The sequence below is a fragment of the Orbicella franksi genome, chromosome 9 (assembly GCF_964199315.1).
Source record: "Orbicella franksi chromosome 9, jaOrbFran1.1, whole genome shotgun sequence".
NCBI lineage: Eukaryota > Metazoa > Cnidaria > Anthozoa > Scleractinia > Merulinidae > Orbicella > Orbicella franksi.
In genome coordinates, this window is record NC_138153.1 from 24,707,929 (window position 1) to 24,780,017 (window position 72,089).

The following is a 72,089-nucleotide window of genomic DNA, read 5'->3' on the forward strand; positions in this document are numbered from 1 at the left end:
TGTTAGAAGCGGGTGAATTTTAGGCACTGCTAGAAGTCGATGTTGAAGCCAAAAGAGTTGGGGAGTTGCTAGAGGTGGTGAAAAATGAAAAAATTGGAGGAACTCCCACTTGATGAAAAAACTACTGAAAACTTTGCCAGTGCACCTCTGTGAATAAGTGATCTTGTGGCACCAAGAAAATTATAAATTTCATGGAAACCCCTGTATCTTTCCCCTTGCAAACCACCTGCCCTGGTAAAAGAAGGGGAAATAAGGCTTTGAGGTACCCCTTTCCTTTCCAAATCATGATGCAGGAAGCACATTGAAATTGAGTAAGGGGTGTACTATCATCAGAAAGTGCTTCACACATTTTCAAGACATCTGTGTCTTGCTGCAAGCAGTAACAATAGGCAGTGATGAATCAATGGAGATATTCTTTTTCCCTGGCAGCTGGGTGACTGAGCTAGAAAAAATGGGCTTGAGATTGGCCTTGCAGATCAGAACAACTCTTGAGACTGACAAATGCCAATATCAGTCAAACAAACTCTACTGGTCACACCTTCCATTCCCCAAGACATCATTTTGGGAATTAATTTTCATGTGTCTCATTTGCTCAACATGTTTCAAATTGAACAGAACCAATGTCACAGAGTCCTATTCAATGTACTTTGTTAAAAAAGAGTCTGCCTTGTCCACGCTTCAGTATTTTGCAGCAGTATATGATGTACGAAATGGTAGTCCTGGGTGTTGTTGCCTGATAGGCTAACTAGGTGCTTTTTGATGATACATTGGCTGTCCTCAGTGCTTTCCTTTCCATCAATTTGAAGATTTGTATGGCAGTAGAGGATGGTGACATGAATGAACACTTATTTGGGTGGAAATATTGTGATTGCATCTCATCTAGTGAATGGCATGATTAGTTCTCCGTACTTTTTTTAATTTTAATTCAATTACAAAACACAGAATTACATACCTTATTTCCTACTTACGCCACTAAATTACGATACATAAGAGCAAAATGCAAAATACAACATGTTCCTAGCGCAGCACTATCACTAACAATCTATTTTATATTACAATATTGCTTATTTACATTACATTGTTAACAGAGAAGCTGAAATTAATTAAATTGAAAGTTCACCCATTTCGCCCTCAAAAATTCCATCTTTTTATTGATACGTCCCATATAATTTTCTGTTTCATATTTAAAATTTTAGCTTTTAAGCTGTTGATATTTGGATGAGTCTGGTTTCTTCTACAATCCCATAAATTAATTTTAGCAATAAGAAGTAGATAGTTAAGTAAGGGGCATGATCTTGATAGCACACCAACTATAACATCTTGCTGAGTAAGAATAATTGTCTTTTGAGTATGAGAGAATCAAGACAATTCAAAATGATCCAAGAAGGCTTTAGAACAAGGACAACTATATAAGAAATGATTCAACTTTTCTAGATGCAATTTGCAAAAAGTACATAGGTCATGTTGGCCATAACCTATTATATAGAGTTTGGAATTAGTATTTAAGGTAGAGTTAAGTACTTTGTATTGAAATGCTCTCACAAAAGGTTCCAGAGTAACTTTATGACGAAGTATGAATAACTATTTTAATTGATCAAACGAAAAGTAAAATTCCTTTGGTAATTTACTAGCTGCACTCAGTAATTGTGCCTCTTTGCCTATTAAAAGTGAATAGTATTGTTTTGATTTTGGTTGCATTATATCAAAAACCTGATTATCAGTCAAGGTGGGGGAAGTTGTTGATGGAGTGGCAGTGGCTATGTTATTTTTTAGATAGCTTGGCGCAGAATAGCGAAGTCCAGTCCATACTAGGAAATTTGTTTTTTCGAATCTTTTTGGTGATGACATCAAACGGCTCAGTATTGCTCAAGTTAAATAACAGATCACTTCCATTGAAAAAGTCGGACTCGGAATAATTTTTGTAGTAGACTGGAGAGCCATTCAGACGAATTTCTTTATTGTTCCAAATGATATTATTCCAGTCCTTATTTGATGCGAAGTCTTGAGAACGGATTGAGAAGTCTTTTACATCAAAATTACAGTTAAAAAGGAAAAGTCCTTCGTATTGGGCTAGAAGATGACACAAATAACTTTTCCAAGTACCACTGTTTAAACTAAAAATTATCTTTAACCATGCTAGCCTTAAGGATTTGATCATGCATTCAAGATCTATCATTTTTAAACCCCCTTTCTCATAATTATTTATTGTTGACAATCTTGTAACCTTACAGTACCTTTCCACAAAATTTTATAGAGAATTTGATTTAATTCTTTAACTACTCCTTCTGGGGTTGGTGTTAATGAAAATAAAGAGACCACTTTGGGGATTAGGAGAGCTTTGATTATTGTCGCCTTTCCGTACAAAGATAGACCTCTGGACGACCAGATGTTTATAAGTTTTTTTATTTTATCTAGATTTGCTATAAAATTCTTTTCCTGTAGCAATTTTTCATGATATGAATAATAGACTTCAAGTGCTTTGATAGGCTCATCGGGTCATTTAAGACTAAAGGATTTTATTTGTTTCTTAAAGACCTGATTTACACTCCTTCCGTTTTAGTACAGTTAATTGTTAGACTGGATGCATTTTTATAAACTTCTAATAAATTAAGAAGTGCCTGTAGCGAGTTAATGTCTGAATGTGTTACAGTCATATCATCCGCATATTGAAGCAGCATTTGATCATTAACCTGACAAATACAACTTTAACTCAAAAAATTTAGCTACATTTTTCATGATTTTTTATTTACAGTTATATCTCTCAAACTTTGATAAGTTTCTTTACTCACATAATGGGCCTCTTCCATAACTTCTTAACTTGTCTTCTCACAAGAATAAAATATTCAACCCAACATGAAAAGTCAACATGAAGTCTCATGCAAGCATACGACATTTATTTTGTAGTGCTACTTTTTGGAGCGAATAAAAGCTTTTAATAATTCAAGCTGTATGTTCATTTGTTGCTCCTGCAAGTAAATTACATAAACTGTGTGAATAATTATTTTCACAGGAAATACCAAGATTATAACTAAAGGCATTTTCAAACTACAAAATAACTGACATGAATCTAACATGGAGGGACTTGACATACAAAGAAATCAGAGATCAGAAAGACCCCACCCCCCCCCATCAAAAAAAAGGCCATTAAACTGCACCCCAAAAACTGAACCTGATGAAGAAGACATTTTTGGATGTTTGCAAAATGGCATTTTCATATTTACTTTTTGAAGGGAGGGAGTGGTTTGGCCAGTTTTACCAAAGTATTTTATAAGTAGTGGCATTCTAGCAGGTAATTTTCTAGAAAACAAAAGACAGTGGGCCAGGTACTGGCTCAGGAATGAGAAAAATGTACATCTACTGGACACTTCCTGAGCATAGTACTTTTATTCGCAAGTAAAGTAGTAGTACCAACATGCACAATCAGTTACTTACTGGCACTGGGGCCAGCTTCTCCCTCATCATCCGAGTTGTCAACTTGATTCTGAAAAAAGAAAAGAACAGGCATGGTTATTTTTAGAAATCCTCAATTTCTCTCAAGTGAGTAACAACTTACTTCTCTTCAGTGTTTCCATAGCCTTATCCCTGAATCCATTTGCTTTATTTTTATCCTCTCTGAGCCCCGATATCATCTAAAAGTTGAAGAATTTCAATATACTGCTGCTGAGTGCCTGACCTGACAATTTAACATAATACCCTCAGCTATTGCTCGTTATTTTAATGGCTGCAAAGTTTGGTAAGAACTTAAAATGAATTAATGAAATACTGTTCTAAGGGTGCAGAATTCTTATCTTTGTGATGCTGAAGAACATCAAAGTGTTCTTTACATGAGCAACCTTTGATTGTGATTTCTTCATTTGCCCATGCTTGCTGGAAATTCTCAGCAATTAGGTTCCAGTCATTGAGATTACCAAGTCTTAATGCCAGCACTTCTCTAAGAAGATCAAGGTCATGGTTTATGTGCCATCTAAACATAGTCTGGAAATGAAAAACCACTGTGAGATTTTTTCGAAGATACTGAAGAGTGGATAGGAGGGTTTTTGAAAACCCACATGCTTCTTTGAATTTCTCACAATTATGTAGATTGCTCTGAACTGTATGTGATCTTTTAGTTCTTAGCAAGATATATTTTTGTCATTGATCCTCCTTCATCTCTCCCCCCCCCCCCCCACACACACACTCCTCCCTGCTATATCCAAATGCTTTGCTAAATTAAATACTGGCAACACACATAAACAAGAAAACTAAACTACTTCATTTATGAATTCCCGAAGTTAAAAGCATGAACATGCGAAATTAAGCAGGAGTGACTTCAGTGACATGCATGTCGCTTGATACATTGTATGAAATCTCACTCAAATTCTACAGTTCTAATCTTAACAACAAGCTGCAACAAATAATTCATTCATACACAACCTTATTGAAATATCATCGATAGATTTAAAGAAACTTGGCAAATGCAAACCCTGCCATTTGATCAAGGCTCATCAGCGAACAATTTCTTTGATTGTCAACTTCAGCAGTGACTCCCATGCAATATTTTTTCAATGCTAGTGCTTTTGGGAGACTCAAACGTTCGAGCAATTCTCAAAAATCCCCCAAAATACTGCCACAAATTGACATCATTTCAGAATTCAACCCACGCATTTGAGATCCAAAATAAATCCATTTTGAAGCACTTACTTTGCAGCTAAAATTTAAATTTGGCAAAAACATTTCAACAGACTTGCAATAACATTGCCAAGAAGTCATACAATTCACATTTTACTCAAAGCGTCTAAAACTTGATGGTTTCTCCATCATGTCTTCTCCATAGCTACTTGTAATTCTTCTATGGGTAGACTGGTGTCTACCCTGGGAAAACAGCTGGGTCTACCGGGTAAGATTGATGATGTCATCGCAAAATGAAAAAAAATGGTGCTACCCGTTGCCCGTACACCGATTTCAGGGTATCTTAAGGTTGCTAATGATTGTGCTTAACCATGTTTCTCATTGATCAGTTCACTTTAATGTATATACCCTTGCTAACCATCTGCCAAGTCTGCCACTACACTTTTCATTGCCTCTGTCTCCTGCTTGTCAGATGATGTCTGCAAAAGACCTCATTGTTCCAAAATTCCTCTAGAATTTGGACTGTCTGTCAAAGCTTGAACTACCTCTGCCTTTTTCCTAGGTGATTGAGGTGGGTTGGGGTGACTTTGTCCTTGGCCCTTTTTGCCCATCCTGGAAGGAAATGCTGATGGTGTTGCCCAATCCACTTTAGATTCCTGCTTGCGTCACTGGTAGGTTTGTGTTTCTCCCAAAATTTTCACTGTTGTTCCCTTGTGTTTGGTCATTTGTATTGTTTTCTGAAATCCTCTGTCATCAGGTCTTTGTTTTTCAATCTTCTTAGCATGGACTTGGGCCACTCTTTCTTCCTGCAAATTTCTTACTTTTGAAGAAGCACATGTTGTCACTCCATGATGGCCTTTCAAATTTGTTTCACTTTGTGACTTGTGCTTTTTGTAGCCACTTCATTCTTTCTCATGCCTTTTCAGCGAGCTTTCCTTGATTATTTTTGTAGTAATCTCTTGTTTGCATGCTGCTTCTATTTCTTATTGTTTTTCCACATGTTAATTGAATATTCATCTTCTTTTCCTTCTATTTCCAATTCCAATCATCAGAGATAGTATCACGCAAGTAGTCATATTACTTGGAACTCCACAAGTTTGAGTTCTATTTGTTTAGGCCCTGAAATCTTTGTACAGACCCTGCAAACAATCTTAAACGTTTGTGAAGGTTGTAGCAAAATGGAGGAAAGACGCAAGACATATTAGCGTAAATATCTTTATTTTCATGCACAGTGAAGTTTTATTAGCTTTATTTGTAGCTAGCCGTATGAGTTAATACAATTAAACATGTTTTCAGCAGCAAATAAAGTCAGGTTGATTTAGATGAAATGATGAAGTGAAGTTTCATATCTGCTTGCCTTTATGTTATGCAGGACGTCTGAAATGGTGCATTTTCAGTTCATAGGAAACAAAATTGCAATTCCCAATTGTTTCTTATTATAGAAACTTTTACATGCCCAGGATCTTTATTTGTTGAAAGGTTTTTCTGGAAAGTTTCATGGAATTTAAAGATATCATCAAATTAGTGGTAGCTGTATGGTCTGTACCCATGGATTGTGCCACTGATCATAACATAGGCTTAGACATTTGTTTTTTAAGTTAACTGTTCCTTTACATGTTGTATCATACATGCAGCAGAAAAAGAGAGACAGCTACCCATTTTTAGAGAAAAAGTTTGATGTAGTACTTATGTGCTGGGTGGAATTATGAGAATTAGGTCTGTCTAGGATTTAATAGCTTTCACAGTTTTCTTATGTCAGTCTTGTGTATACAAGCTACACAAAGTAACAAATAATGAAGAGGTATCCTGTCAGGCTTTATAACTCACACTTATATTACAGATGGACAGTTATTTTCCAGTGCTTGAGCCTTTCTTGACACAAATTGCTTTTTGCAGATGAATTATTGCTCATTGTCTGTTGTCAGATCTTCTAAACTTGCCTCAGCACAGTCATGATCAAGTTGGCATTTTTCCCCCATTCCTTGTGCTCTTTCTTCAATGCTGTGTGATGAGCCAGGATTTGTATCTGCACTGCAGCAAGAATGGTTTTGCAGTTGTATGTGTGAAAGATGCTTGTTGGATGTTATTACATGTTTTGTCTTGCAGTTTTTAATTTTTAAACAAATTGTCTTCTCATAGTTTTGGGGTATATTTTTACACAGTTTGGGTTAACTCCTTTTGTTTGTGGAATGTCAGTGCTGTTGTTTTACACACAGTTGGACATAGTTTATTGTACTCTTGTTTGCCTTTGCAGACAAATATGGTCACATGACCAAAGTTTGCAGGTCTTCATTATCATCCTCACTGTACTCACCAGATAAATCTTTAGAATCAGGAGTGATTTCTTCTACAAATACTGTAACCTCTGCTGCATTCACACCATTGTCTTCCTCAAGAGATTCTGTTAAAGCATCTTTATCTTCTTCAATTTGCAATAACTTTGCTTAGGTGTGCTAGAGGAGCGCTGTAGTATTTGGAAGTTGTCACTCCTGCATTTTCACTTGATTGCTAGTTGTGTGCTTGCTTGCGGCAAGGTTTTGCTCAATCAGCAGGCAGATAAGCCTGGGTATGATATTGTCACCTAGTTTCCTGTTGGTTAATTTGGTAGCACCTTGGAGTGTATTGAAATATTTCCCCTCTTCAGTATTCAATGACTTTAAGGAGACAATTCTGCTTGCTTTGGAGCATGCACAGTAAGGGAATGCCAGTATCTGCCACAAAACTTTATTTCTGTAAGGGTATTTGGCTTGCCAATGATTTCCTTCCAGGTCATAGCATGGATGAAAGCTTGATTGTGCAGCCAAAGAATGAATTTTGGACAGCGTGAATGAGCAGGCAAGTCAAAAAGCTTACTGAACTTTGTCGGGAAATCCAATAATGTCTGTATCTTGAGTCTCACTTTTCTCACAAAATAGATGCAGGGTGTCATTAGTGCATTTTAAATAGCTTGACACATCCGTTTAAATGTCATATCCCCCTTGGCCATATTTTGTTTTATGAACTTCACTCTCTTACAAGGATGCTTTAGAAATGACTAAACACTCCCTATAATAAAAAATGGTTTTAACAGGAATTTGAACGTTAAAAGATGTTTTAAATTAACTTACGAAAAGCTCTTAAAAACCAACGACGTTTTAGCACTCCTTTGCACCATTGTTGAGTCATGAAAGTAAAAGTTCAAACGTGAATATATAAAAAAGTATGAAACAATAGATGAAATATTTGCAGGTCCTTAATTTCTACAGTTAGGTCTACCATCTACACTAATCCATCACAAAAATGGAGCTTTTGGAAAAAGCTCTTTAAACCAGAGGAATTGTGATTGGGAAAGTGAAATTGTGCACCAATGCTTAACCATTATAAGTTTACTTTCCAGTGGCTGTCTACTATTCTTGGGAATTCCAAGTCAAAAATACTCACCTTGAAAATTCCTTAAAATTCCCCAAAATTCCTAAACATTTCTTAGAATGACTTGGAATTTGTAGATTTTTTGTAAGAATGGCTTGGAATTGTTTTAGAAAATCTGAGAAAAACTGGGAATTTCTTATCACTTGTTACACAGAAAATTTTATGGGAATGTGAGGCATGAAAATGATAATTGAAATCACTGAGATCACAACTAACCGGTTTTAAGTCAATGATTTGTGACCTTCCACAGGAAAACGTACATTAACGGCTTCCTGTTAAAATGCCTAAAAACATTAACATTCCGTTTAGTACCCGTTTTAACGGTATGAAAACCTTTTAACATAGTGTTTGCATTTTAACGCAAACCGTTAAAATGACAAAGATCATCTGTTAAACGTTTTATAAAGAGCCGTTTTAACGGTTAACAATAGCTGTTAATTTTATGTCACAAAATGTTTAAACGGCTCAGAAAGGCATCTGTTTTAACGGCTAATGGTAGTCATTAAATTTATGTCACAAAACGTTTTAACAGCTCAGAAAAGGGGCCATTAATTCTAATGTCATCACGCTATAAATCGTTCGATCTCAAAGTGTTTTTTTGCTACTAATGCCGATTAAACATCCGCTCATTAAACAAACCGCTCAAACAGCAAGAAGTAGACATGCTAATTCTTCGGAATTATTTAATTGATATTTGATGGAGAATACAAACATGAAACTTGAATCTTGACAAAGATCACTTACGATTGATCGAAGCTCATAGCAGGATAATTGCAAACGTTCGTCAGTAGAACTGTAACTAATCTCCTCCCACGAAAATGTTAATTTCATAATGGTCCAGCTTTCCGTTAGTTGATTCGCAAAATTTGAAGTTTTCAGTGTCCATCATTTTCTGTCTTTGGCTGCTACTGGGTGTTATCTTAATCCAATGCCGCCATCTTTTTCGTTTCGTTCCCAGGGCTCTACAATACACCTCGATTCCATGCCGTGATGGAGTCGTGTTTTGGCTTGAGAAGTATGAAAAGGAGGGAAGTATATTTAAGCTTATTTGAAGAAAATAATAATTCACCAAATGAACACACGTTATTTAGTTGAATCAGGCTTCTGTGTGTGGCTGAGAATCGCTTTTTTTCGAATTGGTCATTCGCGTTCGAACTGTTACAAGTTTTGGATGGCTGATGAGGAGTGGAGACAACAACAGCTTACAACCAGTGGAGGGAAGCTTTTCTAAAATATGTAAGTTTGAAACATTAGTACAACTAAACAACCAATTTTCTTCTCTTTGTGTTGTTGAGAAGCTTGTTTGTTGTCTGTTAACATTTGTCCGTTGTAACAGTGTGGACTATCTGTTTTAACGGCTACAGTCAAACGATAAACACTCGTTTTAACGCTTCGCCCTTGCCGTTTTAATGGCTATGTGCTGCCGTTAAAACGCTTATGCTCAAACATTTGAAATTACTTGTTATCTGTTTGAACTGATGAGTAAGGCGTTTTAACGCCCTCATAAGCCGTTCTTTTGCTGTCCTTTAGGCATTATTTTTCCCCATTTTAACGGGTACCCATTAATGTATCTTTTCCTGTGGAAGGTCACATTTAATTGCACTAGCTTTCATCAATATAAAAATAATTATCGTGTTTCTTTTTTATTACCTCAAGAATCAAAAGTAAAACCAAAACCAGATATGAAGGTCAAACTTTTGCTGGTCTTAAACAAAATACTATGTCAAAGGAAGTTTGCTGGTTAAATTTACAATACATTTGATAAAAAGAGAACTTTTTAGATAATTCACCTACATGTTTTGGCATACCAACAATTTTCTATAAACAAGATTTTAGCTTGAATAGGAACATTTAGAACTTAAAACAAAGGGAAAAATAGTGAAATCCAATGGGAGAATTAGCTCTGACTCCAGGTCAGGCAATGATTGAGGTAAATTCCTAAGTACTTAAAGTAGTCTGACTGTTTCATTGGTTTTCCATTGAGGATAATCTGTAACGCTCAGGTGTTTTTAACAGCGTGCTTTGATCCAATCAACATAGCCTCGCATTTCTTATGATTACTGATTAAACCATTCTGATTCCACCATGTCGCAGTACTTTTTAGATCTTTGCTGACGTGTGTTTCTGCTGCACTAACATCTTTTGCGCTGGCGTGGATTTCCGTGTCGTCGACGTATAGCACTACTTCGCTATCTGTGCAAGTGTCGGTGATACCGTTGATATGGATGTTGAATAAAGTAGGTCTGAGAACCGAACCTTGAGGAACTCCGTGCGTGATTAAACGATGTTCAGACTCAACACTTCCATATGACATGAATTGGTTTCTTTCCTGTAAGTAGCTTTTGAACCATTCAAGTTCATTTCCAGTCACTCCGTGTTTTGACAGTTTACTGATCAAGATGTTGTGTTCAATTACGTCAAAAGCTTTTCTTAGGTCCAAGAAAGTACAGACAACTTTTTGACCCCTGTCAATGGCAAATTTCCATGAATCAACGGCTACAATAAGTGCAACTGTGGTAGATGAATACCTGGCATATGCAAATTGATGGTCACTGCTGAGGCCAGTGTCTGCTGCAAAACCTTGAAGATCAGTGTTGGCAAACGATTCAAGCACTTTTCAGATACAGGGAAGACCGGAAATTGGTCTAATTATCACGTTTGGTCTGGAGCTCCCCTTAAACAAGGGAGTTACTCTTGCCGTTTTCCAGATGGATGGAAAGCGGCCGCATCTGAAAGATGTGTTGAATAACTTAGCTACATTGCTGATGTATGGTGCAGAAGTCCTAATAAATTTAGCTGGAATGGTGTCTGGACCTGTGGCCTTAGATATGTCCATGGTTCGTAGAGCCTTGGAAACGTTTTCACTCATGGCGCGAAAATTGGAGCTGTGACTGGGAAACGCTAAAGGGTGCGTCTGTTGTAGCTCAACTGGGTAGCTGTGGGATTGCTGACTGGCTAACAGTGAGGAAGCAATTGTAAAATACGCGTTTAGTGAATTAGCGACGCTTGTCGATTAGCTTTTTACAGTCGAGTACTAACTTGTCAATCTCAATGCGGTTTTTCTTGGAGGGCAAAACATGATGTAATGTGTCCCAAAAGGCCTTGGGCTTGCTGCAGTTTTCCTCGAGCTTATTTTTGAAATTATTCTTCCGGGCTTTTCTGTTTATAGCGGTGACTCTGTTTCGAAGGGATTTGTATTCATTCCAATCCGAAGACAGTCATGACTTTCTTGCCCTCTTGTGTATTTGATCGCGCGTTCTCATGAGTCTAAGAACACTATTGTCAAGCCACGGGTGCGTCTGTCTATGAATATGCTTCTTTAGAGGAAAATGTTGGTCAATCAAAGATTTCATCAGCGATTCCCAGGCTGAACACATGTCGTCAACGTCGTTGAAAGAATCAATTAGGCACCATGGAGTTTGCTTCAGATCAGCTATAAAATCACTTACATTTTTGTCTTTCCAGGAGTGCGTTGTTATGATCCGATGTTTGTCTGGGTGAGTCGCTGAGCCATGCATGACACTGTAGATGGAATAATGGTTGCTGAAAACAATATTGATTGCACCTGCTTTTTTAAACAATCTAGGTGTTGAGGTGATTAACACATCAATAAGAGTGCTTGTTGTTGAAGTGGCACGCATTGGTTCTTTTATCAGTTGCTCAAGCTCATTGACCATGGTAAATTCCAGCAGTCTCTCTGTCTGCCTTGAGGTCTTAAAAATGTCACAGTTGAGATCACCGATGACAATGACTTCCAAATTGTTTTTAGTCGCATCCCTCATAACGTCATCTAAATAGTCAAAAACCTCAAGGGATTCTTCTGGGGCCCTATATACGCATCCAATTAAATATTTCACTTTATTCAGTTGCATTTCTATCCAAATGGCTTCAAAATCATCCTCTAAGTCCCTTCTTACAGTGTGTTTCACTTTTTCCAGTACATAAAGTGCCACTCCACCTCCCCTACCATTTTTCTGGTCATGACGGTACACAGAATGATCTGATACTTCGATTTCTGAGTCCGATATGGAGTCGTCTAACCATGTCTCTGAAATTCTGATAAATAGAGGGCGAATATCTTGAAAAGTTAGCCTCAGTTCGTCGATGTGAGCCATAATACTTCTGCAATTGAGGTGGGCCAGCCATGGTTTGCATTTTAAAGGTAGGCGGCAGGTGTTATTTGAGGTCCTAGCGTTTGAACTCATGACAGTCGCCTGATAAGAGCTTGTGTTCAGTGTGTTACATGCTTTGTTTCGTGGGCCGGGATGAGGATGGACATCTCCATGTGCGACGAGTAGTGATATATTAAACTGAGCTGTATGGAAGGCGCCATATTGTACTCTCTTTCCGATGAACTTGCGCTGAAAGAAGAAGCCAAGATGGCCGCTGTCGGAAATGTGCCACGTGCATGGATTTAATAATCTTCGGTGCGGATAATATTCGATGACAAATTCATCTTCAACGCCTCGGATGGCTGGATGGTAGTGACCTACGCTTTCGTAATTGTTTGTTGCATCCAAAGTTAAGATGCAAATGGAATAAAATAACAAAGATGCCCTGCAGTTAAGTGGCGACCGTCCGGGTGCCATGTCACACATTATGTGACACAAATTGGTTTCTTTCCTGTAAGTAGCTTTTGTGCCTACATGTAGCCTATATACAATCTAGGGTTTACCCTAAACTAAAACTGCTTAACAGAATTTCATCTTTTCTTAGTCGCGACATTTTGCTCAGAATCTGCAAGCAGACTGTGCTACCTTTATTAGACTATGGTTGTGTTGTATGGGGCGAATGCAGCAAAGAGAACACCCAACGTTTAGAGCACCTGCAAAATCAAGCAATGCGAATAATATTGCATGCTGACCGTAAGACATGTACTCAGGAGATGCGCGCTAAATTACGGCTATTATCACTTCACAGTAGACACCTTTTTATCAAGCTGCAATATGTTTACAAGGTAATTAACAACATTAACTGCCCTAAGCAGTTGACAGGTTACTTAATGAAACGATCACAGAGACATTGTCAATCTTTTAGAGATCCAACATTATTAGATCTACCACAAGTTAAGACCAAATGTGGACAGACCTCGTTTAAGTTTTTGGCTGCGAGTGCCTGGAACAAACTGCCAAGAGAGATTCGCGAGCTCACAGCACTTGCACAATTTAAAGGCAAAACATTCACTTACCTAATAAACATGGATAGTGCAAATCACACTTGTACAATTGAAATTTAAATTTTTGTATATAATTTATACTTTTTAGATTTTGTAATTGTAAATTCTATGCCTGTAATTCTTTATTGACTTTTTTTGATGTTTTTTATACAGGTCACCGATTAATACCAGTCAATCTATATCTTGATCGACTGACCGGTCTTTACCAGTGCAGTAAAATGGAACGTGGCCACGAATATATATTTGCTTAAAGCCTTATTTTAATCGCCATGTGCTTGGCCTGACGAGATTACATGATGCATGGGGCGCGCATGCCCGTATGTGATGTGTCACGCTGGACATACCGTGACATCCCCCTCTTTTTGAAAAGAGGTCCTAGTAACATGCAGATAAATCGATAAAAGGGGACATGATAATCAATGCTAATCAAATTAATCAAACGTCTATCAAACGACAACAGGAACTAAGAACAGTTTCATGGGTGTAAATAGGAACCCAATGTCAACAAAAGAGTTTTTGTTTGTCCCTATTTAATCTTTGAACTTGGTTGGGACGCGGGTGATGCATCCAGTCCTTGTAACTTGGCTCTTTGGGTGATAACAGGTTCCTTCACTGGTTACACCAGCACCTGCTGGCTCGAGATCAATTTGCCTCTTGCTGCACGGTAGTTGGAGAGACAGTGACTGATCTGGTGTCGGTGTACTGTCTTGAGGACTGGCTTCTGACAACGGAGGTGGTCTGGTCGCCTTGTCATTGGGTATGTGTGCGCCTTTGGAGCCGTCTACTGGGGTCACTGTACCGATAGGTGGAGTGTTACTGCCAGCTGAGGGGGGTACTTCTGATAAATAAAGTTATTATTATTATTATTACTCTTCAGAAAGTGTCCATGGAGCATTCTCTGTTGTCCCCAGATGAAATTATCTACCTCTGCCCTCTTGCATTTGTATCTCTTTTCAATGGTACCTAAAAATGTGTTCATAAGGATTGCAAGAGCTTGTAGATTTGAGCAGCTACTTGTTTGTCTTCTTTGTCTCCCAGAAGCTGGATAACCACAGTTACAAGTCTCGGTTCTCGACTTAGTGGTCTGCATTGTTTGAAGATAGCTTCAAGCCTTTTGCATTGCGGATGGTTAGTGTCCCAAGATGCATCCGCAAACACAACAATTAGGTCATAAGGATCAAACAATAGACCCCAGTGACTTGTGACCTGGCACACCATGTCAAGTACTGAATTTAACCATACTCTGCCACAACTGATTGTTAAGTCTCAACCTTCTTTTGCAAGGCAGCAAGATCCTGAAAAAAGACAATTAAAACAAAGTCAAAAACTGACGATCACATGGTGTCTGAAACAAGCTCAAAATAAACATCAAAGTCAAAATAAATGATCAACAACTGTTTAATAGCAGCAAGTTGCAAGAAACAGAACTGCCCAGAGAGACGACTCATCTGGCATAAGAAATAAACCTGCACTGGATCTCGTTAAATGAATCTTGTGAAACACCATGTAAACTAACAAGACAAGGCAACTGGTCAAAGGCAATTCCACAGTGACAATAAATGCTGAGGGTATACAGTCAACTCTCTCGTTGCAAACACCCCACTGTTATGGACACTTGCTATTTTGGACAAAATCCAGATTCCCGGTGAAAGCTATAGAGGTTTGATTGGAAATGACTCCCTCTATTACAGAGTTACAAACACTTTTGTGGTATGAAAATGACAATTATATTGTTTCGACTCTTGATACAGCGGACACCACATGCTTTTCATATAACATAATTATGTAAAATTAGTCTGCTGTTCATCATTTGTCAAAATACACTTAAAAAGACCTCTGGAATGGTTATTTTCACATCAATTTTTTTTGTCTGCACAGTAGTCTTCGCTTCTTAACTTGAGCTTACATGTTTTTCCCTCCCGGCTCTTTAGGTGGAATTAGTCTGCTGTGTTCCATTCTCGATGACTGCTTAGCAGCTTAGGTACTGTTGATAAGCTCATCCAGTCATGTCAAAGCATGCATTTTACAGTGCGGACACTCGAGCAATGAACGCTATGGCTTTATTTTCACTTTAGTTGTACTTTTTTTCACTTTATTACCTTTTTCAGAACTAGCCAATCACCGCTGCGAGTCAATGCAATGGCCAAGACATTTTTTCTGCCTTTTTCCCACGCTATTTTCAGTGGCGCCGTGATTTCACACAACGGCAGAGACATTTTTCAATTTTTTTCCATGTTTTTATCAATCACAGTCGGTCTGCTTCTTACAATAGTGAGATATTTTGCTGGTGAAACTATAATGCCGCTTTCTGATGGAAATATTACACTTTTTCATTCAAAAACAAGGAACAAATGAAACAAAACATTTATTTCAGAAGCAGATGTAAAACAACATTAGACGTAAAAGATGTAAAAAACCATTGTTAGGCTTTTGGCTAACAATAACTTGTCTGGAGACGGGAAGAAGGCATTGAGGTCTTCAGATTTCACATACGCTAGCGACCTTGATCTAAACCCTCTATTTTTGAATTGTGTCGAGAGACGCTCCAGTTTTAGGCCTGGAGATAGAGATTTTAACCATGAGTGAACCTCTGACGGACCCAACACAAAAAGGTCTGACGAGTCAATTGATTTTGCCATCTTCATTCAACAGCAACACTTGTGTTTTCCAACCATGGGGACTCTAAATAGCTTGCATGCAAGAGATCGACATCTGGAGATAAGCTGTCAATCATGATGTTACAAGTAACCGCAATTCCCAAAGCATGCAACTGAATTTGAAGCATCTTTTTAGGAAACAGCTTTGCCAATTGCTATTTTGGTCTCGTTGAGAGTGAGCAGTGTATTTTAATTGAGGTAGCATTTTACCTGATTAAAGCCAAACTTGCATGCATTTAGGAGGGGTGAGTATGAAGGCTGGAACAAAAGATTGATACTATGTTCTTGAAAGATATCCCTCAGTAACAGTTCAACTTGGTGTCCATGGTGAAATCCACAGTTATCCATTATTATGCAGTCACAGCGTTCCAGAATTGGTGAGCCGTCTGCTCTTTCTACTGCTAAAGCCTCATCAAAAAAGTTCAGTATTTCCATTCCGTTAGAAGCGCCCCGTAAAATATTGTAGTAATCAATTCCTTGTATTGAGTGAAGTGGGTTAGGCGTGTAGTTCGCATTCGAGGTGTAGCGCTGTAATTCAATGGTAGGCTCGCTGATATTTGAATTACCGTATACGCGATTTACTTAAGTAATTTTGACACCAGACTCATCGAGAAAGTGAAGTGTAGTACAGTCTAGTTGCGCAACTTGATCAAGAACTTAATCTTTATAGTTGATGTTTACGTCTGACAATGACTTCGTTGGTACTTGCGTAAGTTTTTTTCGTCATAAACAATCCTCCCGAATGCACTTTTTATTGCACTCTGAGATGGCAAAAGATCAGGTGGCAAAACTCCATCCAGCAATAAGAATGAAAAATAGAAAGTCATTTTTTCGTTCCCCCAAAGAGCTTCAATTTAACAAAAGTATCTAAAAATGCATCTGTTTAGATGAAAGTAGTACTTACTAGTTTAATTTGCTGGAGCGTAGGCCATTTCGTGGTGAACTGAAAACCTGAGTCTGACTTCAGTGAGGGCAAATGAATTCCCACCAAAAAAACTGCTAACATTGTTTGGAATACATGTATAACCATGCACTGAAAAGCGTCTCAAATGTTGTGTTGCATGGAACGATAAAAACATGAAAAAAGGGGAAAAAATGTCTGTGCCATTGCTTCGGTTCAGATGTGATTGGTTAGTTCTGGTCAAATATAAAAAATAACTACAAAATTAGTGAAAATAAAGTTCGAATAAAGTGAAGATAAAGCCATAGCGTTCATGGTTCGAGTGTCCACACTGTAGGAAAAAATGATAGGATTTCATCTCCAAAAACATAATATGTGGCCATTTCTAAACTCGTGGATATGCAAAGCGTAGAAACATGTTTGTTGCGGGGACTCCAATATGCAAATGTGTCACTCACTCACTTACTCACTCAGGTGTAGACACGGCTCATAATTAGTTGGCCCAAACAAGAGCACCCGAGGCCAATGCCATGTTGGAATAGTAACCGAACCCGACGCCATATCGGAATAGTAACCGTTGAGTCACTGCGGGCCTACTATGCAAGCATGCATCGTGCCAGCCCGAATATTGATGATTTTGTAGCTTTTACACGACCATTAATATTAGGTGTTTTGTTTAACTGAAGTGGAATTGACTTTGAATGTTTGAATTAACACTATGGCCAACTTGAAGGCTGAATTTCATGAGCATTTGAGTCATCCAGGGATTCAAAATGACCAGGAAATGTGCATTTGTTTGCTGGGAAGTGATCTGGAAATGATTAAATCTCATGCTAATGTGGTAAGCTTTGATGAGAATGTTCCTTATTCCTCGACCTCAACGAACTTATATGAGCAAAACGAACAACTTGTATTGAACGAAAGAGCTGTTGAGAACAGGACAAACATCGGCACCATTGTATAATATTGTAATTTCATTTTTTCTAATCTAGTAACATCTAAACCTGAGGCTAGCCGAAATATTGTTTTAACTCTACGACGTTGTGTCAGCCTTGCAGTAGTGACGTATTATCGGTTTACTTTTCAAGATTGGCTGATTAGATCTCCTGTGAGATCCAGCGTTCCATCAAGCAGGACCTTCATTCACAGCTTTGCAGTTTAAACACTTAAGTTTTTCGTGTTGAGTTCTCCATGTTCAACCGGCATCAAGTTAAGTTTAGATTAAAGTCGTGTTCTCTATACTTGTGTTGTTTATTTTAGTACATTGATCTGAACTCTAAGTGGGATGTGAAATGTACATAAACTTGAAAAGAAATTCCCAAATACTTGATTTTGATAAGCTTAAATGATTTTTACCCTGTCTTTTGTTTACACTTTTGCATCCTGATTGAGAAGATAGCAAAGGGAAAGAAACTCCCGGTGAGCTTGTCCCCAATTAGTAGTTAATACTAAATACATTGACACTTCAATAAAGCTGTTATCATTATTGTTGGAACACATATTTATGGGTTGACAGATTTTTGAGATCAACACTAAAAATGTGTGCAAAAGAGGCTACTTATTTTGACGTATTTTACGTTCGTCCATGGAAAAACGAAAGTGATGGTACTTCTTAATGTTTGGGAGCTTTGTGAAGTACTCCGAAAGAAATGCCGCCCAGTCGTACACGGGAACAATTTCCTGGCCATCGTGCGTTCCCACCAACTGTGCTTTGTTTACTCCTGTAGTGCTACAACAGTCAACCATTCGTGCAAATTCGTAGAGCGACGATATAAAGTTCACTTTGTATGCTCGCTTGATCAGGCCAAAGCAGTGGTCTGGGGCAAATTTCGTGTGTCCGGCGATTAAGAAGGAATAGTTAATTGATTGATGCAGTTTGTTTATTACTCTGTGCGAAATACCACAAAAAGTAATTGTTTTTATTCTGCCCCGTACAATTGTCAGCATGTAAGTAAGCATGAGTTTCTCCAAGTCCGTGGGTCTAGAAATAGTGGTGGACGTAGCTAATTGTGGAATTCACTCCTTTTCTGACAGTACTAGCTTTGTCAATGAGATAATTTACTTGGTGCCCTGCTCCTTCACACATGACACCGAAAATGCCACATATTCGTGGGGTCTTAAAGTAGATGGGCCCTGGTTGCATCGGGTTGCTAGGAAAGTGGATCTTTTGTGCGTAGTCGAACGAACAGTGAGCATGGTTCATGACGTTTACTTAATCGGATAGGTGGCTCCACAGTTTCAAGTGTTTTTTGCATCCTCGCAAACTTCGTTGTATAACTCACTTTTAACAGTGTCGAGATGTTCTTGTTGAGCGCGGACACATTCTGATTTCTCTCCGTCCGGAAGATTCGCTGATCTTACAAGTTTCGAAGTGTTTTGCTGGCAAGTCACGCACAAGTCAGTCATTGGTTTTGCTACAACCACATTAGGGTGAAATTGTTCCCATAGATCTTTAAACTTAGAATAGCTTACCGCCTGCTTCTCTAAGGCTGTACACGCTGCAACAAAGTCGCGCCACACGCTCATCTTCATTTCGCTTGCAGACAACAGTTTTATGTCGTCGCTCTTATAACCAGGAATCCTCCCAGGAAGCGTGATCGTGTTCTCCTCAACATAGCTCGTAAGGAATGATTTAACATCTTCAACCACAGTTGTAGGGAGTGTGTTGCTTGGTAATCTTTTACAGTTTCCATGCATTCTTGGTGAAATGCCATAGTTTTCATAATGTTCCTTTAGTCGGCGAAATCTTGAGTAACTTAATCCATGCAGATTAAGAAACATTTCCTTGCAGATGGTTAATGACTGAAACAGGAAATTACAGCGAGGACTTCGATTTCGTTTATCGCCAATGTGATCGATTCTGGTGAACGCTTGAATGTTGGCCAGAATAACCAAGTCCAATTCTGCGCTTGATAATTCAAGGCAGTTCAAGTTTGACATAACACTTTCTTCAGAAAAATATCCAGAGCAAGGACCACAGTTAGGTCCTCTTGAGCACCCGCATCCTTGCAAAAATCGCTTGACCCTGTTAATCACTTGTTCATTTTCATTTTGCTCGGAGTAAGATTCCTCCATGTTTAACTGATAGTGTTTTCAAGAATTATGACTTTGCACTTGGAACACAAGATATGAGGGAGAGCTGTTACCGCAGCAATGCGTCATCGATGATCAAATCACGGCTTCTAATTGGTCACTAACCAAACAAGTTCGCGTGCGTGCCAGCAGATGATCGCAACAAAATTGCATTATGTCAACAATCAGAGTTTATTCTGCTTTTTAAAGAGTTTCAACACCAAACAAGAGATTGCGGGGAGCTTTTAGAAACGAGATCTTTACTCAATACATCAAGGTACCGTATTTACCCGTGTATAATGCGCACCCGTATATAATGCGCACCCTGATTTTCCGGACAATTTTTGAAAAAACAAAAAAATCGTTCAACAAAAGACAAACATTACAATGAGTATATTCCATTGCAACAGTTTAATAACATGAACTTTTCCGCTTACAATACTCAGGTAATTTGTGTTGACCTGCCGGTAAACTTTCCTGAATCACAAAGCAGTTTTTTACAACAGTTTCGAAGTGAGCGATAATTTTAAGATTGTTAACAGTACCTCAAAATCCATAAAAATCCTCTGACTGAGTCAGATGTGAAGAGCTCATCTACAACCTCATCTTCTAAAATAGATTCATCATCTGAAGAACTGTCGAAAACACAATCATCCTCAGAACCATCCAGAGCATTTGTGATTCCACACTTTAAAAAAGATCTCGCAACCATTTCTCGTGGAATATCACGCCATGCTTCGCCGATCCACTGGCACATGAGTTCTTCGGATGGTTTCTTTTGTCTTCCAGTTGCTGTCAGTTCATGGATTCCCTCAGCCATCCATGCCATCCACCCTTGCCTGACTCTGTCCTTAAAGGTTTGTTTAAACAGACATCTAGAGGCTGCAGTACTGAGGTGAGCCCGCCAGGAATTATGGCCAAATCCGTGTTCTCCGATTTCAGCAAACGTTTCACTTGCTCCGTCTTGTGTGCTTCAAAGGAATCCAACACAAGTAGACTTCTTCGCCGACTTAGACCTCCAATTCGACAACGCCAAACTTTTTCAATCCAAATTTTCATGATTTCGCTGTCCATCCAGCCCTTTTCTTGGACAGCAACTACGACGCCATGTTTGTTTTGGATCTTTGGCATGGTCTTGCGCTTGAAAATGACCAGCGGTTTCAGTTTGGAGCCATCTCCTATGCATGCCAAAACGACAGTCAGGCGGTTCTTTTCATTTCCTGTGGTGCGAATCTTCACTGTTTTATCGCCGATTGTGCTGACAGTTCGATTTGATGGCATGTCAAATTGAATTGGACTCTCATCCATGTTTGCCACAAGATGAAGAGGATAGTTGTGGGCTCTTCGCTGCCTGATAACAAACTGGTGAAACTGCACGATTTTCTCTTCGTAGTCCCATGGAAGACGTTGGGCGAGCGTGGTTTTCTGTCGCAACGACAAACCATTCCTCTTCATGAATCTTTGGCACCAGTGGTTGGAAGCCTTAAACTCGCCAGCAGCGATGTCATACTGCGGATGTTTAGAAAGTTCCATCGCTTTTAGCCTGATCATGGCCGGTAAAATCGCCAGTCCGTTGTTTCGCTTTTCTGTGATCCAAGCCATCAGATCTTGCTCAAGGCGAGGCCAAGCCGCTTTCCTTCCACGATTCGCATGTTGAAGTCGCGGCATTTTCTCTAGGTTTTCCTTGCTTCTTCGCCAAAGGCGGATATTGCTCTCGGCAATTCCAAACTGTCGCTGGGCTGAACGATTTCCATGCTGTTCTGCAAATTGTATAACTTTCAACTTCTCCGCTGTGGTGTAACTTTGTCGCTTCGTGTTTCCTGCTGCCATGATTGCCCGTAAGTTTACAATTATTCCAATAAAGATGCTTCAAAACAATTTGTTTTAATCTATCATATTTAAACAGCTGTTATTGGTTATGTTTTTATTATAACAAAAGTGTTAATCACAGCCTATTAAAACCAAGTTTATTGTTCTTTCGTGTATTCATGCAAATGAGTGTAGCGGTGTAATCAACAAACAAAAGGTTCCGCATATAATGCGCAGTGCAAATTTCGAACTATAAATTTTGGAAAAAAAGTGCGCATTATACACGAGTAAATACGGTAAGCTAAAATAGCTGTAAGGTATTCAATTCAGTGAAGCGAATCACAGTGATTACAAATTCTTGTTGTGTTACAAGTCACGCTGGATGGAATATTCAAATGAGAGCTGATAGTATTGTCTGCGAGCAATAACCATGTGTTTCTGTTGATGCTCAAAACAATGATAAACAAAACTGGAAGCTTTTTTCCTAAAAGCGATTTTCTAGGAAAAAGTGAAATTACAGTATGCAAATTTGAAGTATGTTTTGCTTGCTGAATTGATTGATAAAATAAATAAACCAGGAATAGAGTGACTGCGATAAGATAGGCATAGAAAGCGAAACCTTCAACTTTGAAAAAGATTCACTCTTAGTTTTAGTCTTACAATTATCTGAAAGTTACATAAAAGACAGCAAAGTAATAATATTAAGTAAACATCGAACGAAATGTTCGAAGTGAAACAAAGTGTTCGAACGATCCAGCGTAATAAATATTATAACTTCTGCCGCTGTTTGTTGACATTGTTTTGTGGCATTTGCAACTGCTGTACGTTGTTTCCTAAACTATGGCTAAACGGTTACAGCAAAAGGAAAGACAGAGGGATTGGTTCTGACAATGTAAACTGGGACGGCTTACTATAAAATGGAAGAAGTTTGCCATTAAATGAATAGTTCTTCCGTTTAAACAGATTGCCCTTCCATTTAAATGGATTGTCCTTCCGTTTAAATGGATAACGGTCTTTTAAATATGTTTTGCCAATTTTATCAAACAGATCAAAAAACGGATTAAACGCTTCTAGAAACCGTTTAACACTTTTGGAAACCATTTTAACAGATACTAAACGGGTAGAAAACGCTTTCAAACCGTTAAACGGATATCCGTTAGGGTACGTTTTCCCAAATCAGGTCACATATATGGAGATAAGTGGTTCCACATTGGAAAAGAAGTGTTGTCTCATGAGAAACCTTACCTATAGCCTTGAATGAAATGCAATGGAAAACGTTTGCGAGCTTGTATGACTTGAATACATGCAAATTTTTCCAGCAGACAGATCAACATCAAGATCTGAGTGTGAGAGAAGGGGAGGGATGGGGAGGGGGAGGGGGAGGGGGGAGAGTACTCTATGATTTGTTGGGCAGGAGTGTCCTCTGTGACTCAAGAACCCTTAGCCTTTACCACTCCATGTTCTGCTGCAATTTTGCCACCCTAGATATTATGGACGTATGTCTTTGTAATATGTGTGCAAAAAAAGCCTACACTTTGTGAGTTAAGTGCAACTTTGCATGGTACAAACCCGGCTTGTTTTAACAGCATTTGATAATACATCAGTAATTGCAAGTTCACCAATATGTTTCATCTCTAGATTACTTAATCCATGAGTTTGGCCATAGGTCTCCTTTGATTTTTACCTCAGGGGAGAAGCTGATTTATGTGAAGACCATTTCTAAATGTGGTATCAGACATTGTTTTTGATGAATTGTTTAATACTTACAATTTCAGTTCACTCCATTATGTTTTGTTGTTCAGCATGAAAATTGAAGAACTGTATTGCTTTACTGTGTTGTTATTTGTGTAAGTGACACGTTTAACACATTAAAGATTTAAAGTAACTTCACAGACTTTGTCTGTTATTTATTGCATGCTAAGTAATAGTAATTTGACCAAGTGCAGTACAATTCAGGGAGTAATCACACTAGTAATTTCAATTTGAAAATACAAGCAAGATTACTTCCTTAATTGTACGACATGAGGTCCAATTGCTAATTAATCGTATCTGTGACAAATTTCGGAATTAAAAATGTCTTTTGAGAACTTCTTTTGAGTGAAAACGTCGGTAAGGCTTTTCAATAGTTTTGCAAACTGTAGGAAACGGTGTGAAGGAAACCATTAAAGTGTGCATAATTGAGGTGCGAATCACATGGGTATCCAATTGTAGTAGAATTATGGCGGAGGGTCGATTAGTGTCAAACTGTTTCATTTTGTGGGCAAATGCTGGGTTTATCTCGAGCTGACACACAGAGTGAAGGAGACTCAACTGCTGTACAATCAACTGAATCTACTTTATTGCTTGAATCAAGGTTCTTAAATACATAATGGTAGCTAACTTATACGTGATACAAAATACAGGATGATAAGAGTTTCCTTTGGCACAAACAACGTAATTACAACATGACCACAATTTACAGATATGGGTAAACACTTACATAAATCCTGTGGAACTAGGAGCTAATCAGAGCAGAATCCTATGCTTATCTTGTTGTTGGAGGGAACTAATGTTCCTGCGTGTTTTTTTTAGATGGAAAGTATGAACTATTTTTTTAATATTCCACGCAACACGTAGTAGGAATACAGATTCTTGAACAATAAAGGCTTATACATAGATCATATTTCCGGCTGTAATTATGTAATCAAAGCAGATTGTTTGCCATGTTTTGTCACATTATGCTTAACTTTACAACACTTTTCCCATGCCTGAGTTATAGAGAAATATAACTAACTAGATTAAATCAAAACTAGCGTTTTCCGATCAAAAGCATTATTCATTAAATGTCTTTTGTTGAAATCAATAAACTTATAAAACTACTGATTAAGATACAAAGTCTCATCCATGTTGGTGACGTAACTTCACGTCTAGGTCTGTCTGTGACCTATTGTATTGGTTGGTCATTTACTGCAGCATGTGGCTCCTGGAATTGCTCAGAACATTCAGATACTGTGACTTCCAAATCTGTTGCTTCATCCATGTACATGAGATCAGTTTCATCAGGATCATATGGAGGTGGAACATGCGGTCTTCGCACTGGAGTGTTGGGTGCCGGGCTGGCAGTCTGATTAGGACCGTGCTGCTGATCCCCGAGTTAGGTACACCACCGAGTTTCAGGTGGTTGAAATGTACCACTTTCCTTTTCCTGGGATTGTCGATTGCCTGGATACGATAGGTCAAATTGCTAATGCTAGTCATCACAAGGTAAGGACCCTGCCATAGTGAGTGGAGCTTCTTAGTCTACCCATTCTTCGCAGCTGAGGCATGAAGGAATACTCAATCGCCAACCTCGATTTGCTTTCCAGCAATTCGCTTATTGTAATGGTCCTTCTGACATTTCTGGGCAGCTCGAAGGTGCTCTCTGGCATGCTCATGGACTTCTTCAAGGGTATCACACATGTTCCTCACATAGTCTGACACTTCTGGCTTGTGGTTTGGTTGTCATCCAAACATAGCATTAACTGGGAGCTGTACGTCATGTCCAAACAAGATAAAATGGAGTGTTCCGCGTGGATGCATGTACATTGGAATGATAAGGCATCATCATCAGTGGCAGGTGCTCATCCCAGTCACATTGATGATTCAACACATACCTAGCCAACATGTCTTGCAAGGTACGGTTCATTTGCTCAACCATTCCATCACTTTCTGGTTGGTATGGAGAGGTTCTGGTCTTATCCATGTTGAACAGCACACGTTTCCTGGAACAGCCAGGCTTCAAAGTTTCGTCCCTGGTCTGAATGGATCTTTTCTGGCACTCCATACCTGGAAATGACTTTTTTCAACAGCTTCTCAGCTACGGTCTTTGCTTCCTGGTTTGGAATAGCAAACACCTCTTTCGATTCCATGAAATAATCTCCAACGACCACGATGTACTTGTTACGGAATTTGAACATTGGCAGTGGTGCTTGAGCTGTAGCCTGGGGGGATTTCCTCCTCGCACACTTCTCACACTGCCGACACCAATCTTCAACATTGTGTTGCATGCTATACCAGTAGAATCGTTTTCGCACTCGTTCAACGGTTTTGGTCACACCAAGGTGTCCAGCTGATGGGGCATCATGGAGGGATGAGAGGATATCTGGTACTAACAAGTAGGGAAGCACAAGTTGTAATCGGGTACCACAACCATCTTCGGTCAGCCATTTGCAGTAGAGCACACCTTTCTCCCACCGTAACCAGTTCCACTGTGCCCACAGGCTCTTGGTGGCTTTACTGGTTCCCTGTACTTCTCGCTGTGTTGGTTTGGCAGCTTGGTTCTGTTTCCAAAGCAGTATCTGTCCCAGGTTTGGTTCTGTTTCTTGCTTTGCCTGTAGCTCAGCTGCTGTCCAACTTTGAAGCCATGGTCTGGTACTGCAACTGGCAGGGATTCCTGGATAGTGCATCAGCATTCTAGTGCTCATTTCCAGGGCAGTGTTCAATCTTCAGGCTCTTTGAAGCTCTGAAGCCATTTAAGTGCATCATGGTCTGTCCTAACTGTGAAGGGTTATCCATACAGGTAATGGCAGAAATGCTTGATAGCGTACACCATGGCCGACATCTCCTTGGTGGTGCTGTACCAACACTTGCAGTCCTCGAGCACTTGGCTGGCATGTGCAATCACTTTCTCATTTCCGTGTTGCCGCTGTAACATGACTGCTCCCAGACCATAGTCACTGGCATCACAATCCACTATGAATTCTCGATCAAAGCAAGGGAAGGCCAACACAGGAGCTGATACCAACTTTTCTTTCAGAACTCGGAAGGGGAGGTTGCAATCTGGGCTCCACTTAAACTTCTCTGTTGTCTTGGCAGTAAGGATGTGCAGCGGTGCAGCAATCTCTGTAAATTTCTGGATAAATGTGTGGTAGTAGGTCACTAAGGCAGGAAACTTCTGACATCGGTCACCTTCAATGGTATTGGCCACTGTTGAACTGCTTCAATCTCTGCTTGATGAGTGCTGAGATCTTCAGTGGAGATCACATGACCAAGGTACCGCACTCTGGGTCGCTACAGGAAACAATTTGATGGTTTCGGCTTCAGGCCTGCCTGGCAGAACCATTTGAAGACTTCTCTTAACCGCTCCAGGTGTGCTTCAAAGTCTCGACCATAAATAATGACACCGTCTGCCACTGCAACCCGGCCAGGACAAAGGCCATAAGCCTCTGGAAGGTTCCTGGAGCATTGCAGACACCAAAATTCATTACCTGGAATTCAAAGAAGCCATGGTAGGTCGTGAATGCTGTCTTCTCACGGTCAGCAACATCTACCTCGACCTGCCAACAACCACTAGCCAAATCCAGGGTTATGAACACTTTCGCACGCGCCAATGCATGCAGAGTCTCATCTATGTGTGGGAGGGGGTAGCTGTCTTTCCTGGTCACGTCGCTCAGCTGTTGATAGTCCACGCAGAAGTGTGTGGTACCGTCTTTTTTCTTACCCAGGACAATCAGTGCGGCCCACAGACGAGTGGAGGGTTGTACTACCCTGTGCTGCAACATGTCTATGTGTTGGCGTACTGTCCCGTGCTGGTGCATTGGTACCCTACTTAGTGCTTGCTTACTAGGAGGGTGGTCTCCAGTATCAATATGCTGCTGCACAATATCTGTCCGTCCCAGGTCTGCCAGGCTTGATAAGAAGATGTCTGTGAACCTCATCTAGGAGGCTAGCGAGTTCTTTCTTCTGTGGGCTGGTCAGGTTCATGACGTCCAGGTCAAACTGTTCTGACACTAATGGCTTCATGTCTCTGCATCTTAGTTGCAAGCCAGTTGCAACAGGGTGGTTCCAAACTGCCATCTTCCAGCTGGCTGAAGGTACCAACAGATGTGTTCTGGTAGAGGGTCACTGGAGTTGGTGATAAATTGATGACACAGACTGGCACCATGTCATCTTTAGGCTGCGCTAGCACTAGGGCCAACAAGAGATGATGTTCTTCGGCAAAACCAGGAGGTGGCTCAACTATCCCTAGTACACTATCACCACACAAAGCCCCCTTAAACTTAGCTGGCAATATCATCTCATGACGACCTGGGACCACAACAGTTTCTGCCAAACTTATTTTAAAAACCTTTGGAGATTCATTTTTACCTTTGAGGCTCACAACCTCTTTGCCAGTTTTAATTGATTTCCCATCTAGGTCAATTGTGCAGTTTTGCTTGCCCAGGAAATCTGTCCGAAGCAAACAATCTTTGGGCACATCTGTGGCCTCCAGCACTGGGTGAACAACACCCACCTAACCAAAAAAATTTCCAACTCAGATTTTCCCTTAATGTCTAATAGTTGGCCATTTGCAGATACTACTGGTTCACTGACCATTTTCAATTTGATATGAATTTTTGCTTTTACTAGCACACAACAATGTACAAGCGTCACTGCTGAACCATTATCAACCAACAGCGGTGTCACAAGAAACACTGAATTCCTGCAGCAGTATTGACATTTTCTTTAACTTTTGGGTTCAACTTGTTTCCTGACCCATAGACATTTGTTCACAATCTGCCATGAAATGGCCCTTTTTATGGCTCTTGAAACAGAGCTGGAAACGAAAATCCCTTGTGCAGCTGTTGTTGTTGCTGCAAAAAGTTAACCATGGCAGCTGTATTCTGCTTGAGGGGCTCCACGAGTTTGCTCTTCTTGCCCTTTGACAACTCCTGTACAACTCGAACTGACCAACCTTTACTACGATGTGACTCGGCCTCGTACATTTCCTTGATTTGCAAGGTGGACTGCCTGCCTAATTGAGCATTTTTGGACCAGACTCTCAGAGTTTTATCCGTATTTCTCAATCCTCCAACACATCAATAAATTGGGCGTTAGCAAGACTATCCGGCAAATCAGGCACTGCCTCCAGATAGGATAGGACAAGTATTCTCAACGAATTGGCGAGGTCTGACAATTTCTCATCCCGCTCGCAATGCCTGGCACGAAATTGGGCCTTGTGTAGTTCGACCCCACAAATTTTTTCCGTAATGCCTCCTTCAGTGTGGCATAGTTTTCCCACATGCCCGTTGCCAGACTTTTGAAGTTGGAGCAAGGCAGTTCCATGCGCACTTACAGCAAGAAACTGCACTTTTCGTTCATCGCTCCACCCGTTGATAGCCACACAAGTCCCATTCTTCATTGTCTAACGCTGTGAATGATTCAGGCATAGCTAAGGGCCTATTTTGTGACACTGAAGTCGATGGACCCCAGCCTGAAGGGGTACCTGAACCTGAAGGGATGGCACTATCACTTTTGGTAACCATAATTTAGACTTAAAAAACAAGAAACTGCAACCGCGGGGGTCATCAATAAATTACGGGCGAGGGTCAATTAGCGTCAAACTGTTTCAATACTTGGGCAAACGCTGGATTTATCACAAGCTCACAGGTGGAGTGAAGGACACTCAACTGCTGTACAATCAACTGAATCTACTCTTGCTTGAATCAAGGATCTTATATACATAATGGTAGCTAACTTATGTGTTACAAAATACAGAGGATAATAAGAGTTTCCTTTGCATAAACAACTTAATTACAGCATAACTGTATAATTTACAATTTATAATTTACAGCATAATTTACAGACATGGCTGAACACTTATGTAAATCCTGCGGAACTAGGAGCTAATCAGAGCAGAATCCTATGCTTATCTTGTTTTTGGAAGGAAGTAGTGTTCCTACATGTTGTTTTAGACCAAAAGCATAAACTAGTTTTCTATATTCCATGCGACACATACAAGGGATATTTTCACAGATACTTTAACAAAGGCTTATACATAGATCAGATTTTTGGCTGAAAATATGTAATCAAAGCGCATTGTTTGTCACGTTATGCTTAACTTAACACAATTACAGGTGTCCAAGTACGAAAAGTTCAAATTGTGGATACCTGTAATTGGACACCCGAGTGATAGGTCTGCAGAGAACCAATCACAAGAGGAGTTTGTTCTAGATACGATTAGGGAATTTTATCACAGAACCCGCTATTACTGATGTTCACTATTATGGACGCTAAACGGCATCCTTAAGCATGTCTGCTATAACAAGAGTTGACTGTACTTATATAGAAGGGACTCGCGGAGGCAAAAAGCTAGATGGGATACGTTGTAAGTGAAACTAGCAACAGCTAGTTTCACCCTTAGGAAACAAGGTGAAACACACAAAAAGGAAACAAAATTCGGAAGAACAAACCTGACGGGTATGATTCTAGTCTGTAAAGGACAAATTTGTTGAGAAACTAAATCCACAGGGGTAAACCCACTCTCACAACTGAAAGGTCCGATGAGATGGAACAAACTGATAAGATAAAAGTTTGGTGCAGATTAATTGGGTGTGACCAACTCAGAGCACATTCAAGTGAATGCAGCAAGACAAACTTTCTATCAACAATTAAATTCTGCAGCACAATCTTGCATTAAAAAAACTAAGTCCCACGAGTCAAACTTGCTATAGCAACCAGAATCAAATGAGACAAATTCTCTAAAACGACCAAATCTTCCATCACAAACCAACCACAGTGGCATAAACTGACGTGACAAATTCTTTCTCAACTAATTTTTGTGAGACATTCTCTGACCAGCTAATTAAGCCCGCATGACACACTTGCTGTAACAACTAAATTTTGAGAGAAAGTATCTCCTTATAAATAACAACTGAATCCTGTCACACAGACCCACTATAACAGGTAGATCCCGCAAGACAAATCCGCTGTAACATTTAGGATTGATGACACAAAGTTTTTACGAAGTTTGGCGAGACAAACTTGCCAAAACAACTCGACCTTCGGAGGAAACTAAACTTGTCGAGACAAACTTGCAACAACTAAATTCCATGCTGAGCACACCCATTGACTTTTGTAACAGCCTTCACATTGCAAATGTTTCCACATCAACTGACACTCCCCGTGTTCTCTTGTCCACCACTTCTAGGTCCACCACCATCTTTGTGGTCTCCTTAACCCCTTCACTGCTAGCCCCCATGTTACCCTTTGTGCCAAGCCTATTGTCCTCTTTTTGAGGTATTTCAAGTTGCCTCGAATCAAATGTAATTAACTCTTTAACAATAGAACCTGGCCCAAGAAAAGTATACATTTTCTGAAACTGATATTAAAAACTTTTATTTTGAGCTACAAAACAATTGAGCAAGTCAGCATTGATGAATAGGGCAAAGTAATCATGTGGTTTGGACGAGCCTTCTTATAGGACTGTATTTCATAAACGTCTATGAGACCGTACACAACTAACTTGCATGATAGAAAACATGACAGTTAAATCGACCATGGGGTTTTAGCTAACAGAACAAACTGTGCATGACAAATGTGCTAATGAGCTAAACAAATCAAGCGTGTCCATTCCGCCGGCCTTGATATAATCAAGATAAAATGTAAATGCTACTTAATAGTGTTTTCTTAATAGCGTCCTTTGTTCTAATAAAGTTACTTGAAAATGTTTCTTTGAGTTCATTTGGTTCCTTATGTCAACCTCAGAGAGACCCTGGGAATGAGGTTGTCTTTATGTTAGCTTAAGTTGTTTATACGTGCAAAGTCTTTACTGAGCACCCTCGGATGGTGCCAGCAAGCACAGCTTTACAATTGGGCGGACAAATGTTCCGGTTTTGGTTTTGACAGTGACCACTCTGACTAATTGATCTGGACCAGGATGGGTTCTGATGATTCGGCCAAGGGGCCACTGGCATGGTGGAGTGCGATTGTCCTTAATGAGCACAATGTCATTAACGCAAAGACATGGTTTGGGTCGCCTCCACTTATTGAATCGCTGAAGGGCATTGAGATATTCGGTTGACCACTGCTTCCAAACATGCTGTGTAAGAGCTTGACAGAGTTGCCATCGCTTCAGGGTTGAAATCGGCGCTGTTGCAACTTGGTCAGGCAGCGCTTCGAGTGGTCGGCCAATTAGAAAATGACCAGGAGTAAGTGGGGCAATTCCATCATCATCATTTGAGTCGAGTGACGTGAAGAGAGGTCTGGAGTTGAGACAAGCTTCGATCTGACACAAAACAGTTGTCATCGCTTCAAAGGTAAGTTTACTTTCGCCAACTATTCGCTTTAGATGATGCTTGCAGGCCTTCACCCCATTTTCCCACACTGAGCCATGATGAGGGCCTGTTGGTGGGCTGAATTTCCATTGAATGCCTTGTGCAGAGCAGAAATTCATAATAGATTCTTGTGAGGCTGGTTGTTTAAGAGATTGCTCAAGTTCCTTGAAATCCTTGTTTGCACGATGAAAACAAGATGTGTTGTCACTCCAGATTTCAGTTGGTTTTCCTTTTCTTGAAACGAAAGGACAAAAGGCAGCAAGAAAGGCTTCTGCTTTTAGATTCGATACTAACTCAATGTGACAGGATTCAATTGCTAGACATACAAAGATGGCTACATAGGCCTTGCAGTAGGTTGGTCTCCGAGTAGTTCCAATCTTCAGAGTCAGAGGTCCTGCGTAGTCAACTGAGACTCTTTCATTGGCGAAGCTTGGAAGGAGGCGTGCAGCTGGAACTTGGCCCATGAGTTGAGTTGTGATCTTGGGAGATGCACGCTGACATGTCACACATTGACGTGTGCACTTGCGCACAGCTCTGCGTGCACCAACAATATGGTAGAGATCTTGAAGAGATCCTAAAGTGAGTTTTGGACCAGCATGACACAGACGTTTGTGTTCACTCTGTATAATCAGTGACGTGAGGTGGTGCCTTCCATGGAGGATCAGTGGATGGCGGGAATGGTAGTCTTTCTGAGACTGTGAGAGACGTCCACTAACTCTTAACAAACCATCTGCATCGAGAAATGGATTTAATGGTTGCAGAGAATGGGACAAAGGGAGTGGTTTTTTCTTCTGGAGTGTTTCCACTGCATCTGGGAACATCTTAGCTTGTGCTTGTTTGAACAACCAAATTTTAACCTTTGACAGTTCAGCTACTGAAAGAGGTGTGGAGCTGAATAGATGATAGCGGGTAACAACACGGAATACCCAGGCAGTAACTCTCAGTAGATACATGTAGCTTGAGTATCTTTCAATGTCAATCACAGGCTTGGCTTCATCAGAAGCAGTAGTTACTTGAAGTGTCACTTCTTTTCTTTCTTTGAGTTGCAAACTTGCTTCATCGATACCTGAGGAGTAGAGCATTTCCAATGTAGGAGGGGCAGGAATCTTGGACTGCCAGTTTGAAGTATCTTCTTTCAACCAACTGGGACCATTCCACCACGAGATCCAACATCGGCTGGATTTTCTTCACTAGCAATGTGAGCCCATCTTTCTGGGGGAACACCTTCTTGAATTTCTCCGATTCTGTTTGCTTCCAAGGTCTTGAATCGCTGGCTACTTCCATAGATCCAGTAAAGGACAATGGTACTATCTGTGAAGGCATAAAGCTTGCAGGTTGGAATGGCCAAGATTTCTTGGAGATGTTTCATGAGTTGTTAGAGCAAATGAGCTCCACAAAGTTCAAGATGGGGTAAGGTAACCTTGATTGGTGCAACACGTGTTTTTGCCATAACAAGGGACTCCGCCAGCCATGTCGAAACTTCTTAAGTAGACAACACCACAGTAGGCCTTCTCACTGGCATCAGAAAAACCGATCAATTGTCGGTCAACAATTTCACTGCCAACTGGGGTGTAACAGCGTGGAATGCGGATGGCAGAGATTTCAGGGGGTTGTGTTCTCCGATTCAACCACTCTTTCTGAATGTCTGGTGGGAGAGGTCCATCCCATGCGGTGCCTTGCTCCCAGAGACGCTGGAAGATTATCTTTGGTGGAATCGTAATGCACGAGATGAGACCAAGGAGGTCGAATATTTTTGCTGAATCAGACAAAACTTCACGCTTGGTAATACTTGATTCTTCAGCAGATAGATCAGTAGAAGAGAATCTGAAGTGATCTTGACTTGAGTTGTATTCCATTCCAAGAGTTTTGACAAAGTTGTCAGAGTTTCCAAGGTTAGAAGTGCTCTTCGAGCTTCTAATCTCTGGTGAGATTAAGTTCAAAACTTTGGGCCAGTTTGAGTCCCATTTGTGAAGTTTGAACCCTCTGTTAAAGAGGTCTTGAAGTTGATGATGAAGTAAAATGGCTTCTTGCTTGGTTTCGACTGAAGGAAGACCATCATCGACATAGAAGGACTCTTTTACAGCCTTTGCAGCTAGGAGTAGCTCTGATTCATTTTGCTCTGCAAGGTGCAGAACAGAGTTTGTCGCTAAGAACAGAGCACTTGCAATTCCAAAGGTGACTCTCGTCATTCGATAGTCAACAACTGGATCAGTAGCCTTCTCTCTCCATAAGAACCGGTGAAAATCTCTGTCTTCTGGTGCCAAGGCAACAGCACGATACATCTTTGAAACATCAGTGGTGAGAACTTAAGGGTGTTGTCTGAAACGAATGAGAACATCCTTGAGGGGTGGATGAACAGTCGGTCCTATGAGGAGCTGATCATTGAGAGAGACACCAGTTGTGGTTTTCATTGATCCATCAAATACCACACGTAATGGGGTTGAGGCTGAATCCTTGTAGACGGCATGATGGGCTAGTAGAATGAATGTGACGCAGGTTTATTGAGATCAGCCTCTGGAACTCTTTCAGCATGGCCCAATGTGAAGTACTCGTTAATGACCCTTGCATAATCTTGGGATTTGTCGAAACGTTGAAGACGACGTTCAAGGGAAAGGAAACGTTGCAAAGCCAGAGGTCGTGATTGGCCTAAAGGAGGCCCTTGCGGCTTCAATGGGAGTCTCACTACAAAGCGACCAGTATCATCATGTTTGTGACTTCGGTCATAGTCCTGCACAAGTAATTTGTCAGCTGGTGATAGAGGCAACCTTGGTTTAGGTGGCTCCTCTAAAGTCCAAAATTTATGGAGAGTTTCTTTGCAACTTGGAAATGAAGTTGACGCATGCAGTGTTGTGACTTCAGCTGGCAATTGATGAGTGTTAGTGTTCCCAAACAAGACCCATCTGAACATGGTTGCTTGGGCTGCTGGGGTTCCCTTTGGTCCAAGGATAAGCCCAGGCTTAAGGATGTCGTGGTACACATGTACACCAAGGAGAACATCAATAGGCTTAGACACATTGACTTCAGGATCAGCAAGCTTGAGAGAAGATAGATGTGGCCAGTTCCCTTTAAGAAGGGTTGTGACAGGCAAACATTTTGTCAACGAAGGCAAAACAATAGCTTGAACATTGTCCAGTGCTGAAGAGCTCTGAGTAGATCTTAAATTCATGTTAACAACAGAGTTACTTTGGGTGGAGCACCAGGTGTCTCTGATTCCATTGATGGTGATTTCTTGCTTTTGTTTGTGCAACTTTAAGCATTGGACAACTCTTTTGGTAAAAAAGGAGGCAGTTGATGCTGGGTCCAGTAATGCTCGTGCAACCATTTGATGACCATTGGGTCCACTAAGGATCACTTTTGTTGTCATCATGAGAATGGCATTTGAAGCAATGGCTTCCGGGACAGTTACATAGGTAACAGTGGAGATGCCACCATCACTTGCAACGTTTCCTGGGTCAGTGGTGTTTGAAGCACCAGGTGCTGAAACCGTGAGAGTATCCAGTTTTGCTGTTTCCAATGTGTCTTGATTGACTGCATCCCTAGAATCATCGAGATGAAGAAAAGTGTGATGTCGCTTGCCACATTTCAGACAACAATTTGGTGAAGGGGACTGTTTACTTGTGTGCTTTGCCTTCAGACAGTTAAAACAAAGTCCTTGTTCCATAACTAAGTTCCGCTTCTCAGAAAGTGATTTTGCTTTGAAGGACTGGCAATAAGCAAGGTTGTGTTTTGATCCATTACAGGCTGTGCACTTAACTTTGGTGTTTGCAGTATACACTAAAAACTGCTTTGAAGGAGGTGGCTTTGGTGACCTTCCAGGAGGAATGTGAGGTTTCTTTGGGCCTGTTTCATGAGGCGCAAGTTCAGTGGCAGTTGCTCGGAGATCAAGGAAACTCAAGGAACTTGTCATAGCCTGGGACTTGCTTTTCTGCTTGAATAGATTTCTGCCATTCAACCATGGTTAGGTCATCAAGCTTGCACTCTCCTAAGGCAGTCATAAATCTTTTAAAATCCAGTTGATCCATTGCCTTTAATGATCTTAAGTGATGTTGAAGTGTGTCAGTGTATCATTAAGCATTGCTCTCACATGTGCTCTGTGAATGACTTGAGGTCTGTCAAAACGGTTCTTTAGGGCTGCCACAGCTTCTGGGTATGCTTTGGCTACTGCATCAATTCCTTCAATAGCATCTCTGGCCTTTTTGGTGGTGAGAGATTTAAGCAAATACTGCATTCGCAATTGGTCATCTAGCTTTTTCGAATTGTGTATTGTGGCTTCAAACTGTTGCCAGTAAGATTTCCATTTAGTTGGGTCTCCATCAAATGATGGAATGCTGAGTGAAGGCAATTTCATTGTCTTTGGTTCGTGTTCTTCCGACGGTGTCTTAAATTTGTGCAACAACTTGTTTATTTCCTCATGATGTTTGCTGTTTTGTACTTCGATTTCCTTGTTGCGCCTTTCCTCCCGTTCAAGTTCTTGCTCTTTGAATTCACGAGTTTGGTTGTGGCGGCATTCAATAATCAACAGAGCCAGTGTCTTGAGCTAACGAAATCTTGTCGAAGTAATTCAAAATGGTGTCGTTCCAATTTTCACTGTCTTTATCATCTAAGTCCAAGGAAACAGAGTCAATTTCTGCGGTGAATCGATCGAAAGTCTTCTCGAATTCAGAAAGCTGACTCCTTATGAACGTTAGTTCTTCGATCTCCATTTCGTCGAGCTTGCTTTGGGCTTCGCTGAGCTTTGAGGCCACACTGTCAACATTTTTTGTAATTCGAGTCCATTTCGCTTCAAGCGAATTCACTTTGGTCTTGTTTTCAGTAGCTTTAATTTTCGCTTGTGGCTTTGAAGCGACGTTCAGTACATAGAGCAGCTTGCTTGTGTTTTCGTGCACACATTCATCGTGAATTTCCAAATCCTCAAAATCCTTTTCAATAAGTTCCTCATTCGACGGTTCAACGATGGCGGTCGCTGCCAAATGTTGTTTTTGAAATTGCGCGTCCAAGGTGCAAATTTCGTTCAAATACTGCTTGGCGCAGACGATGTCATAGGCTGACTTGTCTTGTTTTTCGACGGCCTGTTCAACTTTCTTGGGAAGGTTTGTTATTTTACGTTTAGTAATTCCTTTTTTCTGAATGAGAGTCTCACGGGACATTTTGTGATCGTCTGTTCAACGGCGATTTGCTCGCTCAGCTGTTTGCTTTTTCAGTTTGAGGACTCTGAATGTACACTGTAATCGTCCGGTGTTTAAGGACCAGAATTTAATGGACGAGCCTTCTTCTTATAGGACTGTATTTGATAAACGTCTATGAGACCGTACACAACTAACTTGCATGATAGAAAATGTGACAGTTGAATCGACCACGAGGTTTTAACTAACAGAACAAACTGCGCATGACAAATATGCTAATAAACTAAACAAATCAAGCGTGTCCATAGTTCAAACCCTACCATCTGTACTTGTATACCAGAATTTCCTGTGAATGGAATATCACATAGTGGTGTTCCATGTGTGATTCATCAACAAGGGGAGCTTTTTGTTGCCTTGCTGGTCTTTGCCTTACATGGTTCACACGATTCCTACCATCTCCTTCATCGGAAGCTTCATCGTCAATGCTTTCTGCAGAATCCTGAGCAATATTGTCTTCATTAGATGAAGACACATCTTCAGACTAACCAATTTTGTCCTCACTCGCCAACTCATACGATTGATCATCTTTTTCATCGCTATCGAAATCTTCTTCCTCACCAGAATAATTCCAAATCCTTACTAGAGCTTCCTGGGCACCTTTGCTCTCTTGCCGACATATTTTCCAATATTCCCAAAATCGCCTCACATCTTCTCAACACATGACAAAAACAAGATGGCGGAAAGTTGCAGGCAAAACAAAAGACACGAATCCAACAACTTTCTTCTGGGAGACTGGTAACTAATAGTTACCAATCTCCCAAGTAGCAAGGATCCCATAGGCCGAAGGATTTTACATTTCGTGTGCCAATGATTTGACTGTAGCCTTCAAAGTCTTGACATACTCAGTATGTCAAGAAGGCATGTGAAGTGTAAGCATCACGTACTTAGTACGTCATACAGGCAATGAAGGGGTTAAAGTGCCTATAACCCCAAAACATTTTTTTCGCCTAATCAAATCTCTGTATGGAATTGGGAAAAATGTCGCAAAAATTTTTGAATTCGGTTAAAACCCAAATTTTTTACGAATTTTTAAAGTTGGCGCTGTTAAGAGCACGACCGAGCATTCGGGAGAATGGGACTAGTGACGTCATTCCAGGCCATTGCCAGCGTCGCTCCAGTATAAACTCTCACATTGTTTTGTGTGTGGGATAGAGTACTGAGGGTTAGTTTTTCGTCAAAAGAACTTTTATTTGACTCAACAAAAGTTTGAATATTCAAACGTACTTATAATGTCGTCCAGCGATTCTAGCTATGACTCTAGCTTGGATTCTGAGGCCGCAGAGGTCAAGGTCGAGTACAACTTAGAAGTCGAGGGTTCATCAAACCCGAGCGAACACGAAACCTCAGATGATGAACCAGATGCCTATGCGAATGAGCCGATGGCAGACGAGGAATGGCTGGCTCAATATGAAGAGAAAAGAAAAACGGAGGAAGAACTAGAGAAGAAGCTTCAAAACCGATTAAGTGGATCAGAGGAAATCAAAGAATGGTTAGTTGGCATTGTTTTGCGTTGCTAGCGACGAAACACAAGGCGCTTGGATCGTCGGGCAAACACAAATGCCAATTTCATCTTTCCATAGTCTTCTTTGCATATCGACGTTTGTCAATCCAGGGAACATTACTTCATAGTCCTCTTCTCGGAAATGCTTTGAGCACACTGCCGAGTACTTCGTGGGCTCCCAATGAGCACGCTTAGATTTTACGAAGTCAACCCATTGCTTTCTTCTTTTTCGCTTCTGCGGTTCATCAGCCCCTTCAAAAGGTATGGGATGAAGCAAAATACCTTCTGCCTTACTTGGCTTATTATTACAGCCGAAAACAACGCATTTATCTGGCATTTTCAAGATTTCTGACCTTCCGAAGCGAAGCAAACGCGGTTCCAAACAAGAAAGCGATCAATGGCCTGGAATGACGTCACAAGTTTCGCTATACCCAGACCCTTTTCAGTGACTCTGTGACTCGGTCATGTTTTGAAAAAGTGCCATTTTTCCGATCTTTAAAAAATCATAAAAAATCGCGGTTTGAACCGAATTAAAAAAATTTTGCGACATTTTTCCCAATTCCGTACAGAGATTTAATTAAGCACAAAAAATTTTTTGGTGTTATAGGCACTTTAATGAGTGTGTATACACAACAATAGGCAGTATGCCTGGGGAATAATTTCTCCTTTCTCCTGCTATTTTGACGCCTGAGTTGCACAACAAGCCATGAACAGGATTTTGTTTCATCATGTTACATTTTCTTTATTACTGGACAGCAATACAGTTTCTGAATTGTATAGAGAACATATTCAGAAATAATTGGAGGTTTGAAAACTCTGCAAGTAATTCATCTTTTTCAACATTGTCCCCACTAAGCAAAATTGCTGCTGAGAGCTGTGCATTGTACACTTTTTGATTGCTCTTTACAGCTAGAACTGAACATTATTAGCTCGTTGAAAAGAGAGAAGACGCCTTGGACGAAATCTCGTTAGAAACTGGATGTAAGATAAAGGGAGAAAGACGAAGATTCATTCTATGAAAACTAGAACAAGGAACTCATCACTAGTGACAAAGGTTCATGGTTTGACCAGCGTCCAATAGATGTTTCCAGAGTTTCACATCCTTTAACTTCCAGAGAAGTTGATGCCAGTAGTTTAAAGCTGATGACTTTGAAAGCTGGTACCTGTGGCTTAGCAGAATTTGACTTGACCCGTGGTGATTAATCCACTGCCAGTACAGAATAGGAGGAATCGAAGTGTGGAGATGGGCCATGGTTGATCTGCTTAGAATAAATAGAAAGTTACAGGAAATTGCACCTTGTCATTTTTGTACGCTAATGTGTGAGTCTCGTGGTACCATCTTTGTTGGGGATGAAGACACTTGGTCCATATGGTTGACTTTTTCACACTAGCATAACTTTTTCTGTCACCGTCCCCAACAAAAGGGATGTATCACATCCGATGTTTGCAAATTGAGTGTTCATAGAGGCAACATGCTTTTTGCTATCGAGAAAGCCTTGCATGCTTTTGTAGTCCATCAGCTACTGACTGACATCTTGTAGGTTTTGGTCCTGCATGCAGACAGGAAGGCAGGTAGTTTAGTTCAGCAAACAGTGTCAGTTTGGCGTTTGAAGGCTGGGGACACTAAATAAACTAATTTATTGTAAAATGAAAAAGAAACACCTTTTGGTCAGAAATTTTCAAGAAATCATTCTCATATTATCATCTTTTGAGAACTTACAGATAAAACCACTGGCAAGCCACACTCGGACAAGAAACTAGCACATTCTTCTTGATCAAGTTTAGAGACTTCTTGAGCTTTGGCAATCTGTTAATTAAAAAAAATCCTGGTCAATCCTTCCTTTGTTAAAGATGTAAATCTGTGTAAGTTTACATTTAGTCAATAAACGGTGCACTGTTGCCAGTATCCTTCTTTGTATGTCTACAGTTTCCTTATACCTAGTTAGGCCAGAAATTATTTAAATTTTTTCCACCCCCTGTTCATGCTAACTCTGATTAAAACAAGGGGCCCACTTCCCTTCTGGTAGTCATCAGCTCTTGTTGAAAGTTATTAGCTTTTCTTTAAAGACCCATTTTCATCTAGATGGAACACAGGGTTTAGTTTTTGTTTTGAAACTTGACTATTGTTAAATGACGCACTGATTGCCCCCTATAGTTATTGGATTTTATCTGCCTTTGTCTTGAGAGATGCATGTTGTGATCAACGAGAGCTAACATTATTCTCATGATAAAGTAGGGATATCTGAAATAAGCAAGTTGAAATAGTTTAAAGTAATTATAACAAATGCAATGGCTGAGGACAGTAGAAACTAAATACAGGTTGTCAATGGTGGGGAACGTTTTGAACACTGGTTTTTATATTGTTGCTGCATGTGGTCTGACAGCAGGAGCTTGTCAAAAGATCTGTTAAGATGGAAAGGCCTACAAGTTCAATACACAAGATTTAGTTCCTTACTCAAATGCCATGCGCTTTGGGCCATATTTGGTGAGCATGCTGTTGTAACTCTCCACTTGCATGCCTATAACACTGATAAAGCTAAATGTTATTATGAATAGCAAAGTGATACTTTGGTGTCCTAATTTGCTATAACAAATCCTTGATATTGAAACAACTTATTTATAATACATTGCCAGCTTTATTTGCATTATGTGTAACATTCATTAACAGTGGTGGGTTGTTTGAGTAAGGGGGAGGCAAATGCATTTTGGCTTGCGTAAGAAAATTATAAGTTTTCTAGTTTATACAAGGGGGCATGAACGCCCTAAAAATAACGATCATGACAAGAAAAGTAGATACAACACCATTTAGCCTCATGATTTGTACATCCACACATGGCATAATACTTTTATACCTCAACAATTTTCCACAAAATAAACACATCACACAGTTTTCATTGCCTACATGTCGATACTGCTGATGCCTGTAAATTAGTTTTCCTGTACTTACTGGTACAGCTCATTTGTATGAAGGTCTGTGAACATGACTAAGAAGTTGAGAGATTTTTAATAGAATTTGTCTCAGCATCACAGATGTAAATGACACTTCAGACTCAGTGCAAACGCCCATAAGCTGTTGAAATCAATAATCCTTTATAATTACTTTACCATCAACACTTCCTTCCTCTCTTTCCCAGCCAGCCAAAACTTCTACCTCTCCCTCTGTCTTGGTCTTCCACACAGATGACCGCTTTTGGTTGCTATTTGTAAGCCAAACCTAGTCAAAATACACAGCTCGTCTTTCAGTTTAACTACAGTATTACATTCAGCTGTTTATAAAGAATCTTTGCTGATTCATTAAATGCAACACAACGGTTTCCTTCACAAAGACACATGCTAAAGGTCTTTCGGCACAAAGGCTTGTACTTTGTTTTTTCTTGCAGGTTTTCCCCTCGGGCCGACACAATTCTTTTGTACTTGAAAAGAAACAATTTCTTGTACATCCCTGCTTGCAGCGTAAATCAGCTCAGCATCCATGCACACCATGGTTTCAAAGGATGGCTGTCTTCCAGAATCCCAGAAATGGAGTTCATTGAGCTTTACATAGTTCTGTCTGTATTTTGACCTGAGGGATGAAGAGTAAGGGTTCAGCCTGTCCTTTATCACCACAACAGTGTAGGAAGATGCCAGGAAAAGTTAGTTTGCAAGGTTGATGAAATCATTTTTCTGCATCTTTGGTTTGGACAAGAAGTTAATCGCCCAATCAGCAAATGAAATTGCTTTAATAGACCCACCATCAGATGTGAGAAAAATGTTCCTATCAACACAGTGGATATCTCTTTTAAGCCTATTGCCAATAGCTGTGAACTTGTCAACAAAGCTATGAAGGCAAGCTTTGAATAATGTGGTAAATAAGGTCCTTCTGCCATAGGTTAAAAAGGCTATACATCCATATGATGGGATGGTGATGCTAATTGGTGATTGAAACATACCAACTTGATTTGTAAGCAGAATATTTGTCTAGTTCTTCAACTTGGAGGTCAACTCAGTGCTGCTCAGAGTGAGGACAGACGTAGGATCTCGTCTATCTTTATTCTTGACATGGTTGTTTTGGGGGATAAGCTTTCTGAAGGCATCTTTTGTTTTTTTTATTTGAGCAATTGCTCAAAGTCCATACCAGAGCCAAGTTAATGCGTTTCCCTTTGCATCCTAGCTACCAGTCTGAAAACGCTGCTTTCATACTTCTACCAACATGGGGACAATCTGGAAAACGGTATTTGCCAGTAGTTTCTCTTCAAGTGTTTCAAAGGCACTTTTGTTGCCACTTGCACAGTCATTACAAACTTTTTCCACAACTTGATGACAGCGATAGACAGCATCTTTGTCCTGATAAGCATCACAGAAGCACAATGAGTGTAGATGACTGACCTGTCCCTATATGTTTTATGCATCACAGACCCTCTTTGACATGAAGCATTCTTCACAAAAGCTGTTGCAGTTCACTGTGTGAGAGGAGATTATATGATATGTATGCGGTGCTTGTCATTGATGTGATTCACATGATTGCAAGGTTTTGATATGTTCTGTGACAAGTTCTGCACTAGTTGAAGCTTCTTTATATTAAGTTGTCAAATGTTAGCCCATACAGTTGAACAAAAATACATTTTACAAAAAGCAAAAGCATTTATCAGTAATAAGGAGTCTCTCTGTCCAGAAGGTGATTAATCCTGCTGATATGTACTAATGAGAAAATAGAATAAATGTTAAAGTAGTTTGGGCAATGTGGTGGTTGTAAGTTAACCCTTTCGCTGCGGGCCATTTTTTCACCCCTGTGCAGGCCTAAAAAAGGGTTTTTTGCAAATTTTTTTTTAAAATTAAATTATCATGCTTTTAAACAGCCCTTATCATCAGAAATCATTTTTGGGATAAAAACTAACTATTATTTACATTATTTGTACATTTTGTCAATAAAAAATGTCAGTTAATGATATTGAGTGTGATAGATTTCAAAACACAGATAGTAGCACAGTCCTGGATTGCTGGGACAGGATGTGAAGCTACCAACAGGACGTGACATTATCTCCAGCAAGCAATATAATTTAGAACGCACACTTTATTTACTGGCGATCAACAACTGTGGCTCATTGTGATTAAAACTGAAATAGACACGAACAGAACAAACATAAACAAAGCGAAAATGGCACAAACTAAAACCCAAGAAAGTAACAGACTTACATTTGTAATGCGATGCTGGGCTATAACTGGCTGAGATGCCGCTGTGATAAGACAACAACTGCACTAGATGCTTCGATTTCACTACTGCACTCCGATCCGCATTGCGAGAACTAAAAAAAAGGCGATGCTTACAGGCTATTTGAATAAATTACGTAACGATACAAGCGCCACATTCCAACACGTTGCACGATACAATACGAAATATACATTCTAATTAACCGCACGCATATTAACACCATTTTGAGGCATTTCGATCTTACAGGATGCACAGTGGTATCTTGACTCTTTTCTTGTTTTCCTCTTTGTGCAAACCCTGCACTTCTTCTGAGGTTTCTCCTTTTCCTCTGTGGGAGGGATACGAGCAATAAAATGCCTTTCTGTCAGAGTGCAATGGCTTCTTCTCTTGGAATCTCTAAGGTATTTTCCACAAAAAGGAAAGAGGCAATTACACTTCTTTGGAAATCTAGCAGTGGCTTTCTCCCACCACTTTTCTTGTGCAGTATGAAGCTATTCAGCATTGAAAGCTGCACTAGGTGAAGAGCAAGCTTTTTATACCACTTCATGCTCCTCCTGGCAACCTGAAATGGCTGCAGCAGTTGATCAGTGCGATCGATGCCCCCCATGTATTTGTTGTAATCGACAATACACTTAGACTTTTGCAAGGGGTTCGCAGGATTTCTTCTGTTTCTGATATTCTGCATCCTTTCATCATGAATGGTTGTCAGAATGTTCACCTCTTTGGTGTCTTTGCATTTTAGAGCTAGGAGGGCGTCAGATCGATATGCAACTGTCTCCCCACGTTGGCGAAGCTTTGTTTTGCTCACTGCCTGAGGAAAACCTTTCCGATTTTTGCGTATTGTGCCACAAGCTAAGGTGCTATTATCCTTCAGATACTGAAGCAGTGGAATGCTTGTGTACCAGTTATCCATGTACAGATGATGTCCCTTATTCAGCAAAGGCATTATGAGGTCTTCCACAATTCTTTCTGAAATTGTCAAGTTTTGATTTCCCTCAACCAGTGTATTTTTACCAGTATAATTCCGAAAGCGATAGGTGTAACCTCCATCTTCACAAAGCACGAATAACTTGATTCCAAATCGAGATCTTTTTAGAGGAATATTGCTTGAAATGCAATCGTCCTTTCCAAAGTAAGAGACTCGTCAATACAGACTTACTTACTTGGTGTGTACACTTCTTGAAATTTCTCGAACAGGTGGTCAACCAGTGGTCGAATTTTGTATAGCTGGTCAGGGTTTGGCTCATCTCTGCCAGGCATATTTTCATTGTCATTGAAGTGTAAGAACTTCAGAAGCAATAAATACCTATCCCTTTTCATGACTTGCTTGAAAATAGGTGTACTGTACAAGGGATCATTTGACCAGTACATTTGGATGTTTGGCTTCTGAATGATTCCCATTAGAAATGTAATGCCCAGAAACTCCTTCATTTCTTTAGGGTTTGTAGGATACCATTCATGTACCCTTGATCTTCTTTTGAGATTGTTATCACGAATAAACTGCTCAGTAAACAAGTTTGTTTCAGTTACAAGGTAGTTTACAAGGTCATCATTGATGAATAAAGTAAAATAATCAATGGGTTCAAAACCTTGTGTGTGTACTCGGACTCCAGATTGACCAGTGAAAGGAATGTCTGGAGGTGGTGCTAAGTTAGGTCTTACCCAATGCAGGTTTGGAACCGTCTGATTTCTTTTCCTCTACCGCTTCGGAGGAGGACCATTCCTGGCATTATCTGCCCCAGTTTCATCAGAATCTTCACCACCTGTTTCGGCTTCTGAAGACTCTGACCCATCACTTTCAGAATCTTCATTCTCAGATACGTAGTCATCGTCACTTTCGCCATCTTCTGAGTCAGAAAAATCTTCCTCATCGCCTGAATCATCCCAGACTCTTTCCAAAACATCATTGACTGTTAATCTACTCATAACTGGCGAATATAGAATGCAAGTAAGCAGCATGTTCACGGTAAATTTCATATTTTGTCCCTCAAAAGCAAATTCATGGAGACTTATAAAAGCATATCTTGCAATAGAAATGAGCCTAAAAAATGCAAAAACACATGGCAAATTACAGAGGTGTCAAACTCAACAAGTCGACATGCAGATAACACGCAGGCCCATGACCTAAAAAAAATTTGCCATGGCACAATCTAATGGCTCAACTTCACTTAAAATTCCTCCTTATTATACAACGTGAAGTGCCCTTCATCTGATAAACACGAGTGAAGTGACAAGAAAGGTCGAGTGACCGAACAGAGAACGGCAAATGTACAAATGTCATGAACCGTAGAAGTCGTGTAGGCTAGTCAACCCCATTTTACACTAATAAAGCGTCAAATCTTGCGTGACTTCGATCAGTACGCAAGAAGAATGCGCCTCATGTACATATTTCACAGGCAAAACAACGAACCACATCCTTTCCATGTAAAATCTACATGGGAACCACCAATACAACAATCAGTTGCCCTTGAAAGCTACCTAGAAGAGGTGAAGAGTGAACTCAGACTTAAAACTCACAAAGCCTAAAAATAATCTATCACCTGCGGAACGCGCGGCTCTCAAAGCCTTAAAGCGTGACAGCAGAATTAATATTAAAAAGGCAGACAAAGGAACAACCACTGTTGTGATGAATACAGAAGACAAAAAACAAGAGGGTCAAATCCACCTAGACAACATAAACCACTACAGGCCTCTTGAAACACCCATGGTAATTTATACACAACATAGGGTTGAACAACTCATCAACGAGCTCTACTGTAGAAACCACATAGACGAAATCATTAAAAAATGGCTTTGTGAAACGCCAAAACCGCCTCGCATTCCACAATTCTACACCCTTACTAAAATACACAAACTGACCCCGGTCGGTAGACCAATAATATCAGGGTGTGAAGGCCCAACAGAGAAATTATCATCATTTGTTGACAAACTACTTCAGCCTATTGCAAAACAACAGAGGTCTTATCTCAAAGATTCAACAGACTTCATTAATTTCATAGAAAAAACGAAAGTCCCAGCAGACGTTATACTTGTTTCAATGGGCGTAACGAGCCTCTATACGAACATACCACAAGAGGAGGGAATTCAAACAGTATGCAGAGCATACGAAACATTCTACGTAAACAAACCTATCCCAACACCACTACTAGAGCAATCGCTGAGGCTAATTCTACAGGAAAACTCATTCCAGTTCGCTGGAAAAAACTACCTCCAAATACATTGCACAGCCATGGGCACAAAGATGGCAGTAGCATTTGCTAACATCTTCATGAGTAAGGTAGAAACAGAAATCCTAAGCCAAAGCGTATTTCAACCACTCGTCTGGAAACGATATATAGACAACATATTTTCACTCTGGACTATAAACAGGGATGAAATATTATAGTTCATTGAAGAAGCAAACAACCACAACCCGACAATAAAATTCACGGCTGAGGTTTCTGAAACGGAAACGACATTCCTGGATACGAACATTTCTAAAGGCGAAAGATTCAAAAAAGACTCAGTTCTTGATGTGCGTACCCACTTCAAGCCTACTGAAACGTTCCAGTATATACACTTTACTTCATCCCACCCACCGGGAGTTAAAAAAGGTTTCATCAAAGGAGAGGCTTTAAGACTTCTCAGAACGAACTCTTCTAAGAAAAAATTTGAAGAGAAAATCAAAACCTTCAAGTCACACCTTATTGAGAGAGGTTACCCAGAGAATCTTATTCAAGCAACCCTCTCTGAAGTGAACTTTGAAGAGAGGAAACTAGCCCTCCAACCAAAACAGAGAGAAAACAAACGAATCTTGCCTTTTGCCACACAATATCAACCATCAGTGCCAAACCTAAAACAAATCCTAATGAAAAAATGGCATTTAATAGAACAACGACCATTACTGAGTGAAATCTACAAGGATCCGCTCCTCGTTTCATACAAAAGAGGGCGTTCGCTCAAAGATATACTTGTGAGAGCCAAACTATAAAAGGCTAAAACACGCGCTTGAGAGTTGTGCAGGCCTGTCAACCCCATTTTACACTCGAAAAACACTTGAAAATACACTTGTGGAAAAACCAAGATGGCCGCCAGAATCGACTTGATACTAAAAATAACACGTGGCACAAATCATAAGTTTTAATGTCATATATTTCTCACCAAATGTATTCTTCGTTACCAGGCTCTTATAAGTTTTGTTACATGGGGTGTAATTGTTTTTACGATGTGGATAAGTCTTCATACAAAGGCTATACTTGAGGACGTACTCAGTACGTCCTTGTAGCATATGTGTAATCTGAAACAGGATGTACTCAGTACGTCCTTGTAGCAGGGAAAGGGTTAAGGACTGATTGATATAGACCTCAAGGTCCTTTGCCACAGGAACTGGTGTTATTTCCTTTCCCAAGAGTGAAATGCAATTGTCACAGTAGTTGTGGCACACCAAGTAGCAAGATTTTAGTTTTCTCTGTGTTTATCAATCTCGTTCCCAGAGCCTTCGTTACCCTTGTCCAGCGGAACGGGAAGCCGAAGACCTCTAGGATACAGCGTTTCAGCTCGACATTTAATTGGCCAAAAATAGAGCATGCGCAAATGTACCGGAAGTTAGGAAAACAATAATTTTGTACCCAGATTTCCAAATAGAGCCGCGCGCGATTGATATGGAAGCTCTGGGAAACTCTGGGTATGATCGCTTCGAGCACGAATATGGCAGACAAAACACTGGTAAGGCCTTGCCTCTACCTCTTGGTCAAAAATACGTTTGTAGATGTTGTAATTCCGGTTTCGTCAACAATTCGGTTGATTTGTTTGGACCTAAATCCCGGAGCGAGAACCTTTTAAATATTGTAGTGAATGTAACAGGTTTAAGTGTTTCTGAAAGCGACGGTCTTCCTTGAAAGATTTGTAGAAATTGTCACACCCGACTGAGGCAATTTTCTGAGTTTAAGGACTTGTGCCAGAGGTCTCGAACTGAACAAGAAAGCTCAGTTAGGCACAAGAGAGGAAAGAAGATGGAAGAAAGTCCTTCTTCGGCCAAAGAATGAGAGGCAAAGCGGGGTAAAGTGGGAATCAAACGCAAAACTAGCTCAGCGATTCAAGATATCCAAATGAGGTTTTCCCTTATCAACCCGCAAAAAGAAATGCCACCGGAGTCTCACACTGCTGGCAAGGTTAGAATCCTGCTGAAATCAATTCAGCCACCTCCAGAACCAAGCCAAGGAATGCAAATTCTGGCGAATTCTGGCCTTCGCAATTGTGAGGTTTGTAAATTAAAGTTGCGAGATCAATGCATGGTGTTTCAATTGTTCTGACTTTGTATTTCACCGTTGAGTTCAAATAAAGCTGTTGATTCTAATGTTGTGTGCCCTGTTAATATTCTTCAATCGGAGTTTAAATAAAGTTTACTACCACCAGCACTACTTCTACTACTACTAATGAACCCAATATTTCATGAAGATCTGCAGAGATCCTAGAGGGAAATGGCTGGAGTAAGTATGATGCGATTTGTACTTTAAGTATCATGATAATTGCGTAAGCTCAATGCGAATTCCTGGGAAGTCCTGGATATGTTGCCACCTTAATTTGGTAATTACAGGATGGTTTGTTGAGTTTTTAATTCATTAATGAATCTATTGATTAGTAAATTAATTAGTAATCAAATTCTGATAATTAACTCTATTAACCTGTAATAATTTCTGATAAGTACTAATTCTTCAATAAAATTGGTTGGCCTCTGAGCATGGTTAAGTTGAGTTATTTGATATATTAAAACTGTGTTAGAAACAATTTAGTTTGTTGCAATTATTTTAATTTACAGAGATTATGAAAAATGCATGTGTCTGTTGAGTACACATGTAGTGATAGCTGCACACCTATCTGTATATCATTGTTATATATCTAATGAAGACATGTTATCTCAGGCTTTCTATTAGGACAAACGTTTTATCTCCAGAAGAGACCAAGGCCATTTTTGATACTGTCCAATTAGCTAGTCCTTATGAAGTTGCTGAGGCAGCTATGAGAATATCTTCACTGAGAAATGCCATGAAAAATGTGTTCCTGAAGGAGGTTGATAAACAGTGTTCCAACCTATGTGCCAGAAAAAGTGCCCAGCCTTCAGTTCTCCATGTCCCTAGTGAACACCACAAATCTCTGGTGGAGTTTCACTGGAATAATATCCTTACAGAAATGAAAGAGCGTACTCCAGATGTTTTGGATTTCATGGTTGCCATGGCTGTGCCACAATTGAAAGGCAGCGATGGAAGACAAATAATGCCTCTTTGCACAGCATATGGAATTTTAATGAATGTTAGATGCAGAGAGCTGTCTTTAATACAAAAGATGAATGCTGTGTTGCTGGGTGTTGGAAGTGCAACAAAAAGGGTCAGTCAATACCTCACATCCTTCTATAGCTACATTCTTGGCAACAGACATATTACTATTTTGTTCCTTAAGTTAATTTAATTGGAACTTTCAACATCAATATTTACAATTTCATTACCATTAACATGTCTTAAAATAATGCAGTTCCCATTTTGGTAAACAATAAACAAAGTGGGTTAGTACACTTTGAACAGAGTGGTGTACTTATATCAGAAATGATTTTTGCCAGTTAACATATTTAAACATTAAGAAATGCTAACAATTTCACTTGCAAAGTTAAGGTTTTTAATCATACTTAAATGATTGTACAAATTGGGACATAAAAAAAACATTCAAACTTTATTTTCCCTCATAATTATACATGTACTTGACTGACGTGTTTTTACATGAAGCTTGGTGCATGAGATCCTGATGCATTCAAATAACCAACTTGTCCATTAATGAATATTTCATATGTTAATATTTTTTCTACAGACCTTTGAGAGATTGAACAAAGCGTGCATAACACAGTCCAGGGAAAGCTTCCGCAACATAATGGATAGCCTTGGGTCTAATCTGACCTCAGTTATTAAAGCAAAGGTATGTTCTTTGTAGTTTAGGAGTAAGAACTTGTTATCCAGTATCCAAAGGAAATCTTGTAATACTGGTCTCCACATGCCTTAACTTAACCTTGTTTTAAAGAGATCGTGGGTCCCTGGGACGCACGAGCTCAATAAAATGTGCGTCCTTTTATATTTATGTGCGTCATATATGCAGACCTGTGCGTTAATGGGAACTCTGCTTGTACTTCTTTTTCCATTCTTCAATTTCAGTCTCCAGTTTTTTTCACTTGGGTTTCCACAGACTGCCATGATCTTACTTGCTCCTCAAAAACATGGAATTTTTTTAACCTTATTTACCAGTTCCTGCTTTGTCCTGCCTTTTGTTTTCCTAAAGAGGTTTGCCACTGAACCAGCAAGTGTTGCTAAATTCTTGTTCATTTCATGCCTCTTGGCCTTGTCATCAGTAAAACTAAGGACATGACCCTTGACTGCTGCCTCCAACAGAAATGTATAATCCACTAGTTGTGAGGATTTTTCTGACAAAAATCTGTGCCACTCCAACAACAACGAACAAGGTATTGCCAAGGCAGATATTGGTTTTCGTTCTAAAACCTTTGATATATAGCGCTGTTCCGGTTCACAGAACTTGATCTTATTAGCATATTCACGTGTACAGCTGAAGGCCTTGTCTGACATTTTGTTTTGTTCCAATTTCCCGCAAAAAAACACGATAAATACGGACAGGTTCCATAGAATAGAGAGGTTACAAAGCCAGAGAGAAACGTAACAGATTTTCAAAATGGCCAAGGAATTGAGTTTTCTAGCCACTTGCAAATAGACAGATAACCTCGGCACATCAGGAACAGCCACTTCAAATTAAACCAGTTTGTAGAGGAACTTTGCTCCTATTTTCAATGCGCTGGGAACTGCAAGTAATGATTTATGGACTTCAATTTTCCGCTCTAAACGGCCTTCGCTAACTGGAGAATCAAATCCAATTGACAGACCTCAAACTCAAACAATTTGGGATCTGTTTTGCGCTCTTTTGCCACAGCACCTCATCAGAAATTTATACAAGAAGTATGGCGGATGTCATCCAAAAGAATAAATTTTTCAATCTTGCTGGGAACTCGCTGCTCGATGTGAATTTGGAAGGTGCACTGTTCAAAGGCAAAGGTATACATGTATTTTGTAAATTCGATTTACAGACCTGAGAAAGGAATTACCCCTGAGGAGCAAGAGGACAATTATCTACAGAGCAAGGGTAATTTTGATTGTTTTCTTTGCTATTTTATGCACTCCATTTTGAAATCTAAGTCCGAGAAGTCACGCGATGTGCATGCTTCGCCGCCATGATATATGCATGAAAGTCTTCAATTATAAGTGCGTTTCGAAGCGCACGCCTCAGAAGAATTGAACTAATTTTGCCCTTTGTAGAATTAAAAGAGAGATGGTTTCTTAGAGACCTTATTCTGTATGCTTGCAATTTCACTGTAAAAGGAGAGTGCCGATTATTGACCTTTCAATAGACCACTTTTGACATATTGAGAGTCAATGTCAGTAATTTTCAACTGGGACTGTGCAATAGCGAAAAAACAAAAAATCTGAAAAAATTTCTCAAGAAAGCCCTTGGAGAGCTACTTTTAAAAATGTATATTTTACCTCGATCCGATAAATATTTTGGACATAAAGAGATAAACTTGGTTTCGCAGCTCTCAGACCAGCTTTTAGGCGTCTGGTACCGAACACTGCTGAGACCTCCTTTGAAAATCAAAACACATTTTTCACGAAACAGCAAGTAACTAATCAAATAAAGCGGACGATAATACACATTTTGAGTGGTTATTTTCTCAGTTTAAATTAAAACTGAATTTTTGACATATTTTCCAGTATTTACAATAATTCGAGCGATTTTTCACTCCGCAAAGTCCACAAAATTAACGGCCTAAAATCATTAACTGGTACCTCGCCTTATGTATTGAGACTTATTCCTCGTGAAAGGGCACTATTTCTTCTTGCAAAATCCATTTTCAAAACACTGGGCTACTTAAAATAAAATTTTTGAGGTCAAAAAATACACACAGTACTTTCGTGAAATTTGAGCTCTTCAAGAATGGCATACTGATGTTGAAAGGTCACGCAAACCTAACGATAATATATCTTCGAAACTCAGCGCTTTGATAATATTTGCTGTCACTTACAAACTAATGTTTCCAAGACTATTCTGCTTGATTGCTATAACTTTTAAGGAAAAATTTGAGAGTTTGCCTGTTTTTTAGAGCTTGAGTTGCAATGTGTAAACTGGTCACGATATGTTCATCAAGGTCAAAAGCACCTTTAATTAAATCAAATCGGAACATTTATCATTCCGACATTGCTTTCTAACACTTAAAATGAGAACAGCATCTTCCATACCTTGCATTAGGCTTGAAAAATCTGCCACCGGATCAGTATTCTCGACGCTTACTGAATTCACTGTCAACGGCAAAAATATGCGTTACAATCTCTGTTACATGAGACCGCTGACAGATACTTTGATTGTGGGCACAGATATTTGTTGTTGTTGTTTTTCGCTTTCTACCCGGCCCTAAATATATGATTATTTATAACTTCAACATCACGTACTTGAAATACATTTTTCAGGAACGGAATGCACAGTACAAGAGATGGAATAATTCCAATATTAACAACATCAGTATAGGTTTGTATGAAAACAAAATATAACAAATGGGACAAGTAATATTATCAGAGGATATTTTACATTCCGATAACATCGCAAGCACTCTTAAAACAGGACCCTACAAGTTCCGAGATAAAAGTAATGTAAGGCGCTTTTCGCCTTGATTGTTGTTCCTCTATGTCCATGTTGAAGTAGCTGCAGATAAGCCTCAGCTGTGCAACACTGAGCTTGGTCAGCTTGTTGCTGCTGTACAAAGAACATATGATCAGCGTGCCAAAGACAGTGAGATGCAACAGCTCGCATTGGTGAAAGACAGCTAAGCGGGCAGAAGAAAAAGCTTCCTGTTTACAGGCCACCTGGCTATCATTATCGTCGATGGAGTCATGCCATGACTGAGCAGTAACTGCATGCTTCAATTTTGCAGCAGTACGTGAAAAGTAGCTCTGAATCTGCTGTGCAGTCAAGAACTCTTCCACGTTGAGGTGCCGCTCAGCGTAGTCCCTCCTAGCATAGCGCATGTCCCGTGACACCTTCTCAGGGTTGGCTTTATGGCCACTCTCCTGTCCAATCTGGAACTTGTTATCAAGGTACTGATGCTGATTCTCGTTAAAACGGGTGGCTTTTTTCGTGCCTTTTAGAGCCCAGCCTTACACCAAGGGACATTCTGAAGAGACGTCAGTGGTGGTCGGGACAGCTAATGTTGGCTGAATAGTGGAGCCCTCGTGAACTCTCTCAACATATGCCAATTTAGCAGTATCTAAAAGGGTATACTTCTCTGAAACGAGCTTGCTCTTCCCCATGAGCAAATGAAGCTCCAGGTTGTGGTACTTCTGATAGGTGCGTATGCATCCCACAACAGGACATGACAACAGCAAGCTTGCATCCGCCCCTTTGCCATCCCCTTCTGCCTCCTCATCCATGCACACATGCAGTTTTCATCAGATTTACCCATACCCTGTCGTCATTACTCAGCTGTAGTACCATTTCAATCAGTTCGTTGAAAGCCTTCCCGCCATCTGCTGCTATGTAATCGAGCCCCTCAAGTGATTTTCATACCGTTGCAGCAGAAGAGGACAAGATACACAGCATGGTTGATCTGCTGAACGTCGTAAAGTTGACTTCCTTGCAGTACTGAGTACTGTGCCACAATTCGCTCCGGTATCGTTATGAGACGTGGTGTTTCGAGAATACTTCCATCTGCCAGGGAAAGTAGTCTTTGGCCAAAAGGCAGGCTTATTACTATGTGTGGACTGGTGATAAATTCTAGGAGGTGGTCAAGTTGAGCAAAGTTTACCCACATACGATGATTCTTAGACAGGAGCACAGCTGAGCCACACCTGTATTTTTTTTCCGTGTTCTTGTGCGGTCCTCCCTCGATATTTCGTGATACTGAGCAGGCATCACTAGATAAGACTGTATGGAACAAGGTCGGCCATGACGTACAGAACAGAATCGCTTTCAGCAACGCCATCGTATGCCAAATGCATCCCGATGTTTTGGACAACTAAAGATGTTAAGGTGGCCAAACACAGGTTTCGCATGCGCTTTTGCTGATGCAATTCAGCGCGTGCACAAGGATTGCAAAAAAACAAACATGCCGTCAATAGAGCGATCATTTTATTTCCTTGACACCCGCACTATCTGTGCTATTTTTCTCTATAATTGATCGCAGTGTATTGATTGCTTTAGTCTTTTATTACAAAGATATGTTAGAAAAGGTAACGATGCAAAGAACCCAGCAATTCTCAGCTTTTTCTTTGTTACCGAAAGAAACCAGTTAAATGCAGCGCATGCGTAGTAAGTCAAAAAATTGCAATTGAATGAAAAATTGCACTCTCGGAAATACGCCTATTTCTCGAGAACCACTCATTATAATTTCACAAAATTTGGCACGAAAATACTTTAGGAAATAAGAAACTGGAGTATTGAAAATAACTGAACTTTAACAAAGGAAATTCTAGATATTCCAGTGAACCCTAAACAAGAGATAGTTAAAGATCTCTCTGTTAAATTATTAGCAAAATGGTGTTAACTTGTGAGAATCGTAACAAGTTTGTTGCATGCAACTTATAAACAAAATCTAATGACTAGATTTCTACAAATAAACAAAACCAATTTTAAAGGCCTGTTTATATTTATTCATGTTGCCATGACAACGGCGCATACATCAGATTAACCATGAAAAACAAAGTTTGTGTTGTTAATTTGCTTGCTGCCATTTTTGGCGACCGAGGGATCAAGGGTCTTAGAGAAAAAGGTGAATGAAGCACAGGTATCAAAAACTGTGTTCAGCCACCTTAAGGTGGCTTTTGCCGATGTTGAATATACCTAAAAAAAAGAAGTGACGGTCAGATCTAGACAAAGTTATTTCAATTATCTTTAGTTGGCATTAAAATACACTTTTTTATTTAAGAGTATATTTTACAGGAGTATCAAAGCTGAAATGTGCAAAATTTAAGAACGTTTTAAGAATAAACCCAGGGCTGACATTTGGAAAAGAATTTAATTTTGCGATTGAAAATTTATACAATTCTTCCTTTCTCTAACAGGCAAAACTAGCGCCAAAAAGCAACAAAAACAGCACACAACACTAGCCATTAACTGAAAAATTAAAATTATGATAGCAATGCACTTTTTAGTGATTTTCAAGGTAGGTATTTGTAGAGCACTTTGCAAGATGTTGACGGGGAAACAACAAGTTGCTGACATGGGTACGACCAAAATCTTGTGGATATTAACGCTCTATTTGCAATGTGGAATCCGTTAGCAGTATAAATGTGCCATGGAGGTCAGTAACACATATGAAAACACAAACGCTCATAATGCATATATCCCAATCAAAGAGTATTTTCCTTTATATTCGTTCCAAACATTAGAATCACTGGGCTCGTCCAGGGTCCACCAGGACGTTTGGGTGTAGAATTTTCAGGTGGTTAAACTATTACGGTATTTTTAGACCGAAATAAGCTTGATCTGAAAAAAAAACATGTTATCCCACGCAATGTTTCAAATTAGGGTTATGATTACTTCTCTTAGGTGTATCGTTGCATCATTAACTCTGCCCCCCTCTCCCCAATCCCTTTATATATACACTTAAGCAGAAAGCCTGCCAAGTTCACATTTCCAAAGATCTGCGTTAATGCATACCTGCCCTGGCGAGAAGAAGTCCTGCCTCAGTCTTTACATTTGAATCTGCAAAACCAACACCAAAAGACCTCATTTGAATTCTTATGTCCTTGTCACATTTTGCAATTGAGATACATTGAGGGCTGCCTGGGTTTTCTGCGATAGCTCTGCGTTGTCCGCCAAATTGAGCAGCGTATTCACACAATGCCATTCAACACATATACTTAAAACACGATATCCCGATAAAACACGATACCCCAATACTTCTCTTGTTGAAAGTCCAATACAAATTCAGAACAACAACAGCAACAAACACAGCGTAGCACTCTGTAGCACTCTGAATTCACAGTGACGCGGGTATTTTTAGATATCATAATCCCAATAAGGTAAAGTAAAAGGGGTACAAAATGAGAGTGAACTTAATCCATTAAATATCTAAACAAATGAGATGATGTTATATCTCCAAGTTAGCACAGTGAAGGATTATCTTTGTCACCATATAAGGAAATGTTTCGTTTCTCTCGGCCCAGCTGCGCCAAACCTACAGTTTTTTTTCTTGAGAAATTAATAATAACTACAACAGTAATGTCGTCTTCATGCACCTTTTAGAGTGATAGCGGCTCGTGTCAAAATGTATAATCATTCAAAATACTTCTTTAATTTCCTTGGCTTGATCGACCTTACAGTTCTTTGACCAGCAGTCTCCTTGTGAACTGTAACGCAATCAACTGTAATCCATTGCTTTGAATTCGTCGGAGGTGTGGTTTACGACTTTTAAGTCCGGGATTTCTTCAATGTCCAGAAAGCCCGTCGAAAGGTATGAAGAGCCATCCATTTCAAGTTATTACTGTGTGTGTTAGTGAGCAATTTCTGTCTGGAAAATGTTTTAATTTGATTTGATAACGAGTGCCTCACCTTCAACCCTTGACAAACATTACGTGACCCGTGTACACTTAGGAACTCAAGATCAAAATAAATGGCCAAATTCTTTAATTTTTCCTCAAAAGAGATGGCAAATAGGCTTTGGTAGATTGTGCTTGAAAAAAAAGCTTATTATGCTTTTAGCAGTGCTCATATTTTTTAGAAATTATGCCAAAATTATGCTACTTTCTGAAAATTATGCTCTCTGTCACCGAAGTTATGCTACTTGGATTTTAAGGAAAATAAAGATCGCCAGTAGCTTAACTCTATCAATTTTGACTTTAATGAACATTCAGACAGTCCACCTTCCAGTCTTACAGTCTTCAGCATGGCAAATATGCATGTGCGCACCTCGAAAAGCCAAATGATATCCAAATCAACCATTTCTGGGTTCTGAATCCGGGTCAGAAAGTTACTTGTATATACTTGTTTTAGACGCCATCCAGGCAAAGCCCTCAGTTTAGTATAAAGACAACTATGCATGTTGTTAATCTCTCTGTTATCGGTTATTGTACTGAAGCATTACACAAGCCTGTAAATAGTCCACGAGAGCATGCTCTTGTGAATCATTGAATCAGTGGATGTACTCGAGGACAACACCATCTTTGATCTAAGGCCTGAGGGGCCGAGCCGCTGAGCCATAAGCGTGGTGGCCTGAGGAGAGTCTCAGCCTCTCAGATATGTATGGGGTGACCTAGCTAGAGTCTTCCAGACCTCGATATTTTCCAATAACAATACAGAAGTAAAGTACAAACTGAATTATTCTAGAACTATGATGGGTTTTTTTTTGTTTTCAAGGCATAAAAGCTCGGATTATGCTAGCAGTGCTAAACTGAAATAAAAGCTTTAAATTATGCTCGTTTTTCTAAATTATGCTAGCACAATCTACCAAAGCCTAATGGCAAATCACGTAAAATAGTCTTGTAAACATTAGTGTGAGTGACAGCAAATATTATTGAAGCGCTGAGTTTCGAAAATATTTTATCGTTATGTTTGTGTGACCTTTCGACATCGGTATGCCATTATCAAACAGCTCAAATTTCACGAAAGTACTGCGTGTATTTTTTGACCTCAAAAATTTTATTTTAAGTAGCCCATGGTTTTGAAAATGGATTTTGCAAGAAGAAATAGTGCTCTTTCATGTGGAATAAGTCTCGATACACAAGGCGAGGTACCAGTCAATGATTTTAGGTCCTTAATTTTGTGAATTTTGTGGAGCGAAAAATCGCTCAAATTATTGTAAATACTGGAAAATATGTCAAAAATTCAGTTTTAATTTAAACTGAGAAAATAACCACTCAAAATGTGTATTATCGTCCGCTTTATTTGATTAGTTACTTGCTGTTTCGTGAAAAATGTGTTTTGATTTTCAAAGGAGGTCTCAGCGGTGTTCGGTATCTGACGCCTAAAATCTGGTGTGAGAGCTGCGAAACCAAGTTTATCTCCGTACGTCCAAAATATTTATCGTATCGAGGTAAAATATATATTTTTAGAAGTAGTTCACCAAGGGCTATCTTGAGAAATTTTTTCGGATTTTTTGTTTTTTCGCTATTGCACAGTCCCAGTTGAAAATTACTGACATTGACTCTTAAACTTCAGCATAGCAGTGAGGCTTAGAGGACACAAACAAAGGAAACTGAATGAACATGTTTATTCATTTCTTTTGTTTTTATCCTCCAGGCCTCACTATCAAGCTGAATTTTAATATATCAAAAGTGGCCTATTCATCAAAGCAAAATTGATCAAGATGACGGAGTAACTAATCGAATTCATGTATTTGCAATCAATCAGTGATTTAAAACTGCAGACCTTTATGCAGTGCTAAATTTATAAACTTTGACAGGTTTTTATTTATAATATTATTATTCCACCCAGTCATCATGACCTAACCAGAATTTGTCATAAATGAGAGGTCTATGGGGATTGAGGGGAAGGACAGCAAAGAGAACCCAAAATATTTTGAGAAGGCCAGCTTTTCAATAACTCAGTTGAAGCATGTGGAGGCTGAAGAACAGGACAGTGGTTTTCTGTCACTAGTGAAATGCACAACTGCAAAGATAAGTATGTCACATCTTATATAATAATTCGTGTTCCCAGAGGTCGCAATCCTCCTCGTCTGTGCCCAATTTCTGAGCATGCGTGGAGAAACCACTCTGTATTTTTCAGCCAATCAGGTTTGTCATATTTGACAATGTGTGTGTGAATTGCAAAATTCCAGTGGCCAGAGATCACAATCCCTGGTGCAGACCAGAATGATCGCTGCCTCTGGGGATGAGAATGATCTTGGAATGTGATTGGGCAATTAGTGATAATCATGTTATTAAATATTTCTTAAATGTTAACTTATGATTTATTTTGTGTGCCATCATTTCACTAAAATGAATACTCCTAACCAAGATTGCTCAGTTACTAAGCTCACAGAGGAGGAAATAAGCAATCGAGCATCAAGGATTGAAAATGGCTGGCACACAAAATCAATCGTAAGTTTCTCAAGGGGCATCCTTGGTGGGTTCACAAGGATGCCACCTTGAACAGCTGAACATTTAGGGGACCAACTCAAAGTGATGTGAATTTTTACAGGAAATTTTATTCTAAGACCATCCCCAAGTTTGTCAAGACATTGTTCCCACAAGTCATGGAAGTTACACTGGGCAAAGTCATCTTTCTCCAACATGGTTGATTTCCCATCCTTGCTTGGCCTTCCTTTTCCAAAAAATAAAAACTGGTAACATTCATGATGGAAGGACAACACTGTCGGTGCCCTTGATTTGCTTTTTAGTTTCATAGTGATAGCCAGAAGTAAGCAGTCAGTGTTTTCTTGCAGTCGGGCTGGAGCAATAAATGGTCTTTGAAATGTCCGTGATAAAAACAAATTGTAGAGTATCAGTAAGCTTATTTGTATATTGAAATGCATGGATTGCATAGAAATACAATTTATGGGAGATCCTTCAGCTCATGCCTCGGTTGGTACGGTCACCAGTGGGTGTGTAAATTGTGAACACAAACCTTCCTCTGATGCTGGCATGCAAGGAAACATCCATAATCGTAAAAATGTGAAATTGTGTCTATATCTACTTAAACACACACATGTATAACAATTATACTGTATGTAAATAGATGTCTGTATTAAAATATTATAGCATGTTTACTGGTCAACTTTAGCTCTTTTACTAATTTCAGCATTTTAGCCATGTCAGTATTGTATTCAATTCTAAACTTTATACAATTCAATTTTATAGAGTCTCCATTTAGTGATTGTCTGCTCGCTGGTTTTAGCATGATGGATTATTAAATAAAAGTACATGTGCAATGCGTTCATTCGTTTGATCGATTCATTTATTTACTTACCGCACAAGATTGCTTGTAAGGTTATCCTCTTCCTCCCAAGTACAGCTGAAATAGCTATACCCATCCCACTTGATAAGGTATTCTTTCTAAGAGAACAGAATATACTCTTGAACTCAGAAATATGAGCTTAAGGCTTAAAATGGCAAGAGCTTCATCGTATCTTACCATCCGCAGTTCGCCTCGAAATGACTCTTTCCACTTTATAAAGGTTCCCCGATTTGCCGCTTTTTTCTCTCTCTTCGATGGCTCCAAAAAATCGCTTGTGAAGAGGGAAAGTTGTTTAAAATATCCACTCAAAGGCCGTTTCCTCTTGCCATCCGCCATTTGAAGAAGCTAGTCATAAAAGGGGATAAGTGACGATTTTGGTTGCTTTTCTTTTTCCTTGCTCCAAATTAGCTGAAGTTTTGCATGTGGTCTTCAATGTAATAGAAAAATGTGGTTCTGTATTTTTGTCACTGGTTTTTGCTTTGTTTTTGAGTTAAAACGTAGGCAAAAAACTTGGCTTTTCCTAGCCATGTCTTTAGGAGTTTATTTGTTGAACAGCAAACAGGCAGACTGTTTATAGTGTATGAAGTCAAAACCAAATCCCACAGCATATAGAGCGGAAATCTGGGAACGGATTGTTTACACCGGTTATTGTGACGTGAACACAACACGTGAATTGATCGAGCGTCAAACGAAATGCCATCAAACAAAAAAGAGATGTGCCGCATTAGAGCTCTGTCAACTAATATCTTAAGCATTGTTTTAAAGTACCTTGTGTGCCTACCTGGTGGTTGAGAGGCATCATAAAGCCTCGATAAACCCGTAAGTCATCAGCATGTTTTAAAGAATCAAAATGTGTTGTGAAACTTCGAAGGCAGCTGATATACCGTAATCGTGTTATCGGCGTTCGAAGTCAGATCGAGCCAGGTAGCAAAGTCCAAGAGCAGTTCTTGCCCAAGAAAAATACCCTCTGGTGAGTTGTGGCCCATTTGCCAAGCGTTGCTAGCGTCAAAGTTTGGAAAGCGAGAACTGGTTTTAGACTTATAAAATTTGTCTTGTATCGACCGCCATGTCTTCCCGTGCACGAGGTGTAAAGACCCTTCCCGGCATGCATTGCGATTACGTTCTGCGGACGTTTCTCGAACTGGTAACTAGATTTAAACATAATAATGGCCAGCAAGTGGCGATCGATTGTAACAGATCTGTGATCCAGTTTGCGTTGCTTTTATTTCAAATCGGCATGATTTGTAGTGTTTTGAGCTTCTGGGATCAGGGGACATGCAGATGTATGGAGACCCGTACATTGCACAGAAGGGTTAATCTGTCAGCCCTATTTATAGAGCGTTTTCACGTGGAGTCATCAAATTCTTAAATCCAAAACTAAACAGCCACCAAAGTTGTTATCCTCATCAGGCATAAGAGGTACCAGCGCATTTTGAACTTGGAAGTTATGGCGGTGCGTGACATCAAGCTACGATCGCGTTTGTCGAAAACTATGTTTTATCTCGTGATTTTTTAGCCATTGAAGACGTTGCCGTATTTGAAAAAGTGTTTATTGAAATGTTTATTTGTTCCATTTTATTTTTATTTACACCTTTTTTTGACCTGAAATCAGCATTTTTGAGCTTATACGTTGCGTGAAATTACCATTTTCAGGAGCCCATCATGTGCTCCTACCATTTTGCTGTTTTCTAAGTGAAACCAACATCCTTGCCGTCACGCGTTAACGTCAAATTAACATTTTAACCTATTTAGACCTGAAATCAACATCATCGAGCTTATGCGCTGCGTAAAATTGACATTTTGCTGGTTTCTAAGTGAAACTAACATCCTTGCCGTCACGTGTTAACGTGAAATCAACATTTAAACCTTTTTTGACCTAAAATCAACATTTTTGAGCTTATACATTGCGTGAAATTGACATTTTGCTGCTTTCTTAGTGAGATCAAAGTCCCTGCGGTCGCGGCAGGCCGATCCTTTATGATAAACCGAGGCGAGACTTCGACTTATAACAAAGGCTTGGCTTGGTTACTATAACAAAGGATCGGCTCTGTTTATCATAACAAAGGCCCGGCTTCGTTTATTTGCAGCCTCGGCGGGAAAAGGGTGTTAGGTATTTTAATCAAAAGTGAACTTTGTCGAAAATGCTCCAAATTTCGCATAGAGTTTTGTTTAGGTATGTTTAGCAATGTCCCGTAGTTTTTGCGCTAAACCTTGCTTTGTTTTCAGGATATTGCGTATGCAAAAAACCACTCGGTTTTCCTAGCAGCGTCTTTATAAAGCGAAGCAAAAACCAGCGGCAAAAATACAGGAACACATTTTTCTATTACATTGAAGACCACATGCAAAAATTCAGCTAATTTGGAGCAAGAAAAAAGACAAGCAACCAAAATCGTCACTTATCCCCTTTTATGACTAGCTTCTTCATTTTGTTTTTGGAGAAAGATACGAGCACGCAGTGCTTATCACTGACAAAATACGCGCCCGCAAGGAGAATTGCTGACAATGTACATGTCCGCAATAACCGCCGCTGACTCTATGGAATTGTTCGCCATGCAAGACTAGCAATAGAGAGAGCTGGGAAAACAACTATTTTTCTCGGCGATGTAATCTGGTAAGTTGCATGCAAGTTAAGAAATCTACCGTGTTAACAAGTCTAGCATGTTAAAAGACAAAGAAATAACCGTGTCAATCTACCGTGTTAAAATACAAAGCTCTACCATGTTAGCCAAATGCAAACAAATGGCCAAAAGCACATTACTTGAAATCAATTGTTTTCTTTTGCATATATGCACGATAAGCGTGTCATGTTTGAACTGTGCAAATGTGTAGCTGCCATGCCGTGTGCTTGCTTTCACCTTTTTCACTGTTTTCCTTTGGAGGGTCACATATGAGAAAATTCAATTAGCAAATGTTACATGAAAACATTTACGTAAAAAGTTTTATGCGAATGGAATCAGCTTGCGTGTTCTGTTTGGGTCTTTTGTTCTTAATCAACAGCATTTCAAAAATTAAACATTGGACTTTGCAGTGGCATTTCTTGAGGACTTTAACAAGCTTCCAAGTTTCTACAAGATTTCTTAACAGATACCTTTTCCCGTTTTAATGGATGCAAAAAAGTTGTGAACAGTCACAAAAGCTGTTGAATGGTCTGCTCCTATCATTAAACTCTTCACCAAACACTTGAAATGGTTTTCATGAAGCGTTTAAACAGATTATAAACTGATGACAAACAGATAATTAATGGTGAAATCTGTTTAATTGATAAGGGCTATTGTAAGTTTTCCTGTGTAAGATCACAAATTCTTCACATCAGAGTTTAATGGAGTAATTTCCAGTAATTCGCTGTCGTCTTTGTCGCTAGAGAGTGTGATAACACTTTGGTTTCAGTTGCGTCTATCCCTGCAATCTGTGAAGCTTGAAGACCTCGAAGAAAGTGTTTCCCTTTTGTCATGTTTGACCTAATCTTCATCCTTGATGTCTGTTCTGTTGCTTGCAATGTGATGAACAATTTTTTTACCAGCACTTAAGATTTTCGGTCATCATGGCTGTGGTGTGCTACACACTATCTTTTGTCTGTGTACCACTACTGTCAGTCTTCATTTGTTTAGAAGATCTTCGCTTTTCCTAAAAGCTTTTGTCATGTGTTCAGCAAAAGAGATGACTCATCAGTCCTATGTTTCCGCTTCTGTCCATAGTGCAATGTTGACATGAACGACAAGGATTTATTAAATGCTGCTGCTGGCAGCCACATGTCATCATCAGGGCCCTACTCTTTAAATCTGACTCTGTAGTCATGTTGTGTCTTTTCATGCAGTGTTCTAACACCTTTTCTACTTGATAAAATCCCTCTTCCAGTTTGTTTGGTTCCTCCACATGGTTATAGTTGTCTTCATCTGCAAGAATAGAAGATCTTTCACTGTAAGGATTATGGCACAATTCTTCTAGTCAGCTGCAAGATGTTTCGTGCAATGTGTATTTAGAAGAGCCTTCTGAGACGGGAAGGGGCTGTAAAGTTCCTAAAATTCCTCTTGTTGATCTCCGTGAAGTCAAAATAATGTCATCGCCAACTTCATAATACCCATCATTGTTGCGGTCATGCACAGAACATCTCACCCTTACTGGGGGATTATCTTTGAGCTTGAAACTCAGAGCCCCAGTTTCCATCCTTAGTTGACTTGATGCATTCTACCCGTGCTATTAAATAGAAACTGTTTCCATCCAAGACCATTATAGCCACATCCCCAAACAACAATGTCATGCTCTGGATTTAGTGATTGCTTTCCTGCCCCTGCGAAATAAATTCCCAGTAGTCTGGGAATTCCTAGGAATTCCAAGTTATTCCAAGACATGCAAATTATGCTTTATCCAAGACCTTGGAATTTCTGGGAATATTTGGGAATAGTGGAAGTATGACTGGGAATTATTGGGAATTCCTAGGAATTCCAAGTTATTCCAAGCCATGCAAATTATGCTTAATCCAAGACCTTGGAATTTCTGGGAATATTTGGGAATAGTGAAAAGTATGACTGGGAATTATTGGGAATTCCTAGGAACTCCTATTACAGTAAACACCCGCGTATAAGAACCTAGAATTTTTGGGTTCAGGCTGAATGGGTTCTTATATTTTGGGGTAGTTTTTCCGAACTCAGGCTGATTAGGTTCTTAGTAGGTTCTTATTTGTAGGAGTTGTCATAGTGATACCATTCAGGGAGCTACTGTAGTACTAGTATGTCATAATGGTTGAACATTTGTATTTTAAACCGCAAAAATGCCAAGCCTTATTTTTTAAACAATAATAAATTCAGTATCATAGGCTACCATATTTACAGTTGTATTTGATAATAATGTAAATTGTTAACAGCAATATAAATATATAAATAAAAACAGCAAAAATAAATAAAAGCCCAATTTAGGGAATTAAAATTGAACCAATTTGAAAATAATCAAATACCATGTGAAACAAAATATTAATTTTCTTGCGTATTGAAATAAAGATGCATTGTACTGTACACAGAAAGAACAAACATTTTCTTTGGGTATCACTGTTACAGTTGGAATGAAAAAGACAAGCAGTGATGTGTATTTCACATGAGCAAAAGTCAGGGCACTCTACAGATTCAAGTCCCAAGGCTACACCAGTATAATTTTATACAGTATTCTATACTCTGTATTTAAAAGATTTTCAATTAAACAAATAATTTTCATGGTGTTTCTCAGAAATTTCACAATTTCTATCAATTAAAATCCAGTATTTTGGCTACAAAATAAGAGTGTTTTTTTGTATAAGAACCTATTGTTCTTTGCCAGCCTAAATAGGTTCTTATATATTTGGGTATTAAAATGCCCAATTTCAGCCTGTAGGTTCTTAAATCACTGGTTCTTATACGCGGGTGTTTACTGTATTTCCCAGACTGTTTTAAAAAATGTGTTTGGAATATCTATGGAGTTTTGGGAATAGCTAAAACACATGAAATATTGTTGGAAATTTCTATAAATTTCCCAAAATGTCAAAATTAAAGATGAACTCAGTGCATGAATCAGTTTCTGTAAATTAGTAAAAAATCAACACGATCATTTCTCTGGAGTTCCATACCTTTTTATTGTTGTCAAGCTCCAAGATAATTATTTCCAAACAAATGTACATTAATTCCAGTTTAAGTCTGACAATTCAACATAAAACTATAGCACTGATAACTTTGCTTTTTAGATCCAACATGATTTGTTAGTGTATATGTCCCCGTATGGACCCTTAAATCAAACATCCAGAGTTTAACTGATAGAAAAATGGATGCTCTTAGATTTGATAAATAGATTAATCAAAAAATTTTGTCAGCATAAATGAATATATATTATTTACAATTTCAATAAAACCAAAAGTATATATATGCATGTATATATTTAATATAATTGTAGATTCACACACATACCCATCACAGCCCACTGTTGAACAATTTTTGACTTGATCCTTTATGACTTTAGGAAAAAGAGGAAGACATCTCTCACAGATGTCATAAATGAAATGCTCACAGTTTCCACACGCTTGCTGTACAAAACTGTACTGTGACATTCTCTGGACAAATTACTGGTAGTTTCATTAAAACAAGGATATCTCTAGCAGCCTCTCATTGTCATACAATGTCTTGAAATTAAGGCCAGAATAGCCATACAGGCATATTCTTTGGCAGACAATGTTTTTTTCTTGGGAACCGTTAGTTTCACTTTCACCAGGGGAGTCCAGTGAATGGCCATCAGTGTCAGAGTTCTCAATTTCTTCTGAGGAGTCAGAACTGAAACTTCAACATCATTATCTGAATCACTGTCTGTGGACTAATCAGAGTTGTTGTGTATTACATCAATTGGTATTTCTGAAGTCTTTTCAGGTATAGGCAACTCAATTTCCTCAAATGCTTCTGTGAAGCTTCAATTCTTGCATAAAGGTTCACTCCATAATCCATCAAAGTCATCCACAACATTTTTGCCAACAGCCATCTCACTCAGGTGAGCCGAAAACTTTGAGGTGTTCTGTTCATGGTGCTGGAAATGATCTCCAGGAAAAAGGGATGCAAGAGAGGGAGATGACGTCAACTGGCCTGTGAAGACTGCTATAAGCAATTTATGTGGTCGAATCTTGTAGATTTTGGTATGGGTGTAGTGGGATCATCAATATGTTTCTTGTATTTCCTTGTCCTCGCTGTCACTTTAATTCATGACACAACAAAATCAAAAGAATCAAAAAGATTATGAGTCAATGGGAAACAAATAAATAACTGACATAAATAAATGACAATGCAAATAAAAAAACCTACATCTTGATGTATTGAAAAGACTATAGATCTCATATCATGTTAATCCTTATAAATAATTCAAAGGCAAAAATGACAAGCATTGCAAATTTATACTTGCTGCATTGTGCTGACTGGGTGTTGAAACACGTGGGCTCTCAAAATAGATTTGGTGGACTAATACAACAAGCTGCTTATTTCGCAGAATTGATCTCGGTTCCTCAGGTCGATTTGAAACCTTTTAGGTGAATTTCGGCTTTTGGGGTTTTTAAAGAGCACACAATGCATTGCTTCATTTGATTTATTTACAATTATAGCTTATCATAACAGAAAATCCCCATAAAATTGGATTGCTTACCTTTGCAGTGAACTTGATTTAAGTGCCTCACGATCCTTTGTTATCTTGACAACCATTGGGAACAGATCAACCAGTTAAAGTACGTTCCATTTTCCTCCTTGATTTCTTCGAAAAAAGTTTGTGTAGTTTTTTCCTTTTAAAGCAAGACCCATCTTTCAAAAGACCACCAACACAGCGTGGAAAGGGAAACAGACTTGCCATCGAAAGCGACTGGTCCGGCAACCTCGTTGCCAGTCTCTCTCTCCTTCTTCTCCAGTTTCCATTTTCTCCTCAACCGATCAACTGAACCAATCACAGCACGCAAATTTTCACGTGACTGTCCTCGTGACTGAACGTGACAAAGATCGCGTTATTCATTCACTTTTGGCGCCCATCTTTGAATTCAGCGTTAACGGTTGATCGCTCGTGCGTTTTAGTAGATTTCACTCCCAAAATTATATCAAAATGGTCTTTGCTGCGGTCCTGTGACCAGAAGAAAACAGCGTGAGTGTCATTAACGAGAAACAAGTTATTCTTGGTGAAGATTTGGAGCTAAAAGAAAGTCTTACTGTGGATGTTTCAACGGGGAAAAATTCAAAGGGCACAAAAATATTTGGTGAGTAATCGAATTCAAGTAACCTTATATTACACCACGTAAATTCTTGTATTGAGACAAAAGCTTTTGAATGAACTTTATCATCACGAATCATACACGAGTGGGTCACTCAGTCATGGCATGAAACGAATTCTGGCTAAAGCAAAGTTGAAACAATTTAGGTTACCGTTGCCCAGAGTGCGTGCCTAAACAATTTGATTTGCGAATAACAAGTCGTTTCTATCGCCACACTTGTTCAAACGAAACAAATATAGCAGTTCTCTCTGATCCCAGTCAAAGTTCTTGGCAAAAACTCCAACGAGGCAGCCACAGTGTGCATGAGTTTGATATGTCTCCTGTGTGTTTCAGCCAGACTCTATGGCAATCCGTGTTGATCTTCAATTTTTGTCCATCTGTATATTCTTTTGTGTTTACTCTATTATTTAAATGTTCCTTTAATGTTTTAAGTGTCTTTTAATATTTCTAATGTCTAAATTTGGCTATTAAAACCGTGATATATATCCTCCAATTCGAGAGTTGTTGATACACTTATAGAAGAAGGAAAACCTTGATTTAATCTACTGTAAGCTCAAGATTTATGTAACATATTTATCAATAGTATACAAGCACCTTCACAATTATCAAGTCTTCTCTTTTAACACTTCAACCAGCTTACAGTCAGGTCTTAATTAGCTGCATGTATTAAATTGTGAGCACATAAATATCTGGAACTCAGTCTTACAGTACCTCGTATATATCACAATGTAATGTATTTTTTAAATTTTGTTTTAGGTGTCATACAACAAAGATGAAGATGAAGAGGCTAGCTGTTGACACCCTAATTAGAGGGCAACAAAAGAAGCTGCAGAATCAACAGAAATAACTGAACAGCAGCTAAGTTTGCCCAACTCAGCCTCTTTAAATTTTAAGGAATGTTTCAGTTTTGTTCTTATCATTGATTCCTTACAATCATGAAAATCCAGATTTGTTCCACATAATAACAATAATTTAAGCTAAAATCTTGTGTATGGAAAATTGTTGGACTTGTAAACCAAAGAAGTAAGTAAATTAGCTGAAAAAGTTCTCTTTTGATCAAACATGTAAAAGTGTGACCTTCATATCTGTTTTCAGTTTTACTTTTGATTCTTGATGTAATGAAAAAGAAACAGGATAATTATTCTTATGTTTAAATTCACGAAAGCCAATGTAATAAACCATTAATTTAAAACCTCTTTGATGTGATATCAGTGACTTTATTTGTTATTTTAATGCCGGGCATTAATCATCAAAACTTTGTCTGGCCTACAAATGATACAAAATTCCCAGTTTTTCTCAGATTTTCCAAAAAATTCCAACCTATTCTCAAAAAACCCTACAAATTCCAAGTTATTCTCAGAAATTCCTAGGAATTTTTGGGAATTTTAAGGAATTTTCAAGGTGAGTATATTTCAGTTGGAATTCCTAGGAATTCCAAGTCAGCTCTATGTAAACTTGGAATTCCTAGGAATTCCTAGGAATTCCGAGTCCGAATTACCGTGAAAATTCACACCTTAGATTCCTAGGAATTCCTAGGAATTCTTAAAGTTTTCTCACAAGGGTGGTAAGAACTTTGAAGCCCAGTGTCTTTTCTGACGACACCTTGCAATGTGTTCTTGGGGCAATAGTACCTTTTGTAGCCCAGTTTATGTGAATGCAATTGAGTTTCCCATCTTCAACCTTCAAAATCATCCAACTTTGTCCCTGGTTCCTTTCCATCTGATTCTCCAATTCCTCCATGTCCAGTTTGAGGTCTCTCATCATGTGCTGTCATGTAATCATGTCTGCTTTCACACCCCTCTTCATTATGATCCTTATCCAGCTCTAACTGAGTCTCCTGTGTGAGAGATCCAACCCTGTGATTTGAATTCAACTTCAGATAATTCTCTGGTAGGTTACCATTCACTATTTCCAAGCTGCTTAGATGCTCAAATTTGTAGGTTTATCAGCTATCATTTTTTGTCAACAGAGTTATGCAAGGCTGGGGCACAAACCTCTGTTATATCTCTTGGCCTTTCTTTATACTTTCACAATGAGCCTGCTTATGCTGTTCCATGTAGGCGAGATATGTATTTGGATACTGACGTTTGGACTTAATAGAGGTCTTGCAAGACTTAAAGCAAGCGCTTGTTTCTTTTGTTGGGACAATGCTCCCACATCAACCCCAGCTGCAGCAACATGTTTCTTGGCATTCACATTAAATTGAACCTTCACACTTTTGTCCAGCATATCCCCAAAGGATGGTTGTGAATCCAGGGATTGCAGCTCATGCAGTCATCGTTTCATAGAGCTGGCTTATAATACGTTCCGTACTCTTGGTGCCAGAGTTGTAGGGTGACGCCCACACCTCACTTTTGTCTGGAAAATGGAAGAACATTGCGAGTTGATGTAATATTGCTTCTCCAAATAATATTTCTGCTGTAATATAGCATCCACAAGTTATGAAATTCCCCCCTGTGAGATGGATTTTTCTTGGCACCAGTTTTAATGTTGAGCTCAAGAACCTTCCTCTACAAACACAGCACCATAGTACCACTAGAGACAGATTTCTGAACATCAAAGAGACCACCAAAATTTGTTTTTTAAAGGGGTTGATTATGTGAAACCCTACACTGATGTATAAGCTTGTGCCTTGCAACCAGGGACATTCTTCAAGGAGACTGCAATCTGCTCAGTATAAAGGTGCTCACAGGCATCTGAATTCTGGTCACAGAAGTAGACAAAGATGAGGTCTGTTGCATTGACACCAGAATCCAACCCCTTCTCTTGGTATCTGTGTCGAAGATGCTTAAGATGTTGTATGGTCACCATTCAGCTGAAAGAGCCTTCATCCTTCCAAAATGTAAATGTACATAAACATAAGTTTGCATTATGTGTTATGTATAGTATTTTGGGTTAATTTTGTTTATTTATGCAAATTTCTTATTTCTGTTTTTCTCTTATTCTCTCTATTAATTAAACTATATGATACTTTGAAGGTAATAGTAGCTTGCCCAGAATAGCTTTGCTAGCTGCGAGCTACTAAAGCTTGTAAACTTCTTGTTGATTAATAAAAATTCCTGTTACTGTTAAGGATGGTGCCTACTTTAGTTAGTGCGTACACGTTCTGCGCATCACGCAAGCCATGGTTTAGCTCCATGCGCTGCTGGGGCTGACATGGACGCAATCAACTACGTTATCACGCACATGCCTAAAATGAAAGCAAAATTTTCCTACTGTGACCAAATCAAGTTTAAGGAACCTGTAGTTAAACCAGGAACAACAGAATAGCAACATATCGCTAACTACTAACAGTTTACGTCTTCCAGCTGAAAACCTAGCTGTTATCTGTCCAAAATTATACTGGCCTAATGCGCGTGCAAAACAAGTGCGAGGTACGCAAATGTCTTACTTACTGGGGAGGTGACAGGAAAAAATGTAACGGGCACTGTAAAAGTTTTCAAAAAAGGTCAATAACTTTAAAAATCTCGTGGTTACCCCTACATTTTATGTTATGAAATGGAAGTGGCTAGTCTATTCAACACGTGATTAGTTTCTGGTTGTGAGCAAAAGGTATTTAGACTGTATTTTAGCTGAACCAGAGGAAGGCTGTCAGATATGCTAAGAGCGCTTTTGCAACGATTTTGTTTTTAAAAACATAAAAAATGTTTTTTTTGTTACCATTTGCCATGTAGTTTAAAGATCTTTTTAAATGTGTTTGCTTTTCTGTGTGTAAAGGCGAATTCTATGGAAATCTGTGAAAAATATCCTTTCCTTCTTTTTTCAGCAAAATGCTGATGTCAGCATTTTGTTGAGATTCAAGGCTAATTATCTCAA

General features: G+C 39.4%; 3 protein-coding genes and 1 pseudogene across 3 annotated transcripts; all 4 read right to left on the reverse strand.

Annotated features, from left to right (window-relative positions):
* Positions 1–18,304: 18,304 nt before the first annotated feature.
* Positions 18,305–19,935, reverse strand: LOC145498561 (uncharacterized; annotated as a pseudogene).
* Positions 19,936–31,175: 11,240 nt separating this feature from the next.
* LOC145498563 (uncharacterized) lies at positions 31,176–32,765 on the reverse strand. Its single transcript, XM_081478470.1, has one exon. It carries the CDS (start codon positions 32,763–32,765, stop codon positions 31,176–31,178), a length of 1,590 nt encoding a protein of 529 aa, XP_081334596.1.
* Positions 32,766–33,083: 318 nt separating this feature from the next.
* Positions 33,084–33,965, reverse strand: LOC145498564 (uncharacterized). Its single transcript, XM_081478471.1, has one exon. The coding sequence runs from the start codon at positions 33,963–33,965 to the stop codon at positions 33,084–33,086; it is 882 nt and encodes a 293-aa protein (XP_081334597.1).
* Positions 33,966–34,156: 191 nt separating this feature from the next.
* LOC145498565 (uncharacterized) lies at positions 34,157–35,590 on the reverse strand. Its single transcript, XM_081478472.1, has one exon. It carries the CDS (start codon positions 35,588–35,590, stop codon positions 34,157–34,159), a length of 1,434 nt encoding a protein of 477 aa, XP_081334598.1.
* Between the last annotated feature and the right edge of the window lie 36,499 nt (positions 35,591–72,089).

Excerpts from the sequence above, each read along its gene's own strand:
- LOC145498563 (XM_081478470.1), bottom strand. The coding sequence starts at position 32,765 with ATGCTCTACTCCTCAGGTATCGATGAAGCAAGTTTGCAACTCAAAGAA.
- LOC145498564 (XM_081478471.1), bottom strand. The coding sequence starts at position 33,965 with ATGTATCGTGCTGTTGCCTTGGCACCAGAAGACAGAGATTTTCACCGG.
- LOC145498565 (XM_081478472.1), bottom strand. The coding sequence starts at position 35,590 with ATGACAAGTTCCTTGAGTTTCCTTGATCTCCGAGCAACTGCCACTGAA.